This window comes from Lissotriton helveticus, chromosome 12 (assembly GCF_964261635.1).
Source record: "Lissotriton helveticus chromosome 12, aLisHel1.1, whole genome shotgun sequence".
Taxonomy (NCBI): domain Eukaryota; kingdom Metazoa; phylum Chordata; class Amphibia; order Caudata; family Salamandridae; genus Lissotriton; species Lissotriton helveticus.
Window position 1 is genome coordinate 16,023,528 of NC_136073.1, and position 71,269 is coordinate 16,094,796.

At 49.1% G+C, this 71,269-nt stretch overlaps 1 protein-coding gene across 4 annotated transcripts; it reads left to right on the top strand.

The window, feature by feature from the left end:
* Positions 1 to 19,397: 19,397 nt before the first annotated feature.
* On the top strand, positions 19,398 to 59,132 carry TLE5 (TLE family member 5, transcriptional modulator). 4 transcript variants are annotated; one of them, XM_078669650.1, is made up of 7 exons: positions 19,398 to 19,617; positions 23,057 to 23,154; positions 25,347 to 25,410; positions 27,729 to 27,773; positions 28,066 to 28,128; positions 43,178 to 43,252; positions 58,092 to 59,132. In XM_078669650.1, exons 1-7 carry the CDS (start codon positions 19,591 to 19,593, stop codon positions 58,308 to 58,310), a joined length of 591 nt encoding a protein of 196 aa, XP_078525776.1. In that variant the 5' UTR covers positions 19,398 to 19,590; the 3' UTR covers positions 58,311 to 59,132. The 4 variants fall into 4 exon arrangements, with proteins under 4 accessions (XP_078525776.1, XP_078525778.1, XP_078525777.1 ...); XM_078669651.1 differs by having other exon boundaries at positions 19,414 to 19,617; positions 58,095 to 59,132; XM_078669652.1 differs by lacking the exon at positions 43,178 to 43,252.
* The last annotated feature ends 12,137 nt before the right edge of the window (positions 59,133 to 71,269 follow it).

Here is a 71,269-nt window from a genome sequence, read left to right on the forward strand (position 1 = left end):
GGTGGCCCTGCTGATTACCTGGACGCTGGGGCTCATGGTAACACAGGCCGTCCCTGATAGGACCAGGGCAGGAGGCGGCGCTGGGGATGGTGTCAGCGCTGGGAGACCTGGCAGTGGTGTCAGCGCTGGGATACAGTCAGTGGTGTCAGCGCTGGGAGACCTGGCAGTGGTGTCAGTGGTGGGATACCTGGCTGTGGTGTCAGTGGTGGGATACCTGGCAGTGGTGTCAGCGGTGGGATACCTGGGAGTGGTGTCAGCGCTGGGATACCTGGCAGTGGTGTCAGCGGTGGGATACCTGGCAGTGGTGTCAGCGGTGGGATACCTGGCAGTGGTGTCAGCGGTGGGATACCTGGCTGTGGTGTCAGTGGTGGGATACCTGGCAGTGGTGTCAGTGTTGGGATACCTGGCAGTGGTGTCAGTGTTGGGATACCTGGCAGTGGTGTCAGTGATGGGATAACTGGCAGTGGTGTCAGTGGTGGGATACCTGGCTGTGGTGTCAGTGGTGGGATACCTGGCAGTGGTGTCAGCGCTGGGAGACCTGGCAGTGGTGTCAGTGGTGGGATACCTGGCAGTGGTGTCAGCGGTGGGATACCTGGCTGTGGTGTCAGTGGTGGGATACCTGGCAGTGGTGTCAGCGCTGGGAGACCTGGCAGTGGTGTCAGTGGTGGGATACCTGGCAGTGGTGTCAGCGGTGGGATACCTGGCTGTGGTGTCAGTGGTGGGATACCTGGCAGTGGTGTCAGCGCTGGGAGACCTGGCAGTGGTGTCAGTGTTGGGATACAGTTAGTGGTGTCAGTGATGGGATACCTGGCAGTGGTGTCAGCGGTGGGATACCTGGCAGTGGTGTCAGTGTTGGGATACCTGGCAGTGGTGTCAGTGTTGGGATACCTGACAGTGGTGTCAGTGTTGGGATACCTGGCAGTGGTGTCAGCGGTGGGATACCTGGCAGTGGTGTCAGCGGTGGGATACCTGGCAGTGGTGTCAGTGTTGGGATACCTGGCAGTGGTGTCAGCGCTGGGATACCTGGCAGTGGTGTCAGCGCTGAGAGACCTGGCAGTGGTGTCAGTGTTGGGATACCTGGCAGTGGTGTCAGTGATGGGATAACTGGCAATGGTGTCAGTGGTGGGATACCTGGCAATGGTGTCAGTGGTGGGATACCTGGCAATGGTGTCAGTGGTGGAATACCTGGCAGTGGTGTCAGAGGTGGGATACCTGGCAATGGTGTCAGTGTTGGGATACCTGGCAATGGTGTCAGTGGTGGGATACCTGGCAGTGGTGTCAGCGCTGGGAGACCTGGCAGTGGTGTCAGTGTTGGGATACAGTCAGTGGTGTCAGTGGTGGAATACAGTAAGTGGTGTCAGCGGTGGGATACTGTGAGGGGTGTCAGCAGTGGGATACCTGGGAGTGGAGTCAGCGGTGGGATACCTAACAGTGGTTTCAGCGGTGGGATTACAGTCAGTGGTGTCAGCGATGGGATACCTAACAGTGGTTTCAGCGGTGGGATTACAGTCAGTGGTGTCAGCGATGGGATACTGGGAGTGGAGTCAGCGCTGGGATACAGTCAGTGGTGTCAGCGCTGGGAGACCTGGCAGTGGTGTCAGTGGTGGGATACCTGGCTGTGGTGTCAGTGGTGGGATACCTGGCAGTGGTGTCAGCGGTGGGATACCTGGGAGTGGTGTCAGCGCTGGGATACCTGGCAGTGGTGTCAGCGGTGGGATACCTGGCAGTGGTGTCAGCGGTGGGATACCTGGCAGTGGTGTCAGCGGTGGGATACCTGGCAGTGGTGTCAGCGCTGGGATACCTGGCAGTGGTGTCAGTGTTGGGATACCTGGCAGTGGTGTCAGTGTTGGGATACCTGGCAGTGGTGTCAGTGATGGGATAACTGGCAGTGGTGTCAGTGGTGGGATACCTGGCTGTGGTGTCAGTGGTGGGATACCTGGCAGTGGTGTCAGCGCTGGGAGACCTGGCAGTGGTGTCAGTGGTGGGATACCTGGCAGTGGTGTCAGCGGTGGGATACCTGGCTGTGGTGTCAGTGGTGGGATACCTGGCAGTGGTGTCAGCGCTGGGAGACCTGGCAGTGGTGTCAGTGGTGGGATACCTGGCAGTGGTGTCAGCGGTGGGATACCTGGCTGTGGTGTCAGTGGTGGGATACCTGGCAGTGGTGTCAGCGCTGGGAGACCTGGCAGTGGTGTCAGTGTTGGGATACAGTTAGTGGTGTCAGTGATGGGATACCTGGCAGTGGTGTCAGCGGTGGGATACCTGGCAGTGGTGTCAGTGTTGGGATACCTGGCAGTGGTGTCAGTGTTGGGATACCTGACAGTGGTGTCAGTGTTGGGATACCTGGCAGTGGTGTCAGCGGTGGGATACCTGGCAGTGGTGTCAGCGGTGGGATACCTGGCAGTGGTGTCAGTGTTGGGATACCTGGCAGTGGTGTCAGCGCTGGGATACCTGGCAGTGGTGTCAGCGCTGAGAGACCTGGCAGTGGTGTCAGTGTTGGGATACCTGGCAGTGGTGTCAGTGATGGGATAACTGGCAATGGTGTCAGTGGTGGGATACCTGGCAATGGTGTCAGTGGTGGGATACCTGGCAATGGTGTCAGTGGTGGAATACCTGGCAGTGGTGTCAGAGGTGGGATACCTGGCAATGGTGTCAGTGTTGGGATACCTGGCAATGGTGTCAGTGGTGGGATACCTGGCAGTGGTGTCAGCGCTGGGAGACCTGGCAGTGGTGTCAGTGTTGGGATACAGTCAGTGGTGTCAGTGGTGGGATACCTGGCAGTGGTGTCAGTGTTGGGATACCTGGCAGTGGTGTCAGTGGTGGGATACAATCAGTGGTGTCAGTGGTGGGATACAGTCAGTGGTGTCAGTGGTGGAATACAGTAAGTGGTGTCAGCGGTGGGATACTGTGAGGGGTGTCAGCAGTGGGATACCTGGGAGTGGAGTCAGCGGTGGGATACCTAACAGTGGTTTCAGCGGTGGGATTACAGTCAGTGGTGTCAGCGATGGGATACTGGGAGTGGAGTCAGCGGTGGGATACCTGGCAGTGGTGTCAGCGGTGGGATACCTGGCAGTGGTGTCAGTGGTGGGATACCTGGCAGTGGTGTCAGCGCTGCGAGACCTGGCAGTGGTGTCAGTGTTGGGATACCTGGCAGTGGTGTCAGCGGTGGGATACCTGGCAGTGGTGTCAGTGTTGGGATACCTGGCAGTGGTGTCAGTGTTGGGATACCTGACAGTGGTGTCAGTGTTGGGATACCTGGCAGTGGTGTCAGCGGTGGGATACCTGGCAGTGGTGTCAGCAGTGGGATACCTGGCAGTGGTGTCAGTGTTGGGATACCTGGCAGTGGTGTCAGCGGTGGGATACCTGGCAGTGGTGTCAGCGGTGAGATACCTGGCAGTGGTGTCAGTGTTGGGATACCTGGCAGTGGTGTCAGTGTTGGGATACCTGACAGTGGTGTCAGTGTTGGGATACCTGGCAGTGGTGTCAGCGGTGGGATACCTGGCAGTGGTGTCAGCGGTGGGATACCTGGCAGTGGTGTCAGTGTTGGGATACCTGGCAGTCGTGTCAGCGGTGGGATACCTGGCAGTGGTGTCAGCGCTGAGAGACCTGGCAGTGGTGTCAGTGTTGGGATACCTGGCAGTGGTGTCAGTGATGGGATACCTGGCAATGGTGTCAGTGTTGGGATACCTGGCAGTGGTGTCAGTGATGGGATACCTGGCAATGGTGTCAGTGGTGGGATACCTGGCAATGATGTCAGTGGTGGGATACCTGGCAATGGTGTCAGTGGTGGAATACCTGGCAGTGGTGTCAGAGGTGGGATACCTGGCAATGGTGTCAGTGTTGGGATACCTGGCAGTGGTGTCAGCGCTGGGAGACCTGGCAGTGGTGTCAGTGTTGGGATACAGTCAGTGGTGTCAGTGGTGGGATACCTGGCAGTGGTGTCAGTGTTGGGATACCTGCCAGTGGTGTCAGTGGTGGGATACAATCAGTGGTGTCAGTGGTGGGATACAGTCAGTGGTGTCAGTGGTGGAATACAGTAAGTGGTGTCAGCGGTGGGATACTGTGAGGGGTGTCAGCAGTGGGATACCTGGGAGTGGAGTCAGCGGTGGGATACCTGACAGTGGTTTCAGCGGTGGGATACAGTCAGTGGTGTCAGCGATGGGATACTGGGAGTGGAGTCAGCGGTGGGATACCTGGCAGTGGTGTCAGCGGTGGGATACCTGGCAGTGGTGTCAGCGGTGGGATACCTGCAGCAAGGTGTCGCAATTATCGCTCATTAGCGCCTAACGCAAACACCCTGGGAGGGGCTGGGCTGCAGGGGGGGCACGAGGCGTGTGCCAGTGATCGCACAGGAGCGAGCGGGGCTGGCAGAGGTACAGAGAGCGGGAGCAGGGACGTGCCAAGATGGCCCTGCTGATTACCTGGGCGCTGGGGCTCATGGTTACGCAGGCCGCCCCTGATAGGACCAGGGCAGGAGGCGGCGCTGGGGATGGTGTCAGCGCTGGGAGACCTGGCAGTGGTGTCAGTGGTGGGATACCTGGCAGTGGTGTCAGTGGTGGGATACCTGGCTGTGGTGTCAGTGGTGGGATACCTGGCAGTGGTGTCAGCGTTGGGAGACCTGGCAGTGGTGTCAGTGGTGGGATACCTGGCAGTGGTGTCAGCGGTGGGATACCTGGCTGTGGTGTCAGTGGTGGGATACCTGGCAGTGGTGTCAGCGCTGGGAGACCTGGCAGTGGTGTCAGTGGTGGGATACCTGGCAGTGGTGTCAGCGGTGGGATACCTGGCTGTGGTGTCAGTGGTGGGATACCTGGCAGTGGTGTCAGCGCTGGGAGACCTGGCAGTGGTGTCAGTGTTGGGATACAGTTAGTGGTGTCAGTGATGGGATACCTGGCAGTGGTGTCAGCGGTGGGATACCTGGCAGTGGTGTCAGTGTTGGGATACCTGGCAGTGGTGTCAGTGTTGGGATACCTGACAGTGGTGTCAGTGTTGGGATACCTGGCAGTGGTGTCAGCGGTGGGATACCTGGCAGTGGTGTCAGTGTTGGGATACCTGGCAGTGGTGTCAGCGCTGGGATACCTGGCAGTGGTGTCAGCGCTGAGAGACCTGGCAGTGGTGTCAGTGTTGGGATACCTGGCAGTGGTGTCAGTGATGGGATAACTGGCAATGGTGTCAGTGGTGGGATACCTGGCAATGGTGTCAGTGGTGGGATACCTGGCAATGGTGTCAGTGGTGGAATACCTGGCAGTGGTGTCAGAGGTGGGATACCTGGCAATGGTGTCAGTGTTGGGATACCTGGCAATGGTGTCAGTGGTGGGATACCTGGCAGTGGTGTCAGCGCTGGGAGACCTGGCAGTGGTGTCAGTGTTGGGATACAGTCAGTGGTGTCAGTGGTGGGATACCTGGCAGTGGTGTCAGTGTTGGGATACAATCAGTGGTGTCAGTGGTGGGATACAGTCAGTGGTGTCAGTGGTGGAATACAGTAAGTGGTGTCAGCGGTGGGATACTGTGAGGGGTGTCAGCAGTGGGATACCTGGGAGTGGAGTCAGCGGTGGGATACCTAACAGTGGTTTCAGCGGTGGGATACAGTCAGTGGTGTCAGCGATGGGATACTGGGAGTGGAGTCAGCGGTGGGATACCTGGCAGTGGTGTCAGCAGTGGGATACCTGGCAGTGGTGTCAGCGGTGGGATACCTGGCAGTGGTGTCAGCGCTGCGAGACCTGGCAGTGGTGTCAGTGTTGGGATACAGCCAGTGGTGTCAGTGGTGGGATACCTGGCAGTGGTGTTAGTGATAGGCTACCTGGCAATGGTGTCAGTGGTGGGATACCTGGCAGTGGTGTCAGCGCTGGGAGACCTGGCAGTGGTGTCAGTGTTGGGATACAGTCAGTGGTGTCAGTGGTGGGATACCTGGCAGTGGTGTCAGTGTTGGGATACCTGGCAGTGGTGTCAGTGGTGGGATACAATCAGTGGTGTCAGTGGTGGGATACAGTCAGTGGTGTCAGTGGTGGAATACAGTAAGTGGTGTCAGCGGTGGGATACTGTGAGGGGTGTCAGCAGTGGGATACCTGGCAGTGGTGTCAGCGGTGGGATACAGCCAGTGGTGTCAGCGATGGGATACTGGGAGTGGAGTCAGCGGTGGGATACCTGGCAGTGGTGTCAGTGGTGGGATACCTGGCAGTGGTGTCAGTGGTGGTATACCTGGGAGTGGAGTCAGCGGTGGGATACCTGGCAGTGGTGTCAGTGGTGAGATACTTGGCAGTGGTGTCAGTGATGGGATATCTGTATTATTATATCTAAATACAGGGCCCTGCTCAAGAGGAACCTATGGGTATAATGAACCTCTCAAGGGAAGATATATGCTATTCAGAACCGTGGAAGGTTATGCTAACCATAACAGTGTGTAAGGGAAAAAAAGCACTTTTTGTTGTTAAATTACCCTCACACACCCTAGTGGTGTCATGCTTCATCATCGGGTCACCCCGACCCCTAAAATTCGGGGTGGGCTCAACCACAGTGTTGGGTAGCTCTTTAGATAGATGAAGGAGGGGGGCCTTAAAGATAAAAAACCTCAGTCAGACCCCTGGTTTCCCTTTATTCTTGGGTCTGGCTGGGTCAATAAAATTCTAAAAAAACGTGTCTTATTGTATTTTAATGGTCCTAAGACCCTAGTGCCACGTCGTGACGTCACTTCCTGTTGATTCATGCGTGACACACCCCCTTCCGGCGGTTTACCGCAAAACTGGGGGTTAAAAGTTCCCCCACCGAGCCTCTTACTTGCAGTAGCCGAGGACCGGGAACCGCAATAGGTGTAATTGCCGGGTGAGACCATAATTTGAAGTAAGTGCGCGAATGCTGTTTTTGAACAATACGAGGTTTTTTCAGTTACTACGGATTACCCGCTGTGGTGAGAAGGCTGATACTGGCAGCGATAGAGGGTAGCCAATCCTTCTCTTTAGAAACTCACGCCATTTTGGCACCTCCTTTAGGACCACCCTTACCATCATTCCGGTCCTGTTTGAAGCGCGAAGCCCCCATAATTTGGGTAAGTGCCATTGTGAATACTAACAGATGAATGGTATGAATGTATGAGTGCACATATAATGGATGGTGATATCAACATCTATAATAGACGGTGCTCCACCAGCTGCTATTCTGAGATTAATTTTACATGTGGTAACTGCTTCTGATACCCGTCCTAACACAAATATAGTGTTAGTATGCGAGTCTTATCGCCACACCATAGACCTGTCACAGCCAATTAGTTTGTCACAGCAGTCCATGAAGAGTGGCACAGTATGGGGGATTTTCCCCCAAAAAGCGGCATGCACACAAAGTTTGGCATGCTACGCACAGTTCACCTAAAGGAAAAGTACTGAATAATTATCTGTGGTTTATGCAAATGTGTCTTGCTGTTTTTTACCCTACAGATGGCGCCTGGCAAAACACAGACACATTGACATTTAAATATAACACGAGGAGAAGCTACTCTTCCCTCGCGTCACAGAGAGGATAGGGACTTCCCATCCGTTTATTTCCCACATATACAGGGGGGTTTTGACCTTGCCCTGAAGAAAGTCCTGGACCTTTACGGCCCCCTTGGACTGAAACATGTCGGCACTAGGGTCTTAGGACCCTTAAAATCCATTAAAATCCAATAAGACCCGTTTTTTTAGAATTTTATTGACCCAGCCAGACCCAAGAATAAAGTGAAACCAGGGGTCTGACTGAGGTTTTTTTATCTTTAAGGCCCTCTTCCTTCATCTATCTAAAGAGCTACCCAACACTGTGGTTGAGCCCACCCCGACTTTTAGGGGTCGGGGTGACCCGATGATGAAGCATGACACCACTAGGGTGAGTCAGTGGTGGGATACCAGGAGCGGTGTCAGTGGTGGGATAACGGGAGCACTGTCAGTGGTGGGATACAGTCAGTGGTGTCAGTGGTGGGATGAGTGCTGTCAGTGGTGTCAGTGGTGGGATACAGTCAGTGGTGTCAGTGGTGGGATACAGTCAGTGGTGTCAGTGGTGGGATACAGTCAGTGGTGTCAGTGGTGGGATGAGTGCTGTCAGTTGTGGGATACTGGGAGTGGTGTCAGTGGTGGGATACAGTCAGTGGTGTCAGTGGTGGGATACAGTCAGTGGTGTCAGTGGTGGGATACTGGGAGTGAAGTCAGTGGTGGAACGAGTGGTGTCAGTGGTGGGATACTGGCAGTGGTGGGATACCGGGAGCGGTGTCAGTGGTGGGATACAGTCAGTAGGTTCAGTGGGGGGGTACCGGGAGCGCTGTCAGTGGTGGTATTACCGGGAGTGGTGTCAGTGGTGGGCTACCGGGAGCAGTGTCAGTGGAGGGATACTGGGATTGTTGTCAGTGGTGTCAGAGGTTCGATACCGGAGTAGTGTCAGTGGTGGGACGAGTGGTGCCAGTGGTGGGATACTTGGAGTTTCAGTGGTGGGATTCTGGGAGCGTTGTCAGTGATGGGATACCTGGCAGTGGTGTCAGTGATGAGATATATGGCAGTGGTGTCAGTGATGGGATACCTGGCAGTGGTAAAAAAAAAAACACAAGACATTAAGGAGGGTCTAAGGGAAGATTTTAAAGACCTGCAAAGTGTGTTTCCCCTTGGGTCTAATAAGGGAGGTGAAAAATGAGCAGAGTGGGGACAAGCTGGGATGAAAATATGTCAACAGGTTAATACAACAGCCACCTCATAGGTAGAGGGGAAAACTTAATTGCCAAAACCCATCATTCACAATCTGTGAGGTCTCATCATTTGGGTCTGGCCTCCTCTCGCTAGGGTATTCAGTCTTAGGAATTGACTAAGATACCCTCAGACCTGGCAGTGGTGTCAGTGATGGGATACCTGGCAGTGGTGTCAGTGATGAGATACATGGCAGTGGTGTCAATGATGGGATACCTGGCAGTGGTGTCAGTGGTGGGATACAGTCAGTGTGGTCCGTGGTGGGATACCGGGAGCGTTGTCGGTGGTGGGATACTGGGAGTGGAGTCAGTGGTGGGACGAGTGGTGTCAGTGGTGGGATACAGCCAGTGTTGTCAGTGGTGGGATACCGGGAGTGGTGTCAGTGGTGGGACGAGTGGTTTCAGTGGTGAGATACCGGGAGCATTGTCAGGGGTGGGATACCTGGCAGTGGTGTCAGTGGTGGTATACAGTCAGTGGTGTCAGGGGTGGGATACCAGGAGTGGCGTCAGTGGTGGGATACAGTCAGTGGTGCCAGTGGTGGGATACTGGGAGTGGAGTCAGTAGTGGGATACAGGGAACGCTGTCAGTTGTGGGATACTGGCAGCGGTATCAGTGGTCGGATACTGGGAGTGGTGTCAGTGCTGGGTTACTGGTAGTGGTGTAAGTGGTGGGATACAGTCAGTGGTGTCAATGGTTGGGTACCAGGAGCGGTGTCAGTGGTGGGATACCAGGAGTGGTGCAGTGGTGGGATACAGTCAGAGTTGTCAGTGGTGGGATACCGGAAGCGTTGTCGGTGGTGGGATACTGGGAGTGGAGTCAGTGGTGGGACGAGTGGTGTCAGTGGTGGGATACAGTCAGTGTTGTCAGTGGTGGGATACCGGGAGTGGCGTCAGTGGTGGGACGAGTGGTGTCAGTGGTCAGATACCGGGAGCATTGTCAGTGGTGGGATACCTGGCAGTGGTGTCAGTGGTGGTATACAGTCAGTCGTGGGATACCAGGAGTGGCGTCAGTGTTGGGATACAGTCAGTGGTGCCAGTGGTGGGATACTGGGAGTGGAGTCAGTGGTGGGATACAGGGAACGCTGTCAGTGGTGGGATACTGGCAGTGGTATCAGTGGTGGGATACTGGGAGTGGTGTCAGTGGTGGGTTACTGGTAGTGGTGTAAGTGGTGGGATACAGTCAGTGGTGTCAATGGTTGGGTACCAGGAGCGGTGTCAGTGGTGGGATACCAGGAGTGGTGCAGTGGTGGGATACCGGGAGTTTTGTCAGTAGTGGGATACCGGGAGCGGTGTCAGTGGTGGGATACTGGGGTTATTGTCAATGGTGGGATACAGTCAGGGGTGTCAGTGGTGGGATACAGTCAGAGTTGTCAGTGGTGGGATACCGGGAGCGTTGTCAGTGGTGGGATACCGGGAGTGTTGTCAGTAATGGGATACCGGGAGCATTGTCAGTGGTGGGATACTGGGAGCTTTGTCAGTGGTGGGATACAGTCAGTGGTGGGATACAGTCAGTGGTGTTAGTGGTGGGATACCGGGAGTGTTGTCAGTGGTGAGATACCGGTAGCGGGATTTTTTAATGTGCTATTTTTTGTCACATATGGAAAAAATTAGGAAAATCTCTGTTTGATTTTGGGCAAAAACAAATCGACAGACCGACTTCTAAATTTGAAGCGGAGCCTTAGGGGTGCAATAATGGTCGCACGGCTCAGAATCCCTGACTGTGCACTAACTCCTGGTTACAAGGCGATTGGAACCAGGGACTTGGGTAAAGTCATCTAAAGTGAGGTCTGATGGCGAGAGCCCTGCTGGGGATCATATATAACACATCCGATAACAATTCCATAGCCGGGCCTTAGCATTAATTTGATGCAATAACTATCACATATTACAAGTAAATATCCTCCAAAATAGGTCAGGACGTGTGGGTTTTGGTACTTTCTGCCCTAAGATTCTGCAATTGCTGGTATTATTCAGGCATATTCCACAGGTAAATATCAGCAGGTTTCACCTGCTGATATACATCTGGGAAAAATTATTGGACCATGGACTTCATTGCACAAGGTAATTACCAGGTGTGGTAAACTCCGTACAACTCACAATTCAGACCCCTGTGAAACTGTGGTTTGCACAAAGGTTGTGTGCACACGGGGCAAGTTTCCCAGCCTTCTGTAGTCGTAGTCAAAATATATATTGTAAGTATAAAATCTATCTACTGGTTGTGCTTGAGTTATTTTCCATGCACTTTATCAGTGGTATCTCCTGTTCAGCAGCCAATGCCCTCCTAAACCCGGGGAGAGGTGTGGCGCAGCGGCCAGGGCGGCTGACTCCAGAGCCCGGGGCTCACAGTACAATTCCCAGCGCTGGCGGAAGCTCAGCCCAGACTCTGGCCAATAGCACGCTTAATCTCCACGATGGCCCCCACCGCCTTGAGACCTTTAAGGGTGATTAATTTGCACTTTACAAATAGCGGGCTAAACCCAGTCATGTTTTTGTGACATCTCTGGACCCTCTTCTGCTCCATGCCCCAGCCCTGTTCACCCTCTTCTTTCTCTATCATGGCCTACCTTTGGTGCGAGCACATATGACCATGATGCTGGAGTCAGCCAGAAACCCCTGTTGCATGCATGCTCCAACAGAATCACTAGACGCTCCATTGCGGCTGCAGAGTCGCAATTTGGAGTGTATCAGTCCTCGGGGCTCTCGGCAGGGGCAGGTTTTTCAGGTTTGGGGTCCACTAGGACAATGCAGTGTGAAGTTATGGGGAGGTGCCAGCACAAGAGAGAGGGGAACAGGTAGAACGAGAAAAGGAGAGATGGAAATGGAGAGAGACTGGTAAAGAGCGAGAGAGAGAGAGGAGAGCTGCAGAGATAAAGGCTCCCACAGAGGAAGATTAGGACTGTCCATGCAACCCCGAAGAACAAAACAGACCATGCTTTGGGTGATACGTTACCTGATATACGACAAATGACGTTTCAAGCTGCCTCGAAGCTAGCTGCTGCTTTGTGCTGACGATGGGCAAGAACCCAGAAAGATATCCATAAATGCAACACAGGCTGCACCTATGCAGGTGGCAGCAATGTTCTTCTTGCTAGTAATTTGAAAACACTATAAACTGCATTTGCCAGAATGGTGCTGACTTGCTGTCAGTATGTTCCTTTCCCCTTTGCTGGTGTAAAAGTATTGATGTTTCCCCATAGCCAGTGAGGCAGGCGTCAATGGTCTCCCTTTGCGCCAGGGATTATGATTGACAACACTGACTGGAAAACATCACATAGCCTACTACATGGAGGTATCTTTATTTTTCCACATGTAGATCTGGACCCAGAGCATCATGGGCTTGGGTGTGATGAAGGGACTCAAATAAGCAGAATGTAAGCTGCAAGCTGAGGCACATTGCATAATTTTTTCCAGCATCCATTTGCAAGCTTCATCTTCAATGCATTTGTTAGTCAGGCAGAAGAGGTCCAACAACCATGATGTGAAATTGATACAGAGTGAAAGGGAGAGTCTTTATTAGCAGTTTGATTAGGTGAGGTGTTTTACCCAATATTTTAACTTGCAAATCCATGCTGACTATTCTTCTTACACCTGTGGTGCATGTTTTGGTGCTGATATTGATTTGTAAGATGAAGAAGGCGGGTTGTGAGTACAAGAAATCAATGTTTATAAGGAAGTGTTTTGGGTTTAGCATCAACAGTTCTGTTTTTTTAACTGGTCACTTTTAAGAATTGTTGCCCATCCATACTGTGTTGCAGGGGAAGCAGTTTGTTAATATCTGGCTTGAAAGGTATATTAATTTAAAATAGATCTGTGTGTTGTCCCTAACAGAACTGAAGAACAGATGGTGGGAGCTGAGATAGTCCATAAGTGGCTTAATGTAAAATAACAGTATTTTTAGCTAAACAAAATGGGACATCAACACAATAGGAGCTATAGGGGGAGAGAAAGGCCAGGCCGCCCTCCACTCAACACATTATAAACAACTTGCCTGACCTGCAATACACCTGATACTGAAACTTCGACACTGGAAGGGTTTCCAATACTTTCCAATTCCCTCATGAGTGTGTTCTCTATCACTACTCGGGTGTTGTGGTGTCAGGCAAGTTGCTGTTTATAAGCAAAATGGGAGCCTCCGCCTAAATCGGAAGTGTCCACATGCACATTGCTGCAACAAGGGACACTGTCCGACAATTTCATCTGTCTGTCGCATGCGTATTTACATATAAAACATGGCGAAATACATATATAAAATATATACTATAAAAAATACAATGAGTACATGGATCATGCTACCTACAGAGGTTTGGTAAAGATACAGTCAATGAAGAAATGTATGAAGTCGTTCATTGCATTCTGAAGTCAAACACAAAATCAGTAACAAAGTTCATTCAACCTTCATTTAAGTGTCCAACTTCTTTATGATTATTCAATCAATATTCAGATAAGTTGTTTTTTCAGCAGACGTGTTTCGCTCAAGCCTGTGTGGCATTGATCTTTTTTCAAGGCTGAACATGAATCACCCAGTCACATGGTTCCGTCTTTGCCAGTGAGAGAACTTCATAATGTGGTTTTGACTAAAAGGTCATACGGTTGCACTGTTCTGGGTTTGACTTGTAGTGTGGGTGTACCAATATTGGAAACAATTGTTTGGTCACCCACACATTATGTTAGGGTATGGACATGTCAGAGTTTAGGTGGTGTGGCTAATACAAAGGTTGACCCCGCCCATGTGCACGTTCAGTATTGTACCACAATTATGTAATTCCTGTTTGCAAAGTTGAAGGCCATGCCATGACAATGCTGTAGTGGCGCGCACTAGTCTATGCACGTCACGTAGCTACGTGACGTGCGGCGGCCATTTTGGGCGCGCTGCACGCGCAGCGCAGAGACAGAAGCGCGAGCCGAGGGAACGGAGCGCCGGCTCGGCGCTCTTCAGGGATAGCCATAAATTTAAATAAAGAACCGTTGTTAACTAATTCTGAGTCAGCGGTTTCATTGTGAGGCACACCTTTACAGTGGCGACGAGGTCGGGATTCGACCAAAAGAAAAAAAAAAAACAGATAAAGGAAAAAAAAAACGGATGGCAACACACATACCACGTGGCTGAGGGAGACACTGCAAGTCCCATCCACACAGGCACAGGGAGCCAGCAGAGAACCTGAGGCAACCAGTGCCACCCAGGTTGAAGAGGGACTTGCCAGCTGAGTAGCAACCCAGTGCAGCGCCACTGGGGGGAACCACCAGGACTGCGAGCACCACAGGAGGTATTGTACCCTGAAGAGCGCGGCAGAGCCATTATCACCCACACAAACAAATAAAAAAAAAACAGAGAGACCCCGCAGTAGCCAGACAGCGTGCCGCACCCAGCCCACGCTATCCACAGAGAGGTCAGACCTGGCTACCTTAAAGGAGGGTGAGGGGGCTGACACTGAAGGTCCCCAAGAACAGACCAAGAAAGAAGAAATAGATAGCACCCCAGGGAGTCCCACAGGAAAGGGAAACAGAACGACGACGGCCAAGGAGGAGAAAATGAGCGCTCCAGCGGGATACGCTATTGCACCAGTCCAGTTCCTCCCGAAACCAGGAGAACCACTGATGAAGTGGGAGGACTGGCGCGAATACATCAACAACTTCATAGAGGTCCTAGAGGACGAGAATGAAGAAACTTTCAAACCCAACAGAAAAAAACGTATATTATTACTCAACCTAGGGCCTGAAGGACTCAGGATATATAAAAGCTTGGTACCCAAACAGAGAGATGGCTCAGACGATGATGTGTACGCCCATGCGATCGACGACCTGAATGAACATTATCGGCCCACGGTATGTGTGTCGGTCGACAGATTCAACTTCCAGCAGAGAAAACAACGGGCTGGAGAGTCGATTGAGGAATATGTAGCGGCCCTGAAGAAACTAGCGGCCACGTGCAGGTATGGCCTGTGGGAGGAAGAGTTTATCAAAGACCAAATAGTAATGCACACCTCCAGCACGAACGTCCAGGACAAGCTATGGGCAAGTGGGGATACCACACTCAAGGATGTAATGGTCATTGTCAAGAGGGCTGAACTCGCGCGGAGGTGCGCTGACGCAACCAAGAAAGAACAGCCATCCACGGCCATGGTAAACAGGATACAGGAAGAAGAACCCCGCAAGGATCAGAGGTACAGAGGTGCTACGTCGAAGGGTTCCAACAAATGGCAGGGCAACTCCGGATCGCAAAAGAAACAGGATGGGAGCGGCAACAAGAGAACGTGCTACAGGTGTGGGAGCTGGTCCCATGAGGCACACGACAGAAGATGCCCTGCGTTTAGGGCCAAGTGTCTACACTGTGGCATCATCGGCCACTACGAGAAAGTGTGCCGGAAGAAAATGTCTAAGAGCGTGGTGAAATATGTAGACCAGGAAGAAGAGAACAAGGAAGAGACGGAAGAGGAAGAAGTCATCACCGTGCTATGCATATACGACCAAATCATGTGTGTAGATGGAAAAAGGACGAATAAACCCGTGTTGGAAATGAAGATGGGAGGAGTAACCATCAGTGTAGTGACGGATACAGGCTCCCCCTACACGATAATACAAAGAGCAGTGTGGGAGGAAACATTCCGACCAAAGATTGGACCGGAGTTGGAGAAATTGGACATCCGACCAGTCACATATAATGGCGATCGTATCCCAATGGTGGGGTATAGACTCTTGAAGTTTGAGTTCAGAGGCAGATCAGCGTTATGCAAACTGTACATCTCAGAGAGAGGACCGTCCGTCTTAGGGTGGCTGGACCAGGGCGACCTGGGAATCAAGTTAGACCCAGGAGGCAAAGAACAGATCTTGCTCACGGAACCAGACACATGGCCCAATCTCACCAAGTGGAAGGAGGAATACCCAAGAGTGTTTGGAGGCACGGTGGGGAAGCTTGAAAGATTCCAACATAAGATCGTGCTCAAGGAGGACGCCGTCCCAGTTGCCCATAAAGTGAGGAATATACCCATAGCGGTAAGAGAGGCAGTCCAAAAGGAGCTTCAGGAATTGGAGAGTAAGGGGATAATCGAGCCCATCACCTGCGCAGAGTGGCTCGCACCCTTGGTTGTAGTCATGAAGCCGAATGGAAAGGTCCGGCTCTGCGTCGACCTGAGAGAGCTAAATAAGAACATTGTTGTAGAAAAATTTCCCCTCCCAAGGATCGACGAAATGCTAGCAAAGACCCGAGGAGTCAAATGGTACTCCACCATAGATTTGACCTCTGCGTACCACCAAGTAGTATTGCACCCAGACAGCAGAAAACTCACGTCTTTCATCACCCCATTCGGATGCTACCAGTTCTGCCGCATGCCGTTCGGACTGGCCTCGGCGGCTGCGGTATTCCAAAGGTTAATGCACCAACTGTTTAAGAACTCACCTGGCATCCAGTATTTCCAGGACGACATTCTGGTAATGGGGCGAGATAGGATGGACCACGATCAGAAACTAGGGAGAGTGTTGAAGACCCTGGAAAGCAAAGGCCTCACGGCTGAATGGACCAAATGCCGCTTGGGATTAGAATCGGTGACATACCTAGGTCATGAGATTGGGGCACAGGGCATCACACCAAAAGCAGACAATGTGAAGGCAATCGCTGAAGCTCCGCCCCCCACCAACAAGGAGGAAGTCAGGTCGTTTTTGGGTATGGCTGAGTATTACAGCAAGTTTGTGGTACACTTTGCCTCCAAAACGCATGAAATGAGGTTGCTGACCAGAGAAAGCACCAGTTTTTAATGGACACCTGAGGCACAAAAGGAGTTTGATACCATTAAGAGAGATGTTACAGGAGCAGTGCCACTGAAAGGATATGACCCGCAGGGTGCTACCGTGCTCACAACTGATGCCAGCGACAAGGGCCTGGGAGCAGTGCTCATGCAAGATCGAGGTCAAGGTCGGATGGAGACTATCAGTTTTGCATCCAGGGCACTGACGGCCACGGAATGCAAGTACAGCGTGATCGAAAAGGAGATGCTGGCGGTAGTGTGGGCCACAGCAAGATTTCGGCAGTTCCTGTGGGGCACCAGATTCCTGCTCAGGACGGATCATAAGCCTTTGGTAAAGGTGCTAACATCGAGTGGGCATGCCAACGCCACACCCAGGATTTCGAAGATGTCCCTAAAGCTACTCGAATTCAGATATGACGTGGAGTACATCCCAGGAAATCGCAACCGAGTAGCTGATTATCTGAGCAGGGCAGCAGCAATGGAGCCTGGAGAAGAAGACCCTGCAGACCAAAGGGAACTGGTGGCCCTGGTGGGGGATCAAGGCAAAGTTATCAGCTACCAGGAGTGGGCTGAAGAATATGAGGAGGACAGCGTGTTGAAGGAGGTGAAGAAGTACATCCTCACGGGATGGCCGGACAAGAAGCACATGAGCGAGGATGTCAAGCCCTACTATGAAGTCAGAGAAGAGTTGTCAGTGGGGGACAAAGGAGTGTTCACATACAGAGGGGACAAGGTAATCCCTCCGAGAAAACTCGTAAACCAGTTACTGGACTTGTTACATGAAGGCCATCTAGGCATTGGGAAGCTGAAGTCAAGGGCCAAACAAAATTACTGGTGGCCAGGCATGGATATGAGAGCGGAGAGGCATGTCAGAGAATGCCCGCAATGCCAGGGGGCGGACAAGTCACTCAAGCCCCTGCGCCCTGCGTTAGGACAGTTCGAAACCCCGCAGAACCAGTGGGAAGAACTGTCAATAGACATATTGGGACCCATCCTTGATAGCCAGGGCACTCAGAAGTATGTATGTGTCCTCATGGATCGTTATTCCAAATGGCCTGAGTTGAAGGTGGACGAGACCATGGACACGGAGAACATCCTGAAATTTCTGTCGGACACTTTCGTGAGGGAAGGCATACCCAAGTCCATCTTGAGCGATAATGGCCCCCAATTCACGTCTGAAAAATGGAATAGCTTCATGAAAAGGAACGGCATAGCCATCAAACACACAGCGATCTACCATCCCGCTGGTAACGGCTTGGTGGAACGGTTTAACCGAGTGGTGATGGGTGCAGTACAAGCAGCAATTTCCTGCAATAAAGATTGGGAGAAAGCCATAGAGAACATGGTATGGGCCTACAGGATTACACCGACAGGAACTGGATATAGCCCTTTTCAGATCCTGAGAGGGCGAGAGCCATTCACACATGACAATCGGATTTGGAAAGAGAAGGTCATCACCAGCGAATGGTCCCCGGCGGTGGTACGTGCTAACTTAGAAAAAGCACAATTGATATATACCAACCACTACAACAAACGGAGGAATGTAAAGGGGACAAGGTTGGAAAAGGATGAGTGGGTAAGAGTAAAGTTAGCAACATTACAGAAGAAGGGAGACAGCAAATACAGCAGGCCCATGCAAGTTAAGGAGGTGTACGATCGAGCGGCCTTGTTGAGTGACGGCAACGTGTGGTCCCAAGATCGCATGGCCAGGTGTAACAAAGTTCTGCAATGGGATCAACATGGAGCCGAGTGGGAAGATGGAGAAGAGCTGAATGCAGAAGGGGAGCAAGGTGTTGGCGAGCAAAATGAAGAAGGAAGTGGTAGAGACGTACTAAGAGAGGAAAGAAGGAACATAGAGGAGAACAGGGTTGGACAGAGAGAGGAAAGAAGTGATGAGGTGCCGAGTCAAAGGTCCCAGGAGAGTTCTACCCAGGTGACCAGAAGCGGAAGATCTGTGGTGAGACCAGCCAGGTTTCAAGATTTTGAGATGGACATTTGAACTGTAAGTGACTATCATACTGTTTGGAAAAAAAGGGAGATATGTAGTGGCGCGCACTAGTCTATGCACGTCACGTAGCTACGTGACGTGCGGCGGCCAATTTGGGCGCGCTGCGCGCGCAGCGCAGAGACAGAAGCGCGAGCCGAGGGAACGGAGCGCCGGCTCGGCGCTCTTCAGGGATAGCCATAAATTTAAATAAAGAACCGTTGTTAACTAATTCTGAGTCAGCGGTTTCATTGTGAGGCACACCTTTACAAATGCAGCGGTGTAACTTCCATTGGTGCAGCAGGTGCAGTAGCACCAGGGCCCAGAGGCCTGAGGAGCCCTGGTCATTGCTCCAACTTTTCATTCAATCAGCAGCTAGGGGGGTACATTTCCCTCCTTGCACGAGTGCCCCTGGCACACTGGACACACTACTGTAACAAGGGTTGCATGGCTCTTGGGCTGTTCAGCCCTAGTCTGATAGAGCTAAATAATTAAATATAGAACAAGCCCATAATCCTAACTCGAGCCCTTGTCCTATTTAGCATTGTTAGCATGAGCCAGCCTTTGCACCCCTTCTTGCCACCCTGGCCACCAGTGCTGCCACCAGAGGGCGCTGACATTGGTGGTGTCTTTATTTACACTCTTTCATTGGCCACCTCGGTGGTGCATTAGCCATTGGCCTACCGTCATGGGCCCTGCGTGGCATAAACAACGGGCATCGATGATTGACAAGCTTGTCAAGAGGCAAGACGCTATTGGACCACATATCTAGAGTGAGACCTGCGATTGGTGTGTGACCGGGGACCCTTTTAATTGGTTTGTCTCCAGGGGGGCCTGTGATTGGTCTGTCGCTAGGTGGAGTTTGTTGATTGACAGAGCTGTCACAATCGGCGCTGTCTATTGGGCGGCACTCGATAGGCGAGGGCTGTGATTCGCCAGCCTGTCTGCAGGGGGCGCTGCGATTGGTCGACGGATGACAAGTGGCGCGGTGATTGGGCAGGGTGTCGGCAGGTGGCGCCCCAGCGCTGCTTCCTTCCTGAGCCGCCATTACGGGAGCTGCTGCGCCGCAGTGAGAGGCGGAGAGCGGAGGCGGGGGACAGCGAGCGAGGCCAGCCGCGGAGAGCGCCAGGGAGCCGCGGGGAGACGCCCACCCCCCTCCCGGACACCGCCCGACGGACATGATGTTTCCACAAAGCCGGCACTCGGTGAGGCTGGGGGGGCGAAGCCCCGAGTGACAGGAGGGGGGAGAGGCGCCTGACCCCCCCCCCCCGCGGGAGGGGGCGCGGGGGCCAGCGCTGGAGACCCCCAGGTGACAGGAGGAGGGGCCTGGGGAGGTGGGGGCTGGGTCTGTGACCCCCCCCCCCCATCAGCCCACAGGCGGGGGGGGGGCTCCAGCATGGGGGGGGGGGCTCCAGCATGGGGGGGGCAGGCCCTGGCGACCCTCCCCCCCCCCCCCCCCCCCGACACTGGCAGGGCCCAAGGTGGTGATGAGGGGGTACCAGTCTCAGGTAGGGGTGGATGGTCTCTTCCTGCCCCTATAGTGGTGACTTGGGGGGGTGGGGAGGGGGTGTTGGTGGCAGTCACTATAATGAGGGCCCCTCCCCAGTGATTGGGGGTGGGTGTTGAGGGGGCACCAGTCTCAGGTAGGGGGTTGGGGCAGTGACTCTTCCTGCTCCTATAGTGGTGGCTTGGGTGGGGGTGTTGGTGGCAGTCACTGTGACTGGGGGTGATGGGGAGAGGAGTAACCAGGCCATATGGTGATGACTTTGGGGGTGTTGGGTGCAGGCACTAAGGTGCCCCCCTGGTGATGGAGGGGGCTCTGCCTGGCCCCATGCTGATGGTTTAGTTGGAAGGAGTATGTTGGTGGCAGGATCTACCATTGGAGAGGCTCCTCCAGGTGATGCAAGTCCCTCCAGTGATGGGGGCTGTTCCTCACCACTACAGTGATAAGGGATTGGTGCCAATAAGCACCACAATGGGAGCAGGTACCCCCCTGATGGGGGCTGTTACAGATCTGTGAGAAACAAAGGGGGACACTGGTGGCTGCTTGATTTCACCTGCCACCCCTGGGGCGTCTGAATGGGAGAGGATCTTCAGATCCCTGTGTTGAGCGTGGGGGTAATAGGAGTTGCCTCGCAGAGGGATGCCAGTAAAAGCTATAGGATTGAGGTTTGGAGGGACTGAGTATAGGCCAAAGGGGGGGTCTAGGGTGTAGTTCGCACCACATTTCTTTACTTGCACCTTCCAAACTCCTCCGCTTTGGAGCATGTCACTAGTACCCATCTCCTGCAACCACAAAAGCAGACCAGGGGTTGCGCCTTCATATACCTGACCCCCAAAGCCTGGAATGACCATCCACAACACATCAATCAGAGCCACCTCCTCTCTTCTTAACTTCCACAAGAAGCTGAATACCTGGCTCTTTGAGTAAGCCCTCCGGGGTTGACCTCCCACACCGGCTACTAAGCCCTAGATACCCTCACGGGATAAGTACTCTGTTAACAGGACAAGGGTGTGGTAAGGAGGGGTGTGAAAAATTGGTGGAGGGACACCAAAAAAATAAGGAAATGGGGAAGTAAAGCTCATGGCGTAAAGAAGAAGCATAGGCTAAGAACAATGGGCAGGGAGTTGAAAAATTTGTAGGTGCAAGTGGTAGTAAACACTACTGTGGTGCGAAAATAGGCATTGTGAACGGTGCACCATATAGAGAGGGGAAGGAAAAGCCTTAAAGGATTGGTGGAGTTAAAACTACAGGAAAGGTGTAACTGGGTCAGAAAACGTCAAAAAGAAAGGAGTAGTAAAGGTAATGAGAGTGGAGAAATGCAGTTTTAAGTGATAAGGCAAAAGACCATTTAAGGCTGTAGAAGAACAGTAAGGACTGCTAGGATACATGGAAACAACAACGGTTTTTGGCCAGCGTGAACCTGTAATGAAAGGCCTCTGGGACAGTGAAGGGCATGGGGATTTGCAGGTGGAATCAGCACCCGCGTAACCTGAACTAATGATAATGTGTGTGAGGATTTGGCTGTTAGTTTGAAAGGGTAAAGCCGCTGGGTAACCAGACAATGCAGTGATTACCATATGAGCAGATATAACTTTCAGTTCCATAATATAGCTCCCTGTTGAGGCACTACTCATGTATAAAACTAATCCCTTAACTAAAAAGGGAGCTACACCTAAATAGTCCAAAGTACCATTTTCAAAACTGACCATATCCGTGAACTTCCTCATGGTTAGAAGCAAATGAGATAATGTCTGCAGATTTTACGCTCCTTGAAAGTATACCGTCTTGACAAATACCTTTATCGTCCCTATCAATTCCTTTGACTCTTAATGTAACTTAAAAACCTTGGTACACATTTACAATATTTTGGCGTATGGGAGCGTCACCAGCCTTCTTATTGCGCGGACTTACATCTCATTCCTGCCATTTTCTTTTGAGGTATCTCCAAGATAGGTGTCTGTGTTGTTGGCATGATTGTTTGTTTGTGCAGAAAGAGACACCTTCCTGTTCAAAAACAATCAAAGGAGGCGTTTTCCTCGTTTTATGTGTGGTGCAGCACACATGGAAAGAGAAAAAACAAGGAGAAATGTAAACATTTCTGGTTACGCCTGCTTTGGGAAGGTGTTAGTTTTGGCGCTGCCCCAGATTTATGCTATGGTGTAAATTTGGGTCCGTGTCAAAAACCATGGGTATTGTGTGGTAGCACCCATGGAACGCCCCTACCATGCAGGGTGGCTTTCGTGGCCTTTTAAATATGGGCTTGCATACTGCACCTCAGGAGCTTCGCAAAAGTGCCGCAGGGGCATTGTAAAAATGCACCCCCCTTTTTTAAAATGTGTTTTATTAACTGTTTGATCCATAGACGCCTTATGATTCATCAGAGCAATGGACCAGCAGATTGTTTAACAAAATGTAAGTCCCATTAATATAATTCAAAAATTGGTATTAGGATAAACGTTTCCAAATAAAATCGCCGAACCTCTGTATTCGCATCCCCTACACATTCTAGGCTCCTACTGTGATTGCTGTAACTCTGTTGTATGCGCAAGTTTTGTTTTGGTAATTGTCCCGATCAGTGCTAATGCAATGTTACAAATTGTATCAGAGGGCATGTAAATATTGAGATGGTCTAACGTCCCCCCAGTCCCAGAACCTTTTTCACCGTAGTAAATAAACAAGGCCGAATAAGTTAATTGGGCAAGGTAAGAGGTTTCTAGCTAAAAATCATTAGGGACAATAATATGGGTGCCTTGCTATAAAATGGAGTGTCTGGTCTGCTAAGGACAAGTAGGGTGGCAAATGAGTGTGTAGTAGTGGTGGCTTTTTAGACCCACACTGATAAGTCATAGCCTGAACTTCCTGTATAAGGTTCCCTCTACAAGGCCCTGCTTCCCGTTGATGTGTAAGGGGGATTCCTGAACATTCAGACAGCTAGTAAGTTAGAGAGGGGTGTGTGTATGCAGGGACTGAACCTGTAATCTGTCAGCCTGTAGTCCAGGACCACACTAAACTCTGCAAATGATTGTAGCACGAGTGCTTGTGAATTTGAGTGCTAACACATTTTGTTTAGTGTATTACACCTGGAAGACTGCAGTATAAATAAAGCGCTATTTACAAGTTGATATTCTCTTCCATTGAAGGGCTCGTCTCACCTGCCACAGCAGCTGAAGTTCACCACCTCCGACTCCTGCGACCGGATAAAAGATGAGTTCCAACTTCTCCAAGCACAATATCACAGGTAGGCTTTGAAGCACCACAGAGCGGGTCATCAGACACCTTTTCAGCCACTAGCCTGGTGTCCCGCAGCAGAGTCTCAGGCCCCTCACCTGATGCAGTAACTGCCCCCACACAAGTCATGCTAGCACGATATCACAGGTAGGACTCGCGGCATCAGCACTGTCCAGAGGGACACAGATAGTCATCATGGACACTCTTCCGGACACCAGCCTGGAGTCCTTGAGCAGAGTCCTCGACCACATACTTGGCTCATCATCTGCCTCCACAAAAGTCGCAAACTATGAAGGGGTCGAGGTGGCGGGCATGCTATGGCCGGTCTCTCTGAATGACCCTTGAAGTTGACCAAAAGAGGATGGTTTATAGGCCTTTTCCGAACCCTTTGACCATGTTCAATGCTGAGGCCCGTGTTGTATCGAGTTTGTCACTGGTATGTCTACCTCCTTTCAATGCCCCCGGATCTTGACTGAGCTCCAAATGTGAAGACGCTTTTCGATGACTATTTTTCCAAATATAAAGCATCTTCAAAGCGTCAATGGGATCGGGAGTGTCTGTGTGTCTGTGACGCGTTCTTTCCCTGTCTTCATCCGATGGGGAGTGTAAAAAGCCAGGGGCTCTGCTTGGCCAGTGCAGTTGTTTAAAACAGATGCCCTAAGATAGCTGGGTTTATGCATGTTCTTTTCGTGTATGTGTTCAGGGGTGGCCATCGTGTGTCCAAGAGGCCACATTTTTTTTAGACATCAAAATATGATAAATTTATATGCACTAAATAAGAAAAAATCTTCTACATAGCCATTGGTTATCCGGTAACAGTCCTGTTTCAGTCCAGCTGGGCATCTGTTGGACTCCTGGATATTAATATCCTCTTTGATCAGTGCCATGTGTGTGTCTTTTTTTATTTTTTTATTTGTACCCTCTTTTGTGCCTACAGGTGGTCTTAGAGCAGGTCCTTGTGATTTTGTGAGGTAGAGCCTTTGTACACTGGGCTCAGCTTACCATCAGGAGAAGTGTGGCTCACTGGTTAGAGGCGGCAGACCCGTAAGCAGAGAACTGCCCGGGACCAGGGTTCGATTCCCGACGCGGCAGGGTCGTGGACCTGGGTCAGCGGACTCGATAATTCTCGCCTCGGTGCCTACTCTAGTCAGAAACCACACTCGGCAACTCTGGGCATCAGCTTGCCTCATCTTCACAACGGCCCCCCAGACCGCCGGGGATGCTTGGTCGCACCTTAGAGATACCCATCAGGGACCATCTCTCAGGGTGAGCCAGGACGGGTTCCCCAGCGGTCGAAGCGTGGAGATACTCCTCCGGGAGTCGATTCCTAGCGCTATATAAACCCTTAATTAATTGATTAGAGTTACACATAACTTCTGTTCGTATGACATGGTGGGTCACTGGTTGAAGAGGGGGTTGATTTTCTGAGGGGCTTCTTGTTGGTGGAGGATGCGTACTCCTTCATCTCGGGTGGCTTACGTGCAGACTAGGGTTTTGTGCATAATTCATCATGCTGATCCTTTGACGCCTGTTCAAAGGACTTTATGATATCAAAGGAGATCCCAAGATCTCCCTCTCTTACGACCTTCATGGTCTGGGAACTCCGTTTCACAGTTTTAATGTGTGGTGCATCCTTCCACTGGATTGTGGTGTACTTAACTAGCATGGGCAGGAGCAGAGATGGGGATTTGGGGAGGGAAGAGCAGCTCATCATGCAGACCGGCTGAAGGGGGAATCCGCAGCAGGCGCAGCCTGGCCTTGGGTGGCTGTCGCGGAGGTACTCCAGAATCTTGAACATTGGTGAGTGCAACACCATAACCAGCAGCAAAGGAACATGGCAGTAATGGCCGAGTTGAGCACTTGTAATGCACACCTCCTCGCGTGAGGTGGTGTGATAATGAAGCACCGAGGGTCAGCATGCAAGACCTGCTCAGGGTGGTACCTGCGCTCGCCTGACAGTCTACTGTGTGAACTAGGGAACCGCAGCAAGCTTAGGCGCGCATGTTTGGCCATCAGGGATTTAGAGTATGGTTACAATCGGCAACAAGTGCTTATTACATGGGAACAGAGCTAGCACAGGCAGCGGCAGCTTCGTGAGACATAGGCTGTAGCAATTATATTAAGAACCTCTGTGCTGCTTTGCCGCTTGTGTTTGGGGGCCAGTTATTCTGATTGAGCTCTTACTGTATTCTTCATTTTCAGCTTGAAGTTGGAGTGTGATAAACTGGCCAGCGAGAAGTCCGAAATGCAGCGTCACTATGTTATGGTATGGAATTTGTGCTGTGGCTCACACACCAGTAACACTTCATTTCACTCGAAGCAGAATTGCTGCCCTGGATTGATGCATTGTTCGTCATTGTCTGTCTCTCTGCTTGCTGGTGCACCAGCTGGTGTGTGCCCAGGTCTCAGGGTAAATAGCTATGCGGCACAACAGGTTGGCGACTTAATGGGGCAGTGGTCGATGCTTGTAGTGTTGAACAGCCCTTGTCATCACTGCTGGCTTAACCCTTGTCTTGGAAGACTTGTTTGTACTGCTCTGCCTTGCCGGGTACCTTAGTTACGGGACCTTTTCCTGTAGAAAGTATTGCTACCCCTACCCACCTCTACTTTAGACATTTTATTCCCTCCACTCTGTCTTCAGGTTTCTCTCCTTGTACTTTATTTTGTTAGTGTGTATTATTTAGCACCGCGGTCCTTAGACGGCAGCAGTGTATCACATCTACGGTAGAGCATTGATCCAAGAGGAAGATGTCTTTACAAAGAAATAGCCATTTTGGAACCAGGTGCAAGAGTCAGGAGTGATGGGAGGAGGGCATGGTAGCCCCTCAGCCCTTTATGGGGGAGACCATGTTGGTCTCCCTGAAGTAATACAAAGGCGGGTTGAGGCTGCAGCTCCGGAGATGGTCTAAGTGGAGGTTTGGTTAGTCCATTTCTTGTGGGTTTGAGCTATATGGATGCTTGGCTTCTGAGCTGCTGCTACTAGGAAAGAAGGTGTGCTTGCCTTGGATGGGGGTATGTCTTACAGGCCACTGTGAAGCGCTCTGAAGACAGGGGTGAGGTTGGTGCGAAACAACCCTGAATCTATGCACCATGTTCTTTCATTTGTTTCTGGATTTTTGTGACGTTCCTAGTCTCTCTGGAATAACTGGTTAATGTCATCTTTGCCTCCTTTTTCTGCTGTTCACCCCACTGGAATTGTCTGCTTTTGTGCAGCATAGAATGTCTTTCTCCAGCCTGTTTTCAATCTGCCCTTTAGAGAAGCCAATCATATTTAATATGCAGAATCCATTTTTATTCTCCATTTTGAAATCTATTTCAGTTTGCTGCTGTTGGGAAGTGATGTGCGGAATTCATAATGTGTGCCTAGATCACTGGGACTGGTGCTAACTGGGAGGAAAGATGAACTGGATTCATGGAGGCAGTGGGCTGCAAACCGGCTGAGCTCTCTGCGATGAGTGTGAGCCCCATAAGATTGAGGGAACACATCGAGTGGTGTGCAGCCTGGGTGCTGTTACGGTTGTGTGCAGCCTGGGTGCTGGTTGTTGGTTGTGAAGTGGTTTGGTCCCTACATTGGAAACTAGAGCACAATTGATGAAGGTGCCCTTACTGTGGACTAGCCCTTCCATAGTGGAGACCAAAGTAATGGTGTGCTTCCTCACACTTCAGCGGTGTGGCAGTGTTGGTGACTTTGCCAATGCCCCTTTGTGTTGCCCACCTGCTGTATTGAAGTCTCTCACCTACATTCTCGTGTTCAAGCCCGATTTCTGAATTATGCGTTTGTAGTAGTAAATGTTTATTTCGGATTTGCAATCTATAAAATAATCACAATTATCATTTAAATAATTTATAATAAAATTATCTTCATTCGCATATGATTTTGATAAGATCAATTATGCCACAACCTAGCTATACACAATAATTCATGTTTACTTCCTTCTGAAAAGCATTCCATACAGGATTAGATAAAAGCTAAAAAAATATATAAAATTAGCAGCGTCCTTTCTGGCTAATTATTGCTCTTCACAAGACTAAAAACTATGAGGAAAGTATTCTTTTGTACTGGTCCGACCACCATTTTATATGCATAGTTTCAGCAAAATTCTTCTAAAATACCAAATGAATTTGGGTAAACTACAAATGAATTCACAAGTGGTGCTCTTTCCGCCTACTGCGAATTATTCATGCAGCGTTCGTTTTTGTATCTTTAGCATATGTACTTTCCATCAACTTGAAACCCAGTGCTAACATAATTCCGAAACTTGTAAGTAGAAATGCAAAAATGTCACTTTGTGGGTCTAGAAAACCTTTTAAGAAGAATAATTTTTTCCTAATGAAGCACTTCAACAAGAACTAAACATGAAAGCTTGAACTTCGGGTTTGAATGTTTTTGAATCCTTAAATAAGAAAGAAGTTGAGGGAATGGGGTTAGAAAGCCAGCAGTGGAATGTGAGTGTCTTATATAGAGTGATGCTTCAGGAACCCACAATGTAGAGCAGCATTAGTTCTGCTGAGCAAGAGAAACTCGAAGTTTTGCAGGCTGTTCCTGTGTTTTATGGTAACTTTGCTCATTTTTTCTTCCTCCAGTACTATGAGATGTCCTACGGGCTAAACATTGAAATGCACAAGCAGGTAAGCAGATTGTTACATTTTCTTGCAGCATGCCAGAGTGGATTGTGTTGTGTGCGAGCGTGTGGTGCGTTTTGATGCAGATTGGTGGACGGTTGCATGACCTTGGGGGAGGAGGGCATTGGAATGGCTGTGCTGGCTGAGATTTTGTGTTTTGAGCAGTAAGCGTGTGTAAATGCTTTGTATTGCAGTAGGACGTGTGAACCTTGCTATCTGAATCTGGTACCTTGTGCGTGTACTTTCTAACTCTTGCTCCCTCATTGGGGTTTTTCCTTTTTTTAATTTTTTATTTCAGGCTGAAATCGTTAAGCGATTAAATGGAATCTGTGCACAGGTGTTGCCATACCTTTCACAAGAGGTAACTTTTGCGTCATTGCTACAGAAGGGTGGGTGTGGGGTTACCTGTGATAGATAAAAGGCAGTTTAGTTCAGTTGTTAGCCATCTTGGCACACCCGTTTTGTGTTTTCTGCTGCTTGTTTTTGTGGTTCCAGACGCCTATTGTAGACTTGACAATAAAGACCAATGCTGAGAATTCAGCAGCGGCAATTTTTCAGATCCACAGACAGTGTAAACTTTCCATGTCCCTGCCGCCTTCTCAGCCTTTTCCTGAAGCGGTGTCTGTTGGGAGTGAATGGGCAGGAAATGATTTCATCCATGCATTCCTGCACCCCTAGTCCATAGTCCCCTGAAGTTGTGTGAGATATGTCACAATCTGCAGTTTCTTTCATTTGTACTCAACCAGGTGGCAGTCATTTTTTAACACTTAAGAGTCTCCAGTCCCAAGTGTGAAGCTCGCCTGTCATTTTAGCGCAAATTTTTTTCTGATTGGAAACGTTTGAACTCAGTTGCCCTCCTTAATTACTTAACCGCATGCGTGCGGCTGCAATTTTTTCGCTGTGCGGCTATTTACGAAAAGCCGCGTTACATGACGAGCTGAGCTCGTTATGAGCATGCGAGCGGCGCAACTCATGACTAGCTCAGCTCGTCATGCGCATGGAAGGGGTTAAACTGCTGCTTAAAGTAGAGCAGAGGTGTCCAGCATTGGTGGCAAGTGCTTGATTCATGCCACAAATTCGAGGTGTCCGCACAATAGCTTATCATGGAAGTGTTGCAAAGATCTTCATTATTATTATTTTTTTTTTTTACGGCGTTTTATATAGCGCAAACTTGACCTGGTATCGGAGCGCTTTACGTAGCACCAGTTGCGTTACATGAGGACACATTCATTTTTGCAAGGCACACACAATTAAGTGATTTGCCAAGAATCACAGGCTGTTCAGCGTCCTTGCCGAGACTCAAACCCTGTTCCCCAGATTCGAGGGCGGTCGACCGCCCTAGCTGTTAGGCCAACTCCTCGTCCCAAACCCAGATCTGTTTCTTGTACGCTTTTATTGGACAAGTTATCTGGAGCGATGCTCCATGTAGTGCAGCCAGCCTCCATAAGGTGTTAGCATGACTTATGTACCCAGAGCTGCATTTAGTGGAGTGAGTTGAATGGTGGAAAGACCCGTCAGGAGAGAATTACAGTAGTGTTCTAGAAAGCATTAATGGTTTAATCAGAGTTTGGGGACTTTGCTCTGGACGAAGCTGCAAATTCCTCAGAGGAAACTCTATTAAAGGAGCGCATTTCTGTCCATGGTGTTGACTCTGGATTGTAAATTGTATCTTGTCTAGGATGACTCTTCAGGATTCGGCAAGGTCGGCGGTTAGTTTGCTGTTGAGGATATTGCAAGAGTCTTTCCAGGGTTTCCCTGGGGGCTGGTGGATTGAACGAGGAGAAATGTGGTTTTGGATGGTTCAGTTTTAAATGATGGGTAGTCAGCCACTCCTGAACCATGTTTAGAGTGCTGGCGAGGCATGAGATGTCCTTTAAAGAAGAGTCCTCCAAGTACAATTGGGTAACCTCAGCTTGTCGCTGAGAGAGGATCCCAGAGATTGATGCATTCGTTGAAAAAAAAGTCTGGGCTAGGACAGGTCCGTGCAGGGCCCCTTGTATTAAAGTCACCAGTTCTGAAATGCATTATTTTTAGCCTGTGTGATCTGCCTGTGAGGTAAGATTGGAATCATTTGAGTATACTCCCATTAATGCCCATACTCTTTTTGTGAGCATCAAAAACTTTGCAGTGATTTACCCTATAGAAAGCCGCCGATAGGACGAGAAGAATTGGACGGCAAGTATTGCCTGAATCAAGGATGCACATTGCATATTAACACCTTGGAGCAGGGCATCTACCTTCATTGAAACAGATTGTTTTTTGATGTAGGTGGAGGTTGGCTTGGATGGGTTGGGTAAGTTTTCTTGCTACACAATGTTCGGATGAGCTTTGCAAGGAGAAGGGAGGTTGAGAATGGGACAACCCGTTTTGCGATTATTCGCATCGACATAATTGTTTTTGAGAAGTGTTGCCACTTGCCCACTCTAGAGGCAGTCCGGAATCACACTGCGGCTGAACTAGAAATGAATTAGTTTAGTCCAATAGGGTTGCTGGTGTGTGATAATGCTTTAGCAATGCAATGTTGCCAGCGAACAGCTCAGTAATTCCTCCTCTGCATTGTTGTCAAATTGTAAGCTTTTCTTCATTTGCATTGAGGGGTCGGATTGTTATTGGGAAGTTCACCCCCCCCTTAAAAAAAAAAAAATCTCAACTGTTTATCTTTAACCAGTCTACAATTCTGCCTTGTGGAGAGGAAGGGAGCAGGGGGAGGAAATAGAGGAGAAAGCAGTGAAGTGTGTGGGCTGTGCGAGTTTCTGCTTGATAGGATTAATATCTTTAGAACATCAAACCAATACCCGGGTAGGTTACCTAGTGCCCTGGTAAGGTGAGTGTCAGCCATTGCTGTCGTGCACCTCTTTGGGCCCGGCTCCGCCCCGCCTGTCGTGCACCTCTTTGGGCCCTTGGCTGCCCCTCCTGTCGGGCACCTCTTTGGGCCCTTGGCCGCCTTGCCTGGCCCGCTCCACTGCAGCCCCTTGGGCGCCTCACCTCGTTGGCTCCACTGCGGGCCCTTGGCCGCCTCGCCTGACCTGCTCCACTGCGGGCCCTTGGCCGCCTCGCCTGGCCCGCTCCACTGCGGGCCCTTGGCCGCCTCGCCTGGCCCGCTCCACTGCGGGCCCTTGGCCGCCTCGCCTGGCCCGCTCCACTGCGGGCCCTTGGCCGCCTCGCCTGGCCCGCTCCACTGCGGGCCCTTGGCCGCCTCGCCCGCTCCACTGCGGGCCCCTTGGTCGCCTCACCTGGCCTGCACCACTGTGGCCCCTTGGGTGCTTTGCCTCGTTCGCACCACTGCAGCCCCTTGGTCGCCTCGCCTCGTTCGCACCACTTCGGGCCCTTGGTCGCCTCACCTGGCCCGCTCCACTGCAGGCCCTTGGTCGCCTCGCCTGGCCCTTGGTCGCCTCGCTTGGCTCGCTCCACTGCGAGCCCTTGGTCGCCTCGCTTGCACCACAACGGGCCCTTGTGTTAGTGCTCATGACAAACTCTCTTTTCACTACGGTTCTTAGTCTATCCTGTTTGCACCTTGGTGTGAGTTGTCCCCTCCGTGGTTGCTGTTTGTGGGTAGTCCCCTCCATGGGTGAACTGGAAGGTGCCTTCAGGTGCTACAGATCAGTCACTAGCATGCGTGGCCTGGAGTTTCTGTGCTCCGGCCATACCCGGGTTGGTTAATTTGTAGTTGTGTACCGGTGGGGGTCTCTGGCCCTTTTAGGGCTCATGGAGATGCTCTCCATCTTGCCACGTTGGGAGCGAGGCACTGAATGGGTAAGACCTTTTTAAAGCAGCATTGTGCCATTCCTCTGCCTGGTTAGCCCTGGCACATAGTGATGAGCAGCTGACCAGCCCCGCTGCTGCTCACGCACATTTATTCACATGCATCCGATTCCAGCTCAACACCAATCGTTAAACATCTGTGTGGGATCTTCACCTAGACTAATGCAGTGAGTAGCCAGCTCCCGCTCTGCTGACGCAATAGGAGGAGGCTGCCAGCTGTCTTTATCTCCCACTGACTGGGCTCATGCCCCTGAGGTATTGTAGGATCTGCTTTCATGGTTACCCCCACTTTTGCCTCGTGTCAGTGTGTTTTTGACCTATTCTGCTGGTATCCTGCCAATCAGGACCCCAGCAACTGTTTTCTCCCCTAAATTGGTTCTGGTAAGTACTTTGGTACATCCACAGTTGGCTACTGGTGTAACCTTTGAAGTCCCTAGTATATGGTATTAAGGTACCCAGGGGTCTTCCATGGGCTACAGCATGTATTATGCCACCCATGAGACCACTCAAACTGTGAGTACAGTCCTGCCATTGCAGCCTGTGTAAGCTGGTGTTAGCACCACTTACGACATATGTTTCCTTATGTCTGAGGTCATTGCATTTAAAAACTGTCACTCCTATAGCAGGCTCTTCAGTCCGGGCAGGGGGCTGGATTACAAATGTGAGGGTGCCCCTGCAAGAGCAGGACACCCCTACAAACCCCGGAGTCGATTCTCCAGGCTTTGTAAGTGCGGTCAGCCATTTTAAGACCTATAGTGGACGCAAGTCATTACAAAATGTTTAACTATATAATGGCTACACTGAAACCAGTCATGTTTGGTATCAAAGATATTGGAATTCTACCCCAACACCGATTTCAGTTTTGGAAGTATGATCCTATGTACCGGGGCCTTTGGGGGACCCTCTGTACTCTTCTGTGAGTAGGTCCTCAGATTCGTCGTGGGACCAGACTCAACCCTGAAACTACGTCGCTCTTTAATCATCTGGGCACTTGGACTTCGCCTGATACTAGGACTGCACCATGGAAGACTCCTGCTGCTCCTGGTCTCGCTGTTCTTCATGTCTTCTGTGTCTGCCCTTCATCTAGGTTCTTCAACAGACCTGTGGGCATCAAGGACGCCCTAAGAAATCTCCCTTGTAGTAAAGGAGTCACTCCCCTGCATCTTCAGGCACCGCAACGAAGCAGACCGGCCTGCTGCTCCTGACATCCCAACGGTGGTTCTGTGGCTCCCTAGAGGCCTGTCCTGTCTTACCTACAATTTGGAGGACAGTATTCCTCTTCTGGGCTGCTGAGACCAAATACCTGTACACTGCATCAACTTGTCGTTGCCAAGGCTTGTTGGCTCTGCATTCCAGAGATATTCAGGCTACAAGAAGCTCCAGCACACGCTTCCTGAAGAAAAGAGTTCTCCATGCATCCCTTGCATCTTGGGGCTCCAAATTTGGTGAGCTCCTTGAGGTCCTCTTGCGACTCCTGTGTCTTCGACCTGTGGCTCCTCCTCTTGGTCTTCTCTTGCTTCAGTGGGCTCTCCTGCCTTTGAGTTTCTTGGACCTTGCTGGTCCCAATGTTTGCTCCTTTTGGTCTTCCTGCCAGTTGCAGGTACCAAGGCTTGTTGGTGCTCCCACCGGATACCGAGCACCTAGACCCGGACACCTGAAGTGTGACAGTTTGTGCATGATTCCTGGTCTTCCTCAGTGTCACCTGGTCCTCACAGCTGAAGCAACAAGGTCACAGTCTCTTCTGAACCTCGAGATATTGTTGTGCGTTGTGCTTCCATACCTCCTAGTCTCCTCCGGGTGGCATATACTCTGTCCCCTCTGCCTTCAGGGTCTTCACTTCCAGAATCCACCTTTGGATTCCACTGGACTCCTTCAGTCTTCTTCAGAGGCATCTTCTTCGAAGTCTCAAATTGTCGTCTACGGCAGGTTTTGACTTCACTTCCCCTCTATGCACCCGGCTTCCCTGGTGCAGTTAACCTGGTTCCTGTGGTATCCACGGTGGGGTGGCTTTTCAACTTTCTGTCTTCCAAAGGGTTTCTTTGGGTCCTCTGAGAAGGGTCCTTCAGAAAAACCGCAACCTCGATCTTTCCCTGGACTTCCATGGGTCACACAGCTGTGTTTGCACTCTGCAGACAGCCTCTGTGGGGTTCCTAGGTACTTACCTTGGGTGGTTCCTTGTGTCCTCAGCTACTCTGAGTCTTCTGGTCCAAGTCTTGTTCTCCTTTGCAGTTCACATTCCACTTTCTTAATATGTGGTTTGGTCTCCCCTGGAGACCAGTATATTTGTGCTACTTACCTGATTTATTTCTAAGTATTCTTGTGCATTGTGTTATCTCCGGCCAGGAGATATACCAATGTGTTAGTGAATGTGTTGTGTAATAAATAGACATATTTTCTTATAAATACACTGTGTGGTTCTTTTTCATTTAACTTACACTACTTATTAAAGTTTGATAACAAGCTGCTTTACGCTCCTTTGAGATAAGCCTGAAGGCTGCTCTCCATAGCTACCACTTTCAAAGGATATCAGAGACCACTAAAATCACCATAAGTGTGTACCGTATACTAAGCCAGCCTCCTATAGGTATCCTGCTAGTCCTCAGCCATGCAGTGTCTCCCCGGCACTGGGTGATAATACGTTCATAACAGATCCTGTGCAGTGGGGGCAGCAGTGAGAACATTTATTATGACACATCGTGTGCCTTTAGAGGGCTAATCAGACTTGTGGGTACTGTAACCCCTGCAGTGACTTGGAGACATACCTCTTTTTTCACGAAGGGTGTGCTGGCATGGATAGCCTTTTCACAGAATTTGTACTACGTTTTGAAGTTTCTAACCAGGCTTTGGGCAGTTAACCTGGTATGTCTGCCCAACCTGGAGTTGAAGAAAATCTGGCTCCTGTGCATATTTCGGTTTAGAGTGCCAGGATCGTTTTTTAAAGTTGCATGTGGCACGTACGCTATTCTGACCACTTCGAGCAGCACGGATGTGCTGTGGTCATGCAAACCAAGTTTACTTGCTTCTGTGGACTGTATTATTTTTTCTACCTTGATTATTAATGTAACTGGTTCTACTACACGCCCTTCAGTCAGAAGCAGTTTGGTTCACGCTATGTGCTAGGTAAAGGGCCCAGTGTTAGCTTTGTATGTTTTGTTGGTAGGATGATTGGTCGTGGAACCTGCTCCCCTTGGTTTCTGGCCTTTACCAGAGATCTGTTACCTTGTAGGAGCTCCTAGGGTCGAATACGAGGCCTGTTTCTTACTGCATGGTATGCTGGGGCACCGGGTCTTCAAAGCCTCATTTACTCGGATGAGCAGTCGAGGCGGTGAGGAAGGAGGTGGGCGGTTCTTGCTGGACTATTTTTGGCGAGTATTTCATGAAGCATCTTGTAGAAAAGAGCGCGCCCCTTTTCATCTTCCTACCCCAATCCCGCATAGTCTGGTTCTAGCGGATACATTGGGTGTTTGGGTGCATCTTGGAATTACAGAGCACATTGACTCTGAACACAGCTAAAACTCCTCACTGGGAAATAATTGAACGCAGTGAAGCGACCGTATGGGACAAGTGCAGCAAACCACGGGTCTTTTGGGCTTTTTATTTCGTTCGAATCCTCTTTTCACCCTTCACTGCCGGACCCAACACCTTCCACAATAATGTGGTCTTTTGCTGGGGATGTAGGCTTCTTGTAGGCTTCTCTCATATTTTAGATGACAGATGTATTTGGATGTAAAGTAACTGTGAGCTGGGAAGTCCCCTACTACGCCACCGTTTACACACCATCTTCACTAAGGTAGGTGGCCAAGTGACCAGTCTGCGTTACCAGTATTCATTACTGTGCACTGATTTGAGCAGTTTCTGAAGCACTTCTCAAGATGGTGGTATTTTTACATCACTCGTGGAATTGTCCAGGGCAAATGTAAGATTTTAGTCTCCCTTCAAGAATATGCTGAGATCATTTGTTATATCACATGAGCACAGCATTACTTGCATTATTCAGAAATCAATTGTAGGAGTAAATCACATATCTGCCAGAAAGGAGGTGTAGACTGTTGAAGCCTAGTGTAGGAAGGATTTTCATAATTGGAAAGAACACTTCTTCTGCATCACTGTAAGAATCCATTTGAGTGTGGGCTCCTTGCTTCACTCTGACTCGTCTCCAAAAGGGTCAGTTTGACATTTTGTGGTCACTTTGCCTGAAGGAGGTTTGGATACAAAGGATCTAAGTTTTTGCATTATACAGTATCCCCATTGATGGGTGTTGGCCCATGGACAGAATGCATTGTCCATATGCCAGGCTTAAAAATGGGAACTGCTGCTTTGGTGACGGAAAAGGCAGCTGGTGCTTGAGGACTGGAACCAGCCAGCTGGAAGCGGCTCGACTCGTGCTTTGGAATCGATCCTTTGAGGCCTCCACTTCCACCTTGTCTGCTGGCCAGAACCCTCTTGGCCCGGAGAGCAGAGTGTTGGCTCCTTCCCATCTGGGAGCAGCAGGTCCAAGTGGATGCGGTGCAATCTGTTCTGACTTGCTTTCTAGTTTTGTTTTTAGGTCTCGCCTGAGCCAGCACCCATGCGCTGCTCTGCGAGGCTTCTAGTAAAGACTTTCAACTCTGAGCACAAGCTTGTGCTTGTGTTTTTTTTTGTTGCTCACGCGCTATTGGCCTTTGCGTGCCTCTTTCTAAGCAAGACCCCACACAATTTCCGCCTTCTCTCTCCCGTGGCCTAGAGAGCGAGCAGCAGCGTGGATGGGTGCCAGCTGCATACCTCTCATTCCTTGCAGAGCGCGTGCACCGATCTTGTTATGCATGGAGATAGTCAGTGATTTGCCCACAATCACAAGATGTTTGAACCTACCGCCAGACCAATCCTGTTTCCCGAAATTTAGTCTGCTGCTCTACCCGGTTCCCAACCTGTCACATAATGTCATTTTTGTATTGTTTCAACTACGGATGCTGCTAAGCATGTGTAACGATTAATGAACACGGGACTCCTACAAGACGTTTTCTAGATGCAGAGTGTTACCTACATCTTGATTTCTGACTTCAGCGATAGGTTTGCAAAGTTTAGGATTCGTGCAGGGGCACACAGCTGCCTCACTCGTGCGCACACGCCTAGAAAGCACGGTCAGCGCGAGAAAAAGTACCTAGCAGCCGAACCGCGTTTTTGCCATGATCATCTTTTGTACTCCAGCGCGCGTGTCTGGAAGCAAACTACGCCTTTTTACAGCTCACAAGCACGTGCAAATATAACCTGCTCAATCCTTTCACCTGGTCAAACTGGAAAGGGGGGGATTGTTGGAGATTGAAAAAGCTGCACAATGAATGATGGGTAAACAATGACAGGAAATTTGTGGAAAAAGGCAGTTGTAGCAGAAATGCAAGTTCAACTGCTGAACACTGGAACGTACTACAACAAATATGACCTGACTTAATAAAACAAACCATAGTAATGGAACAGAAAACTAACACAAATAATTAGTAATCCGTTCACCTGCACTATCTGTTTCGTGTCCTGAAGTGGGCATTAACTATTAGAATGTATGTAATACTGCACAGTAAGAAAGCTCTGCATTGAGCACATTTACACAGTGAGTTTTCATACAGTAAATATTGTTTGTTCTTTTCAGATGCGCCCCTGGAAGTCTAGGGAGATGTCCTCGTGCTATAGAATCAGATAATTGACCTATCAATTTGATTATCAGAATTGACCGTATCAGTTTCCCATGTTGAGTCTGTATTCTGTAAAAGTTTGGAAGATTCTGTATTTCTGTAAGAGTTTCGAAGGTCTTTAACCCCTACCGCGCTACCGCGTTTTCCCGCTGTACGTGGGATTTTCAAAAATGGCTTGATCTTGACAAAGCCAGCTCGTCATCCGCGCAGCGCAGGTAACGCTGATGACCAGCTGGCTTTGTCATCAGCGCCGAAGGGGTTAAAACTAGGTCATCACTTGCATTTAATACACTTGCAAATTGATGTCATTTTTTTTTATTATCTAGTATTGATAATTTACTTAAGCATGTTTTAAGTTTGAAAAATGTGTAAAAGTCTTAATTATTAAGATTGAGATGCCTTTAAATTGGCAAATAGATTTTTGATGGTGTTGGAATGTTTGAGGAATATGATGCCCTTGGACGACCAGGCAGGTCAGTCCAAGTAATTACCAGCAATATTTATCTTTTTGTTGGACCAGAGGGAAGTCAGGATGGAGTTTTCAAGCTTTATCTTTGCGTGCGCATCAATTTGCAACACTGCACCTTTAGGGTTGATGATGTTTGTGGGGGGCGGATGTTTCGTGTGTTCATGTCCTCCCTGGGATTCAGGCAGCTCGTAAACGCCCCTACTCATACAAAAGGCCACACCTAGATCTGATATGGACTACAGATCCCAGGGTGGTATTAGTTGGAATCCTCCCTTGTATCTGGTCAGACCATCATCTGATCTACTGTGACATCCCCCTGGATACTATACCCTTACGCCCAGCACCTAAACCCAGACTGACCCGTCCGTGGAAAAATGTGGACCAACACACACTGAACACGTCACTCAGGGGAACTGTCCAGCCGATAACACCTAATAAAGATGTAGATCAAGACTGTAAGGACATGATGGACTATTTGGCAAAAGCCATCGATCAGATAGCACCTGAGAAACTCCAAACAAAAAATAGTGGAAAAAAGGGAGCCCCATGGTTCACACCCGCTTTGAGGGATCAAAGGAAGGCTCTGCGTAATATGGAGAGAAACTGGAGGAAAAATAAGGATACAGATACCTGTGGACAATATAAGAAGGCGTTTCGCAGCTATAAAAAATCCACCCGGGAAACTAAAGCTTCATTTTATGAGACCCGAATAAATAGGGCGACCAATGTTCAAAAGGAAACGTTCAAAATCCTGAAGGAACTAACTAAAAGAGCTCAGGATGCAGAAAGCAGCATAAATTGTGATACTTTCCAAAAATATTTTCTGGATAAAGTAGACACCATTATGCTCGAAATAAAAAGTATGGGGTACGGCCCAATCGAGCAGCAGGCCACTCTAAACTCAGCTGCCAGCTGCCTATCCTAATTTCCCCCTATGGACCCACTAATCCTCGAATTGCTGATGAGGAAGACAAAATCTGGTTCCCCTGCAGATCCATGCCCCCCAAGTATTTTCTGCTTGGCACGTCCTATTCTAGAGGACCACATCCTAGCCACACTAAATAAATCCTTGAGCACTGGTAGGCTCCCCACTAGCTTTAAAGAAGCTCGTGTAAGACCGCTGCTAAAGAAAGTGGGGGCAAATCCCAACGCCTTAAAAAACTATAGACCCATATCCTAGCTGCTTTTCCTGTCCAAAGTACTCGAGCAACATGTGCTAAAATCTCTGTCAAACTTCCTGGAGTCTAACCATCTACTCCATGAGAGGCAGGCAGGTTTCCGCGCACATCACAGCACCGAGCTTGTCATGCTCTCGGTGCTGGACGAGCTCAGAAGGATGGCTGACAGTAAGAGACCGAGCGCCCTGATTCTGTTAGACCTATCAGCGGCGTTCGATACTGTCAGCCATACCCTTCTGCTGGACAGGCTGGCTGGGGTTGGGATTCAGGGCTTAGCTCTTCGGTGGCTGGAATCATTCCTATCTGGGAGAACCCAGAGAATCCAGATGGGAGACAGCATATCAGGAGTGGGAGGTCTGACTTGTGGTGTCCCCCAGGGCTCAGCACTATCCCCACTCCTGTTTAACCTATATCTGCAGCCTCTGATTAACACACTAGCAGGGATGGGCTGTCGAGTGTTTAACTATGCTGACGACACACAGCTGTTGCTGGGCATAGACGACACCGTACAAGCCCAGTCACACGCCCAGGACATACTCCGATACACAGTCCACTGGATGGCCACCAACCAGTTAAAAATCAACCCGGAAAAAACAGAGGTGCTGATAGTACCATCCAAGTGCTCCTCTTGGAGTGACTTGTACTGGCCCCAGGAGCTAGGCCCAACTCCACAGCCAGCTGCCACAGTCAAGAGTCTTGGCATTAAGTTAGACAGTGCCCTTTCTATGACCAACCAGGTTTCTACCGTGGTTGGTACCTGCACTGGTCTTTTAAGACAGCTGCGCAAACTAGTTCCTCTCCTCCGAGCCGATGCTTCGCACAGTGGTCTCTGCCACCATAGTGTCAAGACTCGACTATGGAAATGCGCTCTACTTAGGCCTGCCAAAAATGCTAATAAACAGAATTCAGGTAGTCCTAAACGATGCCGCCAGACTCCTCTTTAATCTCCCGAGGAGAGCACATGCCTCTCCATTACTAAAGAGTCTACACTGGCTGCCAATCGGGCAGAGGTCCGTCTTTAAAAGCCTCTGTATAGCCCATAAAGCCATCTATGGGCAGGCCCCGGCTTACATTAAGGAACGGATTGAGATATATAGACCGGAAAGAAGGTCTTCAGACGCCCAACTCCTTGTATGCCCACGTTTCAAACTGGCCACAATGGGAGGGAGATCTTTCTCGGTCCTACTACCGAACCTTTGGAACGCCCTGCCGGAGGCACTCCGTAAGGAGGGTAATCTACTCCGCTTCAGGAAAGCCCTGAAAACCAACCTTTTCAGAACAGCACTCAGCTTAGCTTAAGTCCTGCCCCTTCCCTCCTCCCTCTTTTCAGTATCCCGGTTGTTATGTTTTGTGGTCAAAAGCGCCCTGAGACCTGCAGGTGATTCGGCGCTATATAAACCCGCTATAACAATAACAATTGTTCGGAATGATGATGTGTTGGAAGTCGTGGAGTCGGAGGTCGAAGTGTACGGGATCAGAGAGACACAACCTGTCCATACTTTTTAATTTATGAAAAACAGTTCCCCCCCCCCCCCCTTACTTTTTTGTGAAAGGACAACCGTCCCACAGTAATTCCGATAGTTTACATGCTTCAGCTGAGTCTGGCAAGGAGTCTCCTGTGCTGTGAAACTGAAGGAGGGGCAGAGAGCTAAACAAGCCTACTTGCCAGGGTGCTGCTGCCTGCAAGAAATGTACATGTGCGCAACTGGTTAATCTGCAAATGTAAAGGGTGCTTGGAAGCCGGCATTGGCTTTAATTGATGGAATAATTTGACGCTTCATGATGACGCAGGTTTATTCCTTTTGAGTGGTAGTGCAAGTGAGTATCCAGCTGAGCTATGAAGTTTCTGCTTTTAAGGGACAGTTCTATTAAACAAGCATGTGCAATGCCATAGGTCTCGCATTTGCAAAAGTTTGAGCTATTGTCGTAAATTACAAAGTTTTTATCTGTGTTGGTATGGAAAATTTACGCTACTTTGAACTATTGACATTGCAAATAACAAGGTCTTTTATTTTTGTTTTTAAAACAAATAAAAGGCTTTGCCCTCTACAATGGGAATAGCTTAAACCCACGTAAATGTGAGACCTATTGCATTGCAAATGCTTGGTTTTAATTGTGTGAATGTTAAGTCACTCTCTACCCTATAGCGAAACTGCTTAGCGTTGATGTTGTATTGTCTATGTAGTAGACGTTAGATTGCTGAACAGCCTAGCCTTTTGTAGGATTGGAGAAAACTGTTGCATGTCCTACATGTGACTGAGTGTGTGCACACCTTTTAGAGGAAGTGACCTGCCTATTGGGAAATTATCAGGATTTTGTTTAAGACCACTGTGCTTCTTGTGTGCTGAGTGGCACAGGCTGCATCTAGTGTGGTGAGTTATAGGTCCGTGCGAGCAGCACATTCTGACCATCCGCGTCGTGCGATAGGCACCTTGGCGACGGCGTTCTTGCGCCTTCTAATAGTTTCATCGGTCTTACTCTTGCTTAAGTTGAATTATGCTGATTTTAGGCACAGCAGATCAGGCAGTGGAGTCCGCATCACCTCCACTCGCTGTGTTCTAAACATGCTCTGCTCATCGCAGGTGAGCTGCAGTGGCTGCGATGGAAAGCTGCACCTTGGCTGTGAGGGCAGATTAAATGAAAGAGGATTAGGGAAAAAGCGGTTTAGAATGAATTGAGAGAACCTATTGAGTAGCCTCGCTTCCTGGTAGAAATCGGTTGCAAGGGAACTCTTCTGCTACTCTAGTGGTTTGGAGGGCTACCAAGGGTGGCTGTGCTGCAGTGAAGATTGCTGGCACGGACTCGTCTTGTGGTCTGTGAGGTCTTCTGCATGTGCGCTCCTCTTGCGCCGACTCAAGTGGTTGACGCTTGCCCTTGCATGTCGCGATGACCCAAAGGAGAGGTTTAACAGCGGACCAGTCAAGCTCACTCCACCCAGGCGCATTTGAATGCACTAGTATTAATTACACAAGTTTAGTAGTTCTCATGTACCCTTGGGCTCTTGCTGCTGGAGTGCTGGTTTGGGGGTCGTGGCAGGGAGAGTTGGGCTTAAAGTTGCATGTGGATGGAAACGCATCCCCTTCAAAAGGTTTGTGTGGGGGAACTTTTGAGGTGATCCTGAATATTGTGCAATTTGTTAGTCGGGAGTTTAGCGGAGTACACTGGGGGCGGAGGGGTCTGGGGGGAGGGAGAGAATATGCAACTGGTGCCATTGATGACCGTGAAGCCAGGGGTCCCAGAGTAATTTACATGGCATAAGCAGCTCCGTGATGTTGGCTTTTGTAATAAGCCAGTGATGGCAGTGGCAGTATCAAATGGACACTTCCTGTGTATGTGCTGATGGCAAGACTCCTGTGGCTGAAGGTCTACACAGGACCAACCCCAGAGATTGAACATCTTGCGTCTGGTTTAGCTTGTGTCGGTGCAACAAGTTGGTGTCACCCTGATACCACGGTACCTGACATGCCCGCCCTTGGCGAGCTATTGCAGTTCGATGTAATGGGATGTATTGGTTCTTCAACCAATCCTAGTAGGCTACAGGTTCTCAATTGCAGTGGGACTGTCTTTGTGGTGCACAATTCAGTTTCCTTTGTATTTCTAATGTCTATCTTTCCTATTCTTTTAGTAAACCGAAATATTGGCCTTGAGATTCTTGGAAAGTCTGCATGGTTCTTGCATAGCTACCCTAGTTCAGTGGCGAGACTTTATCAAATGTTTTGCGAAGGAGTATGTTTTGGACAGGAGTATGTTTTGGACAGATGATATTTAATGGATCCACAAGATTGATGGCACTTGGTTAATTTCTTAGATAATAAATCCAATTAACGCTTTTACGTCTTCCTAAGTCTTACTTAGGGCTGCTGCTAGATTCCTAATGATTCTTCGATACTGAAGACCAACATTTCAAGCATGGCCTGCTTTTTAAGTCTGTGAATCCCTTTTGGGGCAGTGGTCTTTGTATTCTTCATTGCTTCAACTTTATTAATCAGTTCAGCCCTGCTTTTAGAACTGTTAGGGAATGTTTTACTGTTACTGCCATAGAACGTGAGAGCTCTTGCTGAATCAGCGGATCCTTGCAGGCTATTGCATTGGGCCACATTATACTATAACATACCTGCAGTCGAAAAGGGATTCATTTATGAGGGTGTGCCATTGGTAGACTTGGGCTTGAGTATTCAATATGGGGTCACTTCGTTTTTGGGGAGTGAGGGTGTGGAAGTATTTGAGGCTCAGTACCTGTTTGTCAAATGCTGCTGGCTGGTCTACAGAACGCTCTTGCTGCTGCTTGGTGAAATCCTCAGGGTGTTTATTGATTTCGGCTTTCTTTCCTCGCAGCACCAGCAGCAGGTTTTGGGAGCCATTGAACGAGCCAAGCAAGTGACCGCGCCCGAGTTGAACTCCATCATCCGTGTACGTGAGATGCCTTTAGGAACACCTTTGCTCTAATGAAGTGTGCAGGCGGGGTATGGAAGGGCTGATGGGCCGGCGGGGAAGAGGACCCATTCTCACAGCTGCAACGAGAGACGCAGGGGTAGCTCTCGAACACACCTGACGCTCTTATTGCTTGATGTTGACCTCTTTGGTTGTCGCATCAGCAATCCTGTCTCTCTGGACTGGCACATGATATTGTGGGTACGGCATATCCGCAGCGGCTTGCAGCTGCCATTTTCAACTACGCCAATGACCCTAATGCAGGAAGTGCAGGAGGCAGGAGTTAGTGGTCTGAAAGCAGGAATGAGGCTTGTGACCTGGGAAGGATGTCCATCTAGCTGGGGAAAAAGTGGATTTCTTGCAAGGCTGGGCGTGCAAAAGCTAGAGTCTACCAGTCTTTATGGAACAAAGTTGTAAAATGATGTGCCTTTTTAGATGTTTACTTCTGAATTTGTTTTTTTGTTTTTAATAACCTCAATGTGGTTTAGAAATTGTATATCTTGAAAATAATAAACTCTCAATCCCTACCTCCCAGGACTGGGTGATCCGCAATCACGTGACTCTGAATTAATTTAATTTGTGGGATTCTTAACGGGGCCAAGGGTTCTGGTTGACATGAAACTAACTTCAACAATGGATGTTGGCACCTCGAAGAAAACAATGTTATGTTTTAATGGATCCTGTTTGTATTTCGAATTTGCGGTGGGCTTTCCTGCCATTGCACAGAACAAAGTCACTTACATAGATCCTTTTATTTCTAAACCATCTCAGAAAAGGATTCCCTCTCCTTCCATTATGTACTTCAAATCATGGCTCCCTTCCATTACATTTGTGAACCCACTAGGCTCTTCCCCTCCTGTATTACGTACAGGATACCCCTCAACTAGACTGGCTGAAATGCTTCATTTGTTCTTAGGGGGCTGGTTATGAGCAGTGGCAGCATGTGGAGTCTGCCCTTTTGAGCTGACATGTATGCACACATCTCCGCACCCTCACCCCTCTTAACACTGGCTGAGCCCACCAGTGAATGCCCAGGGTGTGATAGGACCTTCCACTGGTATCTCGTATGAGATGTCCCACATTTCAATGTATATCGCCATCTCTCTCTGTTTTCTTGCTATGTGCCTCTCTTCCTTGTGTTGAATAACGTGGACTTTGCATGGCCTCTCTGACACTTAACCTTTGAAGAGTCCCGTCCAAGAAGAACTAACCTAATAAGAAATGATGTGATTGGTGCTTTAGGTGAAGTAAATTGTCTTGTTTGACACAGGGGTAGACTCCGTTGGAGGAGTGGTGTGTTGGGACTGATGGCTAAACGTTGGTTCCTGAATGTACACCTCTCCTCTTCCCTGTGTTGGAGAGTAGAGCATAGCGGGGCTTACAGGATAAAAGGAGGGCGTCATCTGCATGAGTACTGGGTCACAGCTATTGAAAAGTTAAAAAAAGATAAAAGATGTTTTCTTTTTTTTCCCCCACCATTCATGCATCAGTTTAATTTCTTGCTTCTGTTTTAGAAAATCCGAATTCGTATGTTTGCTTCTGGCACCGGTGGGTGACCTGCCGTAACTATTGGTGTGTAGGTTACTTGGGATACAGGGAGAAAGGTTCCCATACTTACAGCTTGGCTTGGAGCACTGACAAAAAAACGTTGTGACGAATATTATTGGATTGAAAAACATTTCACACAGTGTGGGCCCAGTGATCTATTCGAGACCTGGTATATTAGTAATTGTTTGGGGGCTTTTGGGCTGCACTTCATGAGTAAGACTTTGACTGTTCGTATTAGTGAGCAGTGTTCTGCTCTTTGTTGACATGGGGCGTTAATAAGTCAAATTATTGAAACCTTCTCACCTTCACCCACTTGTCAGACCTTGTCCCTGAATCAAATTGTCGGGTGACCTAGTAATATCAACTGTGAGGTTGCATATGTTCCTCTCTGGCAAGAGCACTGTCTTCCTGGTTGAGGATGTTTGATCTCCAAGACCTCATTTGCACTTCCTGAGTAACTTGTCTGAGCAGCCAAGGCCCAACTCGAGGTTTGTGGTGTGAAGCTTAAGCCACATATGTTGTAACCGAGTGATCACACACAGTAAATAGTCATTTCTAGACAGGGCTGCTACATGAAAAAGAAAAATGCTAATAAATGATAGAATTCTATTCCAGTGAAAAAGATAGAATGGTGAAAGTTGAGTATCCTGAACCATCCCAAAGATATGAATGAAAATGGGCTTTGGTTAAAGTTATGTTCTACATTGGAGTCCTTTTTCCATGCCTCTTCGAGGTTAGTTTCATCATAACCCATCTACTGGGATAAAAGAAGCGCTGTTATGAGCGTTCTACCCCATGGACCGATCTGTTGTTCTCACGAGTGCTGAAAGACTTTGATGTGAAAGGCTGATGAGCTCCCAATGGTAATGGGAGGGTAGTAGAATCACTTGGGAGCGCTGGGGCAGGTTTCTCCCGCCTCCCAGGAATGACACGTGGTTTTGAATTATTTTCTGAATAGGACAAAGTAAAGGTGACAAAGCAGTCCCAATATCTCCATTCCATCTGGTCTCTTTCCACATATTTTAGTTCCCCTTGGGTTCTAGAGTCTTTGGTGCCAAGGTTTGGGAATCAGAGTCTTCTCCAGCAAATATTTTCAGATGTAGCACTAAGAGTTGCAAAGTTCCAGTGAGGTTACTGGTGTAGCCTTTTGCCAAGGTGTATGCCCCAAACTAGCTAAACATGTGATGTCCGGCTCTAGGCATTCGCAGACCCAGTGCCCTTTGGCCTCTGTGGCATAGTGATACTGCCTTGAAGATGTGGAGGGTTGTCTCTGGCCTTGAAAAAACTAAATTACAACTGAGGTGGACCAAAACCGCAAATCGACCTTTCATCCCTGTACATAACCTCTGCATCCTAGAGCATGTACTGGGCAGTTTGGGTCCCTTGCAGGAACTGGTAATATTGCTGGTATTCTGGTCTGTGCGACACCAGGCAGGCGGTACTGGACTGAGGTTGTCAGTGAGGGAAGGTTTGTTGGAGTGTTGAGGAACATATGTTGGAGTGTAAATTCCAGCGCGAATCTTTTACTAACTATATAGTTTTATGGCAATGTAACTGCTTTCAAAGTATGTTTTATTATAAAAAGGTTTTGAAATTGGATAACTCTTGAATGTTAGAGATTAAGTTTTGACAAGTTCGAGTAGTGGCGAAGGCTGAGTCTGAATTTCATTGATCAATCTGGATGCTTTGTATGATCGTCCTGGTCTTCAATGGTATATCCGTGTATAAGGAGGGGGAGGGGTGTCACTCGCTTCCCTCAATTATAGATGCAAAATTGCAGATTGAAATGAATCCATGCTTTGGATGCAGTTATAACTCGGGGTAGTGATGGAGACTTGAGTGCGATCATGCCTGAAAGCAGCCTCCTTACTTTAAAAAAACATCCTTTGGAACTCCTACTATGCTACTGATGGTGATATCCTTATGTCTAGAAAGTTTAGCTCTGTCACAAGTTTCCTTGTTTCTTAAAGTGTCCTTGCACATTGAAGCTGAAAGTATATGCCCATTGCTAAGGAAACTGGGGTTTGCCCCGGTCATGTCACTGAACCGGAATGACTGGAGCCACTCTGTACCTGCTTGACATGGTAGGCATGCGGTAACCTGTGATGCTTATCACTCTTCGCCTTTTGGCAGCTTGCGGCAGGGTAGACCACGGCTTTTTGGTCTGTTACCTCCATCAAAGTTGGCGTAAAGGGGAAATGCGCTTGGTGGTATACCTTCTTTCTAAGTAATTGTGCCCGGGTGGTAGCACTGGCACAGTTTTTTGGCAACATTTTCATGAACAGTTTGTGTTCTTTGGTCCCCCCTTAAGATTTTGTATGTTTATGTGACTCCTCTGTAACAAATGTGGCAAATGATGGAGGCTTTCCCGCATCAATACCTTGTGTAAATTTCTTTCCTAAATCAGATGCACTTAGAGATCAGCTTAAATATTGAGAACTTCTTTGAGAGCCGATGCAGGCTAAAACAATTACCCACACATTCAGGGTATTTTGACGATAAGGTGTTCAATCCGTCAACCGATTAAACTATCCCCTTTGTTGAAAAAGTAAACCGTCTGAAGATTTTATTTTGATGTGAGTGAGTCCTGGAGTAAAGTATGTCACTGTTAAGACCTTTTCTGTCACTAATTTGCTCTAGGACTTCACCTGTAGGAGGTCAGCAGATCTAAACGGTTGTGTTACCTACTAGAGCCATTTGTGCGTAAGAGGTCTGTGATAAATTACAGGACTGCTTACTTGATACCAAAGTCCTGAATGATCTGATGAAAGAAGATTGAAGTATAAAGCATTCTTGAAGTGTCGCTGAATGGTTTCTCAGGCCCAAATTGCAGAAGACAGACCACCTGAAAATCATTTTCTTCAATATGGGAGACCTATTTGATTGAAATGCAAGATGCATTTCTAGGTGGTGCTACCAACTCTTTCCCCCACCCCACTTTTTTATTTTAGTTCAATTGCTTGTACTGCTCCACTCTTTTTCCCCCAAAAAACTTGTGATATATATCTTAAACAATGTTGTTTTAAAGGGAAGCTATGGTTCACTTAAGTCATAACGCCGTAACTCATATTTAAAAACAAAACTGAATTTCACTAAAACTTTAACATGCAGTCATGAATTCTAATTTAAAAAACACTGACATATACAAGTTATGGTTACCATAGCAATGCATGCCTTGCACAGCAGCCATGCAAAAGCTAATTTGTACACCAAATGCAATTCTATTGACCTTAACCTTGATGTGGCAGTTACCTGTAAATGTCAAACGTAATCTTATAAATAAGATTACTTATATTATTTTCCTTAACACTATGAATAGTTTTTTTTAGTTTCAGTACACACACTTATTGAATTTTCGAATTACGTTGTGCTTGGTGTTACTTCTTGGTATAAATATTTGTGTGGTGGTAAATTTTTAATTGGTGAATTACATTTCCACAAGTGCATCGAGTTTTAAAAAAAAATCTTACTGTAGCTTTAGGCACCTCAGTTATTTTACTTTACACTGTGCCAAAAACAATCCTAAACTCCATGCCCCAAAACAACCTTGTAGAGGTACTTTGCTGGTCTTGGAAAACTGCACAAAACCACCTACTGACTTGTACATCAAAACTCGAGCTTTTTATGTCAGTGTTGCAGTTTCCAGAGAAACCTGGCACAGCTGTCAAAGTTCATCTGTTTCCTCCCCCACAGTTCCTTTGCAGGAGCAATGGAACATTTGTCCGCTGTAAAAAGCACCGAAAGCCGAACATTGCACGAGATCCACTTCAATGTTGGCGGCGATATCCTGATCTTGAATTGTTTGCGATCTCGCATTGTGCTTCCAATGACGTGCTGCAAGATCTGTGCCAAAAAGTCATTCTTTGGAAAAAGAAATCTCTTATTTGAACTTGCAGTCCAAATTGCAGACTTGCTCAGGACTGGTTTCAGCTTCATAAAATTCTTTTGCAGAAGATTCTGGTGAATAACGTAGAGGTGAAATGCTGCTTAAACCAACGCATATTCCCTCCTCTCCCAGTGATCCGGAAAATTTACTTGGTCAGAGTACATCAAGTTGTTTTTGCTGGATGCCTGTTCGTTGTGTCATTTTTTCTTTTTCTTTCCATTTGAGTACATTTTAAATGCGGAAAGAAAGTACTTTTAAAATTGTTGTGAATTTGAAAGGTTTTTTCCACAAAGGATTTCTTATTTACATAATATCCCAAATCTAGTCTTCTGGTGCAGTTCTCTGTAGAGTTTGAATAGTGGCTTCATCGTTGTAAATCCATTTCGTTAAACCTCATGGAGTTTGAGTAGTGGTAGGACAAATGCACTTTTTGCAATCTGAAGGGGCAACACAGTACACGTAGGTAAACGAATGCAGCAAAGATGCTGCTTTTAACTACTGTGAAAATAAAAGTTGTTCTGGAAGGCTGTTGGCAAGTCGGTGTGCCATCTTTGGCCCTCTGGGTTTCCAAATCCTTTTTTAAAATTTTTTTTTTTTAAGTTTTTTTAAATGGAGACTCTGAAAATGATATATTTTTTATTTCATGTAAACATTTCTCGAACCATATTGGGTATGATTATTCTCCAGCAGGAAAACTTCAGAGTCTGGGGAAACGCATCAGATGTTGGCTAGCTAAGTACTGATTCTGCTTCCATCCCGGTTTAGTTCTTCCCAGTTTAGTTCTTCCCAGTTATCTGCTGATGAGTCCAATAAAAGCCTTTTAGGAGACCAGCTCCATGCAGCCAAGATGCCTAAGGGAAGTCTGCATTCACTGCTGACTATATATGACCTCCAGATTCAGAGCTCATGTTCCAGCTTTGCCTCCTGTGTCGACATCTGAGACGTTGAATTAGTTTCTGTTTAATTGGTAATAATCACCCCTTCAATGTATAGTTCTTAGAAGCTGCAAGAACTATTGCATTATTCATTCTTAGTTTACTGCATTATCTGGTAAGAGAATATTTACAACGTAGCATTTTTAATGTTCATATTTTACAAATTAGAAAAGCAGAGTAGCTTATAAAAGCTTGACTTGCGTTAACCAACTGTTCATTTTGAAGGACTACATGGGCTTTCTCCAGAAGAAGTGAAATCGTGGTCCGTTGTCTCACTTTGAAAGCCGTTCGTCTTAACTCATCCTGCTCCCCATTCTGACGATTCCCAGGTGATCAATAAGGTTTTGGATCAAACATTCCTTGCACCTGGAAACCTTCAGATGCAGAACCTCCTGTAGTACTGATCCCAACTTTCTCTGTTGCTACAAAAGCATTCAGGGAGTTATTTTCAGCTGCCCTAAAGATGAAACCATGCTCCTACCGTTCAGGGGGTATTTAAAAATGACCTCTTTCCGCACGTACCCTAGTACCGTCTCCCATTGAACCCTTTGTGCATGACTCAAAGGTCTTGTTCTCTGTTCAGTAATGTACTTCTCTATGTATCCTGTCCTTCCTTCTACTAATAAGACCTCGCATACCTACTGGCACATGCACACGGTCTAAAAGCGTTTGTTAAGCATTACTGGCTGTTTCATTTGCCTTTGTTTGTGTAAACTATGAACTTCAAATAGTGGGAGGACCCTATAAAGAACACTTTTTTTTTTTCTTCTTAATTTTTCTAGTTTGCCCCTGAAAAAGCTTTTGCTTTGTTCTGGCCTGAAGTATCTTATGTCTACCCCTATGTATGATGCTTATCCAAAATGCAGTCCCATGGTCTGACTCCTTAGCTCAGCCCAAATACAGCTCCTGATCTCTTTGAAGCCAAGTGTCCTCTGCGCTGCAGAGTTTGCACAAGGTGTCTCATTGCCTGAGTTTTGGTTAACTTGCTCGGCTTGGAGCAGTGTCCAAGCCAGACAAACAGACCAGACAGATTGAAGAACAAAGCCCCTCAATCCATAGAAGCACAACCAAGGTTTTCCTGCCTCTTGGCTGCTCTGAGGAGCCTTGTTGAATTATTACTTTTGCTTGTTCGATAGCCTTGGCCTTCGATAAGAGTTCATCTTCCGTCTGCTCCTTGTGGAATGTCCACGCTCTTACTCAGTGTCCAGCTTGACTCTGCCTGAAGTATATCAGGGGTCTAACCATTACTTTGTTTTAAAAACGAATATCGCCTGTCTCCAATGACCTCTCGGTGCTGCAGTGAAACCAACTGACCACTCAAGCTAGGGCTGGGCTAACATGCATCCTTTGCTGTAGTGCCAGTTCATGAAATTAGAGAAATTATACGCGATCGCGTGGAATTACACAAAGAACATAACCCAGCATTAGTGCAATTCTCTTAGCACCAAATGCACCTTCACATCCAAAATAGACCAGAGGATACATTTTAAAAAGAAAATAATGCATTAAAATGCAACAAAACACAAACAGCAGCTGCCGCTTGCCCTCTGTTCCTGTGTGAATGGGCATGATCGCGTAATTTTGCATCACGTGAGTAATGAGAAATTACTCCAGTACAATTACATTTTTCCCAGAACTAATTCTGTCCGTTCTGCCAGGATGTTGCTCTTTGGGAATGTTGCCGTCTGGGCGAGCCTGTTAATCATGCATTTTTTTCGTGCAGTGTGTTTGACATTTGTGGTTCTCTTTAACAGAAGATTTCCTCCATTGTAAGTGATGCCAGTGGTTTGGGATCCCTTCTGGGAAAAAAAAAAAATGTGGGTGTTTTCTCTAAATTAAAAAAAATCTATAAAGTTGCTTCCCCTAAATTGTTAATTTCCACCTCCTTTTAGCACATTTTACAGCTTAAAATACTTTGGGGGCCTCTGTGTTTTAGGGCATCAGCAGACACTCTTTTCATAGCTTTTTAATTCCCTCTTTCTGGCAGTATGTTTTCAAAAATGTTGTTGGTGGTAATTGAGATGCTGGAGGGCAGTGTCCGCGGCTGGTGCTGTCGGTGGTAATGCGATGCTGGAGGGCAGTGTCCGTGGCTGGTGCTGTCTGTGGTTGAGATGCCGGAGGGCAGTGACTGTGGCTGGTGCCGTCGGTAATTGAGGTGCCGGAGGGCAGTGACCATGGCTGGTGCTGTCTGTGGTAATTGAGATGCTGGAGGGCAGTGTCCGCGGCTGGTGCTGTCGGTGGTAATTGAGATGCTGGAGGGCAGTGGCTGGTGCTGTCGGTAGTAATGCGATGCTGGAGGGCAGTGTCCGCGGCTGGTGCTGTCTGTGGTTGAGATGCCGGAGGGCAGTGACTGTGGCTGGTGCCGTTGGTAATTGAGATGCTGGAGGGCAGTGACTGTGGCTGGTGCTGTCGGTGGTAATTGAGATGCTGGAGGGCAGTGACCATGGCTGGTGCTGTCTGTGGTAATTGCGATGCTGGAGGGCAGTGTCCGCGGCTGGTGCTGTCGGTTGTAATTAAGATGCTGGAGGGCAGTGTCCGCGGCTGGTGCTGTCGGTGGTAATTGAGATGCTGGAGGGCAGTGGCTGGTGCTGTCGGGGGTAATTGCGATGATGGAGGGCAGTATCCGTGGCTGGTGCTGTCGGTAATTGCGATGCTGGAGGGCAGTGTCCGTGGCTGGTGCTGTCGGTGGTAATTGAGAGGCCGGGGGGCCGTGACAGCAGCTGGTGGTAATTGAGGCGCTGGAGGGCAGTAACCATGGCTGGTGCTGTTGGTGGTAATTGCGATGCTGGAGGGCAGTGTCCGTGGCTGGTGCTGTCGGTGGTAATTGCAATGCTGGAGGGCAGTGCCCGCGGCTGGTGCTGTCGGTGGTAATTGAGATGCTGGAGGGCAGTGTCCGCGGCTGGTGCTTTCGGTGGTAATTGCGATGCTGGAGGGCAGTGTCCGCGGCTGGTGCTGTCGGTGGTAATTGAGATGCTGAGGGCATTTCCGCGGCTGGTGCTGTCGGTGGTAATTGAGATGCTGAGGGCATTTCCGCGGCTGGTGCTGTCGGTGGTAAATGAGATGCTGGAGGGCAGTGTCCGTGGCTAGTGCTGTCGGTGGTAGATGAGATGCCGGAGGGCAGTGTCCGCGGCTGGTGCTGTTGGTGGTAATTGAGATGCTGGAGGGCCGTGACTGTGGCTGGTGCTGTCGGTGGTAATTGAGATGCGTGAGGGCAGTGTCCGTGGCTGGTGCTGTCGGTGGTAGATGAGATGCCGGTGGGCAGTGTCCGCGTCTGGTGCTGTCTGTGGTTGAGATGCTGGAGGGCAGTGTCCGCGGCTGATGCGGTCGTGGTAATTGAGATGCAGGAGGGCCGTGACTGTGGCTGGTGCTGTCGGTGGTAATTGAGATGCTGGAGGGCAGTGTCCGTGGCTGGTGCTGTCGGTGGTAGATGAGATGCCGGAGGGCAGTGTCCGCGTCTGGTGCTGTCTGTGGTTGAGATGCTGGAGGGCAGTGTCCGCGGCTGATGCGGTCGGTGGTAATTGAGATGCAGGAGGGCCGTGACTGTGGCTGGTGCTGTCGGTGGTAATTGAGATGCTGGAGGGCAGTGTCCGTGGCTGGAGCTGTCGGTGGTAGATGAGATGCCGGTGGGCAGTGTCCGCGTCTGGTGCTGTCTGTGGTTGAGATGCTGGATGGCAGTGTCCGCGGCTGATGCGGTCGGTGGTAATTGAGATGCAGGAGGGCTGTGACACTGGCTGGTGCTGTCGGTGGTAATTGAGATGCTGGAGGGCAGTGTCCGTGGCTGGTGCTGTCGGTGGTAGATGAGATGCCGGAGGGCAGTGTCTGCGGCTGGTGCTGTCGGTGGTAATTGAGATGCTGGAGGGCCGTGACTGTGGCTGGTGCTGTCGGTGGTAATTGAGATGCTGGAGGGCAGTGTCTGTGGCTGGTGCTGTCGGTGGTAGATGAGATGCCGGTGGGCAGTGTCCGCGTCTGGTGCTGTCTTTGGTTGAGATGCTGGAGGGCAGTGTCCGCGGCTGATGCTGTCGGTGGTAATTGAGATGCAGGAGGGCCGTGACTGTGGCTGGTGGTAATTGAGATGCTGGAGGGCAGTGTCCGTGGCTGGTGCTGTCGGTGGTAGATGAGATGCCGGTGGGCAGTGTCCGCGTCTGGTGCTGTCTGTGGTTGAGATGCTGGATGGCAGTGTCTGCGGCTGGTGCTGTCGGTGGTAATTGAGATGCCGGAGGGCCGTGACTGTGGCTGGTGCTGTCGGTGGTAATTGCGATGCCGGAGGGCAGTGTCCGCGGCTGGTGCTGTCGGTGGTAATTGAGATGCTGGAGGGCAGTGTCCGCGGCTGATGCGGTCGGTGGTAATTGAGATGCAGGAGGGCTGTGACACTGGCTGGTGCTGTCGGTGGTAATTGAGATGCTGGAGGGCAGTGTCCGTGGCTGGTGCTGTCGGTGGTAGATGAGATGCCGGAGGGCAGTGTCTGCGGCTGGTGCTGTCGGTGGTAATTGAGATGCTGGAGGGCCATGACTGTGGCTGGTGCTGTCGGTGGTAATTGAGATGCTGGAGGGCAGTGTCTGTGGCTGGTGCTGTCGGTGGTAGATGAGATGCCGGTGGGCAGTGTCCGCGTCTGGTGCTGTCTTTGGTTGAGATGCTGGAGGGCAGTGTCCGCGGCTGATGCGGTCGGTGGTAATTGAGATGCAGGAGGGCCGTGACTGTGGCTGGTGGTAATTGAGATGCTGGAGGGCAGTGTCCGTGGCTGGTGCTGTCGGTGGTAGATGAGATGCCGGTGGGCAGTGTCCGCGTCTGGTGCTGTCTGTGGTTGAGATGCTGGAGGGCAGTGTCCGCGTCTGGTGCGGTCTGTGGTAATTGAGATGCAGGAGGGCCGTGACTGTGGCTGGTGCTGTCGGTGGTAATTGAGATGCTGGAGGGCAGTGTCCGTGGCTGGTGCTGTCGGTGGTAGATGAGATGCCGGTGGGCAGTGTCCGCGTCTGGTGCTGTCTGTGGTTGAGATGCTGGATGGCAGTGTCTGCGGCTGGTGCTGTCGGTGGTAGATGAGATGCCGGAGGGCCGTGACTGTGGCTGGTGCTGTCGGTGGTAATTGCGATGCCGGAGGGCAGTGTCCGCGGCTGGTGCTGTCGGTGGTAATTGAGATGCTGGAGGGCAGTGTCCGTGGCTGGTGCTGTCGGTGGTAGATGAGATACCGATGGGCAGTGTCCGCGTCTGGTGCTGTCTGTGGTTGAGATGCCGGAGGGCCGTATCCGCGGCTGGTGCTGTCGGTGGTAGATGAGATGCCAGCGGGCAGGGATCGCGGCTGGCGCTGTCGGTGGTAATTGAGATACTGGAGTGCAGTGACTGTGACTACTCTACATCTGGGTCTACTTTGCTGTAGAGAATTTAAGCTAACTTTTTTTCTAGCGATGCATTTTTCTTACCCATCCTGGTGGTGAAAGAATGTGACTTTGCTCTCCTGGTGAGCATGCTTATGTGAGTTTGCTGTCTACCTTCATTGGTGATGGAAGCCCTGTGTTTGTTTGCAGGTGCTTCTGTACACTACCTGCTTGATATCCTGTCAAGAGCTCCACCTGTTTGTGGGGACTCGAGGGCTCCTCTTTACAGGTAGTGTTACACACCCTTCTCCTGTAGGAGATGCCGCTACTCATTGGCTTGGACTCCTCTGGCTCGTTGTTGTATGTGCTCCTGGTCTTTGCCACTATACTTAGCAGCACCCTCCGCCCCAGCTGTGCCAAAAACGGATTGACCCAAGGCCTGAGGTTGGAGCAGTTATGAACGGACGGTGCAGGATGGGTGGCAGAGTTGTACACCTGGTGGCTGCTTGAGTGATGCTAGCTGGAAGTATAGAGTAATGTGGATAGAAGGGCCTGAAGTGGAGGCTGCCAGTAGCGATGGGTGCGCTGAAGAATGAAGCTGTAGGGAGTCCGTACAGCCTTATCTGTGTTTAGGGAAAAAAAATCCTAAGAGCAGAACTGGCTTGGTACTGGGAGGAGAGCTCGGATGTTTTGTTTTTTAAGGTGTATTTGGAAGAAAGCCACATTAGTGGTCAGCTGCTGGGTTACCTCTTGGTCCAGCCTCCATAGCTGTTTACTTGTTTCGGGCTTTAAAGATTTGCGTGTGTTGCCATCTTTGATGGCCTAGCCCCAGATGGTGGTCTTCATGGCCAAGCTGGTAAACTGAAGCCTCCCGCAGGCTTGCGACTCTCCACATGGGTCTAATGGTTGAGTCGAGTCATGCATGTGCATTCACACTTCACGCTAGCGCCAGCGCTGCTTTCGACATCAAGAGGGCAGCTCCTACTTCACTGTGCTGTCTGGTCAGGAAGGAAGAGTTCTCCCTTGTCAGGCCCTCGTCCTCCCAAAGTTTGGTGAAAAGGGGAAGGGAGGTGGTTTTGAGAAAGAAGTGGCTTATTGGTCAATCCTTGCAACGGACGTGGTGTGATTGAGGTTGAGTGTGCAGCTGGCACGTGTCCTTGAAATGGCTGGCGTGTCGTTGATCGCTCCTGGCTCACCTGTAGTACTGTCTTGGTGGATTGCTGTGCCCCTGCACAGCTCAGGGTGGTAATGGCATATATAATGGACGTTCCACTTTTAATTCCACTGATTGAGCGAGTTGTAGACAAGGGAAGGATGGTTCCTTTTTGGCTTCCTGTTTGTTCAAGTCTTGCTGATGTTAAAGAGGGACTTTATCTCCTTATTCTGAACTAGTTTGGTGATTGACTCTTTTTCTGGGTTATTTCGGTGCCACCTTTGTTTCATATGTCTTTTTATGCTCTCAGTTGCCCCGCCTGAGTTTCAGTTCCAGTACGTCTATCTTTAGACTGAAGATATCTTTCCCCGGTAGTTGTCCTCCAGCTGTTGGTGTTGTTCAGGATGTGAGCGTTACTCAGTGGAGCAGATGTAGAGGGAGATACTACATGCCAGTGTCTGTAATCCATGATCCAGCCTTTATGTGCCTTGAGAGGTTCCAAAGATTCCCAGTGATGTGAGCAAGGGAAGTACTAGCAACCACTTGTTTTTGGTGACCTCACCCTGGTAGCACCAGGGGTAGACTGAATGATGCTGTCTCTTTATGGTTGGTGTCCGCACTAATGTCCTTGATACAGGATTAAACCTGACCAGTGCTAGTTCTCAAGCAGGGCATGTTTTGATTACTGTCTTCCTACGTCATATGACATGCTTGTGGGCCTGGAATACAAAGGTTATAAGCAGTTTCCAAGATAATTGTAGGCCTCGTGTGATTAGAGGCTCCATGCGGACAGTGCTGAGGCAGAAAGGGTTGAATACTCGAATAGGACACGCTTGGGAAGCACAAGTTGGAAAACACCCTTAACATCAGTGTAGACTGCCCCATCAGAGATTGCTCACTTGGGAAGATCAGCAGTGGCTTATAACCCGGAGAACACTTTTTCTGGTTGTTTATTGGTGAAGAAACAAAGCAAATGGGGGTTATCTAGAGTTTAGACGGATGCTGGACATGGCCCAAACACTGGCAGCCATCTTGTCTGTTCAATGGAGTTTATTCTTGGGGATACATGCTGAGTAGGGCAGATGGGACATCTGCCAGACTCTAAACAACCCCCTTAGTGTTGTTTCTCTTCTGTGCATTTGGCGGGAGCTGAGATGGCAAGGACCAGTAAGAGAACTTTTGTTCTCAACTTTGCGAAACAAGATAACATGTAGTTGTTTGTGAATAGTACAGTCCTACCTCCAGGGTATTCGTTGCAGAGATTGTGCTGCAGCGTAATTGAGACAATGTGGATTCTGTCTGTCTTTTATGCGTTACGCCCTGCTTCTTAGGATCGTGTCTTTTAACTGGAGTCCGCTCTTGCTCGAACCTACAAGGCCTCTCTGTTTGAAAAGTACAGCGAAGGGTCCCTAGCAGTGGCTTCTTGTGAATTGAGACTAGGTGCCACGGTTTTGCCAATGTTGTAGCGCCTTTCGACCACCGACTATTGCTTGCATATCTGTGCGTGCTCTTCATCACCCTTAGGATCTTTTCTGTGGCAGGAGGTGTCACTGGTGTGTGTCAGATACCCTTTCTCAGCTTCCACTGGTGTACTACTTTAGTGACTCTTCTCTGGGAAGTATGTAGCATCTGCTGCAGGCAGTGTCCTGAGCATGTTCGGTCCATTATAGGGTGTGTGATGGAGGGATTGGGCTATACCAGACTTCTGCATGCTACTATAAGCATATTTTCTTTGATTTGACTCAAAGTACTTTGTGTTCTAGTTGTGAGTAGAAACATAGGAAGACCTCCCTACAGCATGCTTCCCCTGACTTCCCAGGAAGAGTATCATGTCTGCTCATTGACAAAGCATTGAACGGTATAGACGACTCGGGGTAAATCATAACGCGCCCTTCAGGAATGCACTCGCTATGGGATGTGACCCACTTTTTCCAAGTGACAAATCTTGTTTTCTCTCCTCCTTCTCTCCTCCTTGTCTTCTCTACAGCAGCAGCTTCAGGCTCACCAACTCTCGCAGCTCCAGGCTCTGGCCCTGCCCCTGACCCCGCTACCTGTCGGGCTGCAGGCTGCATCGCTGCCGGTCAGCAGCAGCACCGGGCTCCTTTCCCTCTCTGCCCTGGGCTCGCAGGGCCACCTGACCAAGGAGGACAAGAACGGCCATGACGGCGATGCCCACCCGGACGATGAGGGCGACAAATCCGATTAATGGGGCGCATAGAGGGAGGAGAGATTGCAACTGAAGACGCAGTATCACTTTGGCCAATCCCAGGTGCAGCTGCTGTAATTATTGTAACTGACAGTCCAGTCCAGCCCAGCAGCAGTCTGCCCCAAAAGCCACCAGACCTGGAGAAATCTCAACAGGTACAGAGTTTGCACTCCACAGCGTTTGTCCCGCCCCCGCGTGGCATGAGGCACTCTGTGCCACACCTGGGCCCCAGTGTCCGCTGTCCATTTTCAGGGTCCAATAATGTACCTTAGGCCAGTCCTTGACCACTTGGAGAGCAGTTGATGCACACAGTACCACTACCAGAGTGGACCGTGCGTGTGGGCGAGTGCGTGTTTGAGGTGCATGTAGCTGGCTGTAAGCGATCCCTATGCTGGCTCAAGAATCGGATCCCTCAAGTCTTTCGAAACCTCTGTGCAGACCGCCACCATGCATGCCTCTGATCAAGGGTGCTGAGCTAATCTGAACCCGCCCTCTTGTGTGATCTCTCATGGTGCCCACATGGATCATCGCCAGTCAATCTTGCATTAGGAGTGGGTGGGAGATCTCTGCCGGGGAGCGAGCACCCCAAATGATACTGCAGCTTTCTCTCATCAGAGGTTTTATTTCCGTAACCTAGTGTCTTTCCAGCTACTTGTGTTTGTACATAGTCACGTAGAGGATCCTGTTTCATTTACTTGTCTTTAATCTATACTAAAAGCAGCAACAGCAACAAAAAAAATGTATAAAAAGATTTGAATGTTACTGGGACGAGTACTCTTGGACACTCTGCTTGTCTTTTCAATAAAGAGGTGTGAAGGATGATGCCCTTGGACTCCATTATTGTTTTATAATGATGTTTGCAAGTTTGTTTTGCGAAAAGTGAAATATCCAACTAATGCGTGTGAAGAATTCACTTCCTTGAAAGATTTTTACGGTTTTAATTTGTTCAGTTTTCGTGCTACTGATTTGCTTCTTCTGTAAAGATGCATTTGTGAGCACCCATTTTTTTTTTATTTGCTCCTCGAAGATTGGCATTCACTATCCTGGATGGGTAAAATAATAAATGGTGTTGGCTTCATGGTAATGTGTAGATACAATCTCAGTTTGCAGCCATAGCATCATGACTCCTACATGTGTATGCATCATGATGCATGCATGTATAGATATTTTGTTTTCGTTTTGCGAATGCGGAACAGCATTGTCAACACCAAAAGGTAAGACCTATTGCCTTTGCCAGGGTGCTGTTTATTTTGCAGTGGGCGCACGCCAGGGTCCGTGCTGTGGTCGGTGTCCTTGGGGACGTGGGTGGTAAGAATTGCAGTTCAGGATAAACTGAGCTCTGCCAGCAGCTGATGCTCATAGAAGTGTCTCCCTTTCAGTAGTGTCTGCTACTGAACTGGGGAGAGGGATTGCAGGGGGGGGGGGGGTAAAACAATCAAATAAAGACTTACCTGGGTGCCGCCGCCTCTCTTCCAACGTCTTCTCCGCAACAGAAAGCACACAGCCTCCCAGAATCCCCTGGCCAATAACAACGCTGCAATGCAGTGTTGTGATTGGTCTGAGCCGTGATTCAGTGCTGAGATGGCTACAGGGAGGCTGTGCATGTTCCCTACCAGGCTGTGAAATGCAGGCTGGTGGGGAACATGCAAAGTGTGCAGGACTGTGGCCAGCCGAAGAGGGCCGGCCAAACCGTCCTGTGCACTTTAGAGTGTGCCTAACACTCCTCCCCCCTGCTCCGGCCAGCCCAGCCCGACATCTAAGCCGGAAGGAAAACTAAAATGATCATAACATTAGTCATTATTATTTTAGTTTTCCTTTTGAAACTGCTTCCAGAACAGTGGGGCGACGCTTCACCGCCTTAGCAGAGGAGCCGCCGCTGCTGCCTTTGTAGATGGTTTCCAAGAAGCAAGGGAGAGCACATGCTCGAATCAGTTAAAAAGAAGCATTGGCAATGCCAGTAGGTCTGGTTTTAAAAGCATGTTGTATGGTAATAGAAAGTATTACTAGCAGATAGCCTGGGAATGGATATGCATTTGAGTAGAAGCATAGAATTGTAGAATAATAATTGTGTAGATTAACAGATCAGAAGACTGTTGCAGTGTTAAGCCAGGCCTAAAAATCCACGTAGGTTAAGAACTGCCCTCCCATCTGTGCTGCTGCCGGAAAAAACACTATAAAGGTTATTTAGCCCCTTGCGTGCTTGTCGGCCAACGGCTGTCGCGCGCACTACCTTCGTAGTGCTGCGCACGTCAGTTGGCTGACGTGGCCCCGCCCACTCATTAAACCCGGCGCACTGCGGCGGAATTGCCGCAGCGTAAACTGGTTTAGACACTCTAATAGCATTACAAAGTCATGTGTGCCACTGTGAAAGTTCAAGCTCAGGCAGTTGGATAGATAAACAAAATGATCACAGCTGTGTGGAGACCAAGCACTTTTTTGTGGAAGCACACAACTTCTGCCCAATCAAAACATGTACTTCTGGCTCCCAACATGTAGGCGGAGCCAAAGTCCCTCCTAGTAATGCTCACAATTGTCTGGCGACAGTTGTGCTGTGAAGCCAGACCATAAAAATGTTGGGCATGTGGGCTGTACATATGGTTAGCTTCTGAAGAAGTGAGGCACTGATACCAGCTGTCAAGTGTACTGGCTTCCCGTGGTCATCGGATGCAGAACATGACCTACCAATGGAAGTCTCTGGCCTCTTATGAACACTGTGAGGAGCCAGACGAAGTATGGTAATCACCCGACACCAAGTGAGTTTGTGGTCTGGTCATGGGGACGGTAGTCCCCTACAATTTAAAAGCATAAATAGTGTCACTTAGGGTGGTCTCCATTACTCCAGTGGAGCCTAGCAATCTTTGAGTAAGGCATGATAATCGCTTGAAGCTCTGATCAAGAGCCTTATGTCACTTGTACCATAAAACTCCAAGCTTCTGCCAGAACTTTAAAAGGAGAAGGTAGGTTCATAATCTCCTGTTTGACGTCCGACGGCGTCCTGGAAGTTCCTGTGCAAAATGGAGAAGGGGAGCCTTTTCGATCCCGACTGGGGGACTCGCTAGTACAAACCACGTGGCTGGAGAATGAAGAGGGGAGAGTAAGAAAACTGCTATGGAAAAACACCCCTTTTAAGTTCAGCCCCAATTGCCATCACAAATTTTCACAAAGAGACCCCCGCGAAGTTAGCAACGTTTGTCTCCGGAAGCACCACAAAGACAGTCCTGTTTGAGTTTGTACCAAAGACACTTGAGGTACGACGTTGACAGAAGCCAGAGCACTACACCATGGGCAGCACTCTGAAGACACCAGAATCGCTCAAAAAAACCTCGACTTATCCAGTGAGGAGAAGGTTGGGTAGACTGAAACAGTCAAAGGAGAGTAGTCGGACGTCAAACTATGCAGTCGATGCCGAAAATAAGTAAGTGTCGAGAGGTGGCAAAAGAGGTTGAAAAGAAAAAAAGGTAACTAAACTGCTGAAAGGCACGGGCACTAAGTCCTTGGACACCAAGTCCTCGACGGTGGCCTCGGCATCGAAATATTGGTTGACTCCAGGTCTGCAAAAACCAAGAGGGCCACACGGATCCCGACTAAAGGATGCTGATGGGGGCAAGACTGTTAAAAAACTCGATGCAGCCATCCGCTTGAGAGGGAGTGAGGGAGGGAGTAAGAAAGAGAGAGGGGCATGGCCTGGGAGATCTGTCGACATCCAAAAAGACCAACAACTACTCTGGACGCTCAACAAAAAGCGCTGAGTTGAGCTAAAGAAAAGAAGGCTTGAGGCCAAAATGGCCACCTTATTGCAAAGGAAAAGGTGTTTGACTCCTTGAAAGAATTCCACATCCCTACAAGTCCTTCAATGGCCACAGAAGCTGAGGACCACCAATTGGGCAACCCCATAACCTAAAGAAGAGGAGCAGGAGTAGTTCTATGAACTTGAGGGGGTCGAGAACCTGAAAGGATTCGATGACCAGAGCCAGTTCGAGGAGACAAGGCAGGATCTTGATGCTGAGGCTCCAGAGGAGGGGGTCAAAACCTATCCTTTAACCCCTTCCATGCTGATGACGTCCCCCAGCCGTCATGCACTACGGGGCTCGTGTGCTAATGACGACTGGGGGCCGTCATAAACCCGCCCACTCGTGATTCTGCCACACAGGCACAGAATCGCGGCCGCATGGGAGGGGTTAATGCCATCTCTACCAGGCGACCTATCACCCTGCAACAGCCTCATCAAGAGGCCTGTAGAGACATGTGGGGTGCAACTAGAGGAGGCGAAGGAAGAAGCAGGTTTCTTTCTTGAAACATTAATACCCTCACAAAAGGAAAATCTATATCTGCCCCTGCTCCCTATCATCCTGGACTAAGGGCCTCTGTGATCTGACCACTGCAAAGGCTGTAACACCGAGAGTGGAAAAGAAGTATAAGAATTCTACTCAAGACCCAAAATACGTAAAGGTCAATGGTCCAGCAGACTCCATTATAGGAGCAACTGCTATGAAGAGAGACAAAGCCCCCACGCGTACGGGGCTGCCGCCAGAAAAGGAGAAGACTAGGTTTGACTTGGGAAGGACGGTGGATAGAAAAGCAGCCACCTAATGGAGGATTGCTAACCCCAACGCTCTCTTGACCGCTAAAGTCCCCAGCAATGGGACAAAATAGAGGGCTTCATGCAGCACCCCCAGAGGAATAACTCGAGGGGGGTGGGAGGGATGGCAAGATGTTATACATTAAGGAAATAACATGGCCAATACCTGCCTCAAGTCTGCCAGCAGGCAGATGGGCATGGGCCAACACTAGGGAGCCACACCTGGCTCAGGGTGTCAGACTCCAAACAGTGTACAAGTTTCAATCATCATCATCTTGCTAGTCAAAGGTGACGCCCTGTTCGATCAAGCAATGTATGATACCCATCAAAAATTAAAGAAGGATAACGAGAACTATGGGGGCACTTTGATTCAGGGTTTCAGGCGTTCCTGCAGGAGAGGAGGAACTGCAAACAGGAGGCCCACAGGCAGGGGACACCACATCTGGACAGCAACAACAGCAGGTGCAAGCAGCACACATCAGGCCACACTTGAAACATACCAGCAGTGGCAACATCCGGCGAGACTGCCCTTTCGAGGAAGAGCAAGTGGAAGAGGACCAACAGGCAGGTGACTCATGTAGAGTTTAACCCCTCCACAAACAACCCGTGGGGGGCAGGTTTAGGGGATTCCTCCAGAAATGGCGGCAAATTACATCAGACAATTGGGTTTTGAACATATGTCATTGATAGTGTATAGAATTAATCAAAGAACTTCCACAAATCTCCAGAACTGCACAAGCAAATCCAGTCCAGAGGAGAGCACAGGCAATTGCAGAGCAGACTCTTACCAGAAGGGTCGGTCTCTGACAGTGAGGACTGTCCTAAAACTCATTGGTACTATGCATCCCACTCCTACCTCATGCAAGATTGCATACGTGCCCCATTACGGAACGGATCTGCAACAAATGGCCACAAGCTGCTGGGAGGATCTAGTGATCTTGTGTTTGCCTAGGATCTAGTGGTTGTCATAGCAAAGATAGAAGGGGAAATACAATGGTGGAATTCGAAAAACTTGAACATGGAGAGACAATTCGAAACACCAACTCCCACTGTGACCATAATGGCGGACGCATCCCATAAGGGTTGGGGAGTGTACACAGGCAATCGGAAGGTACAAGGATTTTGGAACAGTAGAGATGCAATAAAACACACCAACTACCTGGAGATGAACACAGTATTTCTAGCCCTGAAGGCTTTCCAGGCGCACATAGCTGGTCAGACTGTACTGATTCAAACGGACAGCACCACCACTAGGTTCTGTCTCAGCAAGCAGGGGGTAACCAAATCCTTCACTCGGTCCAATCGAGCCCAATAGATATAGAGGTGGGCGAGCTAAAGATAATCACATTAAAGAGTCCACCTATCGGGAAAACAAAATACAGAGGCCAATAGACTCCGCAGGTAGGACAGCACCTCTCACGAATGGAAGATGAAGCAGGATATACTGGAAAAGATCTTCAATGATTGGGCAGGCGAAGCATAGACCTGTTTGCAATCCCAAAAAACGCAAAATGCCAACACTTATCTCCCAGGTTTCCACACCACCAATCAAAGGGTAAACCCTGCCAATAAACTGGTCATGGAAATTTGCATACACCTTTCATTCAATTGCCCTGTTCCCTAAGGTACTGGACACAATGGCCACGCAGACCTGGTATTCGGTCCTTCTAGGAATGTCCAAGGGACAATTGATCACAATCAAAGCAGAGTAAGATCTACTGACAATGTGTTGGGACGGGACGTCTTCTGCATGTCTCTGGACAGAGTGCTTTCCCTGCCTTATGCTAAACTGGCTAGTCACTCCAGCTACAGTATGGTTTCTAGAACTCTACCTCAGTGAGCATGACAATCCTACATGTCCACTGAGGGTCTCACTGTTTACCTTGATTAAGACCCTAGAGATTGGCTATGCGGTTGAGGGGGCATGCCTAGTGGACCCCTATTTTTCAGAGTGGCTACTGCCCTCTCTATCCAGGCTGTGCTAGACGGACAGTGGTGGCAGCAATACGTCTATAGTCAGGATGGGTGAATCACTAGCTACCCTCCTGATCAAGTCTGTGCAGTCTGCCATGCCTGTGGTCCTGTTTCCTTTGTCTACCTGATGTGTGTTTGAGAGCCAGTGGGTGCACTGGGGAAGAATGGCGAGTTGAGCCATTGTGTGGAATGTAAGCTATTCTGCTGGACATCCCAGCTCCCCTGTGTCCCTCCCCATTTCCTTGGAGGGGCCTGGTGGGCTGGGGTAGACACTCAGCTCTTATCTGTTTTTAGCTGCTCTAGCTCTGCTAGAGGACCTCCCCAAGCCCCCCCCTCCTTGGGGAATAGCACAGGCTGATACCAGGAAATACATTAGGTCATCTGTGCTAGCTGTGGTCCTGCATTGAATGAATGGTTTGTGATTGGAGGTGTAATCAGGCTGCACAAGTAGCAGACCGTCCGATTGGATCAGCCTATCAATCAGAGGTGATAAAGGTCTAGCCTGAGTGGTGAGCGGTTGTTCAAGACTGGTCTATGACTGAAGAGGCGGCTCACACCAGGTCTGTCTAAAGGAAGCCAGCCGGGACGTGCATTGTGAAGGCAAGTTAAAGACACTTGCTCACTGCATCTGGAATTTGGGGACGTTTTCTCTTTTGCTGATGAGTTCTGCTCCAAAGGAATGTGCCAAGACCAGCTGTTTCTGTAAGGTTTGACAAACTGGAGGTTTGAACAAGGAAATTGCAGACAGCGGCACAAGGAGGAAAGGAAGCTTGTAGCACATCAAGGTAGCTGGTGTGGAAAGGAAGCTTGCAACGCATCAAAGGAGCCAGAGAAGGGAAAGCTTGATCGTGCTTGGTGACATCGCTTTCCCTAAACTCCTCCCCTGTGCTGAGCAGTAGCTTTTACATAGGTGCCAGTGCCAGTGAAACCGGTCCCCACCTTTCTTTTTGTGATATCTGGTGGTATCTGGGTGAACTGGCACTCTGTACATCCACTACCCTCCTACAGCTAGTCAGTGGCTACTGGACTAGTGGGACTCCAGTAAACTGTGCCAAGACATCAGACACCTGTGATCAGAACCCTGACGTCACTAGAGCAGTGTCCTCACTCAAGATGTGAGGGCACTTCTGTTGCTTCAGGTGGGGGGTTATGGGGCTGATCAAGAACCTTTGACTTAACATCATATGTTGAAATTATATCTTTTCAATCCAAAGATTTGTATCAAAGCTAACGAATGAGAGCAACTATGTGCAACATGGTCTGTAAGATGCAATGCTAATTGTGTGTATTCATTTTAACTGTGTTTTATAGTGCTTGGCGTCTATGCGCTATAATACTATTTGGGATCAGAACTCTGGCCCAGAGGGTTGTAGAGAGATCTGGTTTTCACTGTTTATCCTAGTTTTATGTGAAGTATAATTCTCCAGTATTAGGGGTGTCTTTCATAGATTCACATGCCTGAATCATTCCCCGTCGTCGGAGTAGGAGTCCCACGGTACATAAAAAAAGCAGTAATATGCCATTTGTACATAGCAAATAACAGTAATACTAAACCAGGAAGTAAAGTAGCCCCAGCTACCAAGGAAAAAACTTCCACATTAGTGACTATCCAAGTCATTATGTTTAGACCAAACTGCAGCCAATCAGGCCACAGCTCCCACCAGAATACTCTCCCCAGAGACCCAGGCTGTCAGATTTTTTACTGCACGTCGTGTGATAGGGAGTCTCTCTGAGCTCTGCTCAGTTTTTTCTCTACTTTTGAAAGTTCTCACTTTCAAACATGTCTAAATCAAAGTCCCTGTTCAGGGCCTGTGAATCCTGTGGAAAGGCAAGGCTGTTCAAGGAGGATCCGCATACTCTCTGCATCTACTGCTTGTACCCTGATCACCAGGCTAAGGAGTGCAAGATTTGTCGCACCTTCCCTTCAAAGACCCTCAGGGACAGAGAGGGTCGCTTGCTGCTGTGGATACAGCGGATTAAAGACAAGGATGTCCCCCTCTCTGAGGTAGGAAGTTTGGCCTCAGTGTCTTCTGTGGGATCTAGGAAAAGGATGGCTGAGGGTAAGGTGACTACTCCTAAGGCGAAGGTGGCGAGGCAGGCCCAGCTCACTCAGGACGCTGATGAGCCTTCTACCTCAAAAATGAAAAAATCCTCTGAAAAATCTGTGAGGCCACCAGAATCAAAAAAGACTGTGTCTTTATTGTCACCTCAGAGGCCCGTAACCAAGGCAGCAACTTCTCTGCCGGTTTCCTGTCAGACAGCCACTACAGTGACTTCTACTATGACTTTTTCCTCACCAAAACCCTCTTTGGTGATGTCCTCAGCGTCCTCTCCAACTTTGGTTCATGTCCAGATTCGTCCCATCTCGTCGACGAAGAAAGTTTCACCTCCCGTCGACGAGCCTCCGTCGACGAAACACATTCCAGTGTCGACGAAAAGTTTGCCGTCGACGACAGTCTTACCGTCGACGAAGAAGACCTTACCGTCGACGGCGACACAGTCGACGAAGCAACCGTCGTCGACGAGAAAGACCCCGTCGACGATCCCATCGTCGACGAAGAAGGTCTTCGTCGACGGTCTCGTTGACGAAGAAGATAATTCCGTCGACGGCCCCGTCGACGAAGAAAATGGTCCCGTCGACGAGTTCGTCGTCGACGACGAAAAACGTCTCGTCGATGAAGCCTAAACAGCCACAGTCGTCGACGGAGCAATCATTGTCGACGAGTGCATCGATCTCAACAAAGTCTAGGTCGCAAGACACAGACTTTCCAGTGGCTCAAGAGAATCCATCAACACCAAAGCTGTCATCTTGCACAGATCTCCAAGTCTGGTCAGCAAGAAGCAACGTGATATCGCTGCCATCTCCAGCCACCACTACGGCACTTTTACAAAAGCGCCCATCCCAGTCTGCATCTATGTCGCCGCTAACGCTGCCAGACAGGCTCTTGGATTCTGAGGAAGAGGACTCTGGTGATGATTTATTTCAAGCAGCCAAGAGTCCATCTGACCTGCATATACTAGTAAAGGATCAGGAGGAAGAGGAGCAAGTGACGCAACCGCCCAGGTTGGATACTGCACCGACACCAGGGATGCAAATGCCTATGGAACTTTTCCAAAATTTGCAGTACATGTTGAGCGATTACTATCGCCGTTTTCCGCCTTCAGAGTCTGGCGAATCACAAATCTCTTCTCCACAGCCTCGAGTGACCCCGAATCCAATGCCTACTATGACAGAAGAAGCGGGGCATAACCCATCAATGCCGGTGCCCTATAACCAAACGGAGGATGAGAATACTGAGGAGGAGGCTCAGGAAGAAGGTGAATTAGATAAAACGGACTCGTCGGAGTATGAAGATTATCAGGCTGACACACCTTCTCCAGATGAACAACCAAAGGCCGAGTCACCACCGGTGGATATTGCGAATTTCCATAGGATTATGGACAATGCAACCAAGAGATTTCTCATTACCATGGAGACTAAGCAGGATGATTGTTTCCTGTACGACTTTAAAAGTTTGGCTCAGAGGCAAAGTTGGTCTATTCCAATTATAGACTTTATTTGGAAAGAAGGCCTAAAGATCATGGCCACGCCAAACTCTTTACCTGCAGTTTTACCACGAGTGGATAAAAAGTACAGAGCACCAGCCTCTTCACCTGCTTGCCTGATCGGCCAGGCCAAGACGGAGTCAGTCATTTCGCAAGCAGCTCAAAAGAGAGCAAAGAACCCGTCGTCTCAAATCTCCACTCCTACGGACAGAGACGGGAGACGACTCGATACCATTGGGAAAAAGGTATCGACGATTGCAGCGACCACAGTTAGGGTTGCTAATTCGATGGCGATTCTCGGCAGGTATGATAGGCAGATGTGGTCAGACATATCGCCATACATTAAGAAACTGCCTGAACCGGACCGGACCGAAGCCATAAAAATTCTGCAGGAAGGGGAGTGTGCTTCGTCGGAGATCATTGATGCTGCGGTGGATGTAGCAGCTACAGGATTCAGACAGTTGGCAGGAGCTGCTGTCCTTAGAAGAGAGGGATGGTTGAAATCTACATCCTTTAGACAGGAGGTGCAAGCCAAGGTGTTAAACATGGCCTATGATGGCGAGTACCTATTCGGCTCGCATGTGGATGAGGCTTTACAGGCCATCAAGAAGGATACAGAAACTGCACGATCGTTGGGTACTCTGCAGTATCGGAAATCTTCCTTTCGTGGTGCAAGAGGAAGAGGGAACTTCACCAATAGAGGAGGTTATTACCAACAGCGTTCCTATACAAACGCCCAAAATACCCAGAGGTACCAGCCATATAAACAACAACCTTATGGCCAGAGAAGAAATAATTATTCACAGCCCGAGGGAAAACAACATATCGGGGTAGAGACAACACCAGCAAAAAGTGAGAATCGTTTCCTGCCGCCACTTTGTCCCAGCCAAAAACAGATTGGAGGAAGAATATCCCTACATTACTCAAAATGGTCCAAAAGTACCACAGACAAATGGGTGCTGGATGTGGTTTCCAAAGGCCACATATTAGAATTTGTAAAAACCCCTCCAAATTCACCCCCAAAAGGGCCGCCCCCAGCACATCTCAAAGAGCTATTCATCCAAATCAATACAATGATACGAAAGGGGGCAATCGAGAGAGTACCTCAACATCAGAGAGGAAAAGGCTTTTACTCTCGTTTTTTCTTGATACGCAAAAAATCAGGGGAATGGCGCCCAATCCTCGATTTGCGTGCCCTCAACAAATACATCAAAAAATTAACGTTCAGAATGTTAACGCTCCAAGAGATCCTCCAGTTCTTGGCAGAAGGAGACCACTTGGCAACACTCGACCTTCAGGACGCTTACTTCCACGTACCCATTTTCCCCAGACACAGGAAGTTCCTGAGGTTCAGAGTGGCTGGCAGGGATTTCCAATTCAAGGTGCTTCCCTTTGGACTACGTTCAGCCCCGAGGGTGTTCACAAAGATGTTAGCACCTGTAGCGGCCCACTTACGATTACAGGGTATTCAGATATACCCATATCTGGACGATTGCCTTATCAAGGCCAATTCCTACGCCACTACAAGCAGACATGTCCAGAAATGCCTTTGCCTGCTTCAAAGCCTGGGTTTCTCAGTGAACTTCGAGAAATCAGATCTGATACCATCACAAAAGAAGTGTTTCCTAGGGCAACACTGGATTCCAAGCTCGCTCAGGTCTTCATTTCAAGCGAAAGACAGGAGAAGATCCAAAAGATGGCGACTATACTCCTCAGAAAAGAGTGCGTTTCTGTTCGGAAATTCAAATCTTTCCTAGGGATGATCTCATCATGCATCCCTCTCACTCCAAACTGTCGTCTGAGGATGAGACCCTTACAAGAGGAACTCAGTCACCAATGGGTGCAGGTATCAGGTTCCTTCAAGGATATCATCACCTTAACACCTCGAATGAAGAATACAATCCTGTGGTGGAGTCAGACACACAACTTGCAGGTGGGTTGTGCTTTCCACGCAGAAGTCCCCAGATTCATCGTAACCACGGATGCTTCGCTAGAAGGTTGGGGCGCTCACCTTCAAGGGATGACGATCAGTGGAAAATGGGACAGACATTAAAAGACATGGCACATCAATCTGTTGGAATTGAGGGCCATTTTCCTCGCCATGAAATCATTTCAAGCGATACTGGAAGGCGCAACAGTGTTAATTCGAACAGACAATACAACGAGCATGCATTACCTGAACAAGCAGGGGGGCACAAGATCAGCCCGGTTGTCCCAGCAGGCTTAAGAGCTCTGGAATTGGGCTCTGACTCACGACATCAACTTGTCAGCGGTGCATGTTCCAGGAGTAGCCAATGTGCTGGCAGATTCACTGAGCAGATCCAAGAGCAGCACTCACGAGTGGGAACTGCATCAGCCAGCGCTGGATCGGATCTTCCAGAGATGGGGTCACCCCGATCTGGATCTTTTCGCAACATATCAGAACAAGAAATGTACACACTTTGCGAGCTGGATTCCCCACAGAGAATCTTGCGGGGATGCTCTGTCAATGAATTGGGAGCGGATATTTGCCTACGCCTTCCCGCCAATTCCATTAATTCCCAAAGTCATCAAGAAAATGAGGGGACAACCGTGTCGAATAATTTTGATTGCTCCACGGTGGCCGCGACAGTATTGGTTCACACAGCTTCTTCTCCTATCAGAACGCGAACCAGTCCAACTGCCTCAAAATCCAAATCTTCTGACAATTCAAGGAGGCAGGGTGTATCATCCAGATCCTCATTCTCTGAAATTATCGGCTTGGCTCCTCAACACCATGAGTTTGCGCACTTGAACATTCCGCATGACTGTCAAGAAGTCCTAGCCAATGCCAGAGCACCTTCAACGAACAAAGCTTATAAACTTAAATGGAAGCGCTTTT

Bases quoted from the DNA above. Each gene is read 5' to 3' on its own strand.
- TLE5 (XM_078669650.1), top strand. From the start codon at position 19,591: ATGATGTTTCCACAAAGCCGGCACTCG. The intron at 23,155-25,346 runs GTAGGCTTTGAA...CTTCATTTTCAG, and splicing joins CTCCAAGCACAATATCACAG to CTTGAAGTTGGAGTGTGATA. The intron at 27,774-28,065 runs GTAAGCAGATTG...TTTTTATTTCAG, and splicing joins ACATTGAAATGCACAAGCAG to GCTGAAATCGTTAAGCGATT.